Raw genomic sequence first — 71,308 nt, 5'->3', positions numbered from 1 at the left:
ATATGGCTGCAATTCTGCAATAGATACAGGCCCGGATTAAGGATTGTGGTGGCCCGGGGCCCGAGCGGATGTGGAGGCCCCTCGGAGAGATAACCAAAAATAGTTTTCCTTATTTTCGAACAGTACTTGAGCAATATGAAAAATAAAGCTAATGTTAGCAACCAAAAAATGGTTTTGTGGGGGCCCCTAAAATGTGGGGGCCCGGCCCCCCCCGGCCCCCCCTTAGATCCGGCCCTGAATAGATACATTAAAATTGCTCAAATTTTGCCTGATAATATCTCAAGATGTGTTCATTTCACCTGCAAAATTTCATGTGAATCGGTGAAGTACCTTTTGTTGTAGCAATGAAACAGTAGAATGCGAGCAATTGAATTTTGTACAGCCCCTGGTTTAGCTTGTCAGCGCTGTTACTTTTGAATTTGATAAAGAAAATGACTGAAATTTTGAACACAAACCTCTCAATCTACTTTACTTGCATAGGCAAAATTTAAAAAAAAAATCGATGCACTATCAACAATTTTATAGTCGAAACATATATTGGGGCTGACCGTGATTTTAGCCCCACAGACAACAATTAGTGAGTACCCCTTATTGTTTTGATTGTATTGTTGAAAGTACTACACCAATAATCATCAAATTTTGCAGGCATAGTATAAACATAATCAACTACCTTCTGTGAAAATTTTATGAAAATTGTCAGAGACATTCAAAAGTTATGAATGGGCAAACATCGCACAGAAAAATCATGAAACATTTTCACTAACACTATCTCCTATCAACACCAGTAACTTTCAATCCAATCGATAAAAGTTGATGAAATTTTGCAAGAAAGTGTCTCTATAAGTATCATAACTGCTCACGAAGTTTCATAATTATCTTCACAGAACTTTGAATTGTAGCGGAAAAGAGCCATCTAGTATGCGAATGAAAATTGGTGTTGATTGTACAAAATCTTAAAAACCACGTCTGTTTGATTCTCATCCACAGTTAAAAGTAATGCATCGATTTCTATGAAATTTTGCACGAATAATAAACATACATCAAAGAGTTCTCAGTTAATTTTTGGCCAATTTTTATTGATTCAGTACAGAGTTACTGCCGTACTTTTGTGTCCCGATTATTGCGGATACAGGCTTTATGTTATACTTTTCGGGGGAAGATAACCTTGGGACGAATCTATCTCAGCCTGATAGGTGGGTGCTGTCATGGTAAAATCAGAGCTGATTACTCCAGGTTTTCAAATTTCGACGTCTTTAATTGCAATAGCTTTAGTATCGTGTCTTAAGGCGAAACTGGATCCATTTCCTCACTTTTTGGTTTTTGATTTTTTATTAAATAACGAAGCGATATTTTCAAAATCGGTTTTCGTGCACATGTAGAGTATGGATCAGGGTATCTTCTTATTTTTTTTCGCGAGTGAAAATGTTTTTCGTTTTCGCAGAAACCATTTTTGAACAAAATTTCACTAAAAAATGGTTTCTGCAAAAACGAAAAACATTTTCTTCAGCGTAAAAAAAATCAGAAGATACCCTGATACATACTCTACATGTGCACGAAAACCGATTTTGAAAATATTGCTTCGTTATTTAATAAAAAAATCAAAAACCAAAAAATCAGGAAATGCTTCCAGTTTCGCCTTAAGAACATTATTTGGATGATTTTTCGTAATTAGGATGACAATTATTTAGTAAAAAAAGCACCGTCAAGTGACACTTACTCAAGCAAGATCGCAGCAAAATCGGAAGGGTACTTAGGGAAATTAGTGAAAAAATAAAACGAGGGTTTTCCGGAGATACATATCTATGCCGGAATAACTGAAGCGACTCATTGGGAAATTCGCAAAATAATTTCAAAAAATTATCTAGAAGAATTCATTAACCCTGGAAAAATAGCTGGAGAGTCAAATATATGGGCATTCGCAAATTTATGGAGAAATTTTCAATTTACTTCCTGCAAGAATCCGAGATAAAATTCTTAAAGATATCCTTGGAGAAAATCCTTAACCCTCTACAGGAAACCTTAAATGATGGTCCATTTCGGAAACCTGGGGTCCATTTGGACCCCAAATTCGTTCTTCTGTATCGCATGATCTTGATTTATTAGAACATCGGTGTCTTCAGTAAAGTTGGTGGGTTGGTCAAGTACTTACAGATGCTGGACCGTTTAATTCGGAATTTCATATATAGGTAGCACTAATGATCATGTAAGTATTCAGTTTTTGAGCACATATATATCAAGATCCTGACCACATAGAATTTTGGTGTCTTCAGCAAAGTTGTTTATTAGGTAAAGTGTTTACTAATGATGGACCGTCTTCTGAAAACTTCACACATAGATGGCGCTACTGAGCGTGCAAATTTTATATTAATATATCTCAGGATCCTTATCACCTAGAATAATGGTTTCTTCGGCAAAGTTGTTGAGTTGCTCAAGGACTGACAGATGCTGGTCCATTGATTCGGAACTTCACACATAGGTGGCGCTAGTGAGCGTGTAAGTATTAAGTATATGATCACATTTATATCAAGATCCTGACCAAATAGAAATTTGGTGTCTTTGGCAAAGTAGTTTATAGGGTCAAGTGTATACTAATGATGGACCGTTTGTTTGAAAATTTCATAGATGGCGCAGCTAATCGTGCAAATTTTATATTTCCTTTATCATGATCTTGAGCACCTACAAAGATGATATCTCCGGCATAGTTGTTGTGTACGTCAAGGACTTACAGGTGATGTAGCGTTTGATTTGGAACTCCAGGTATAGGTGGCGTTACTGAGCACGCATATTTTATATATCTCATATATCGCGGGATTTTGATCACTTAGAAAGATGGAGTCTTCGGAAAAGTTAGTGCGTAGGCCAAGTACTTACTGACCATGGGCAGGATTCTGAGCTCGAAGAAACATAGAGTCTTCAGCAAAGTTGTTGGGTAGATCAACGACTTACAGTTAATCGACCGTATAATTCGGAACTCCACATGTAGATGGCGGTACCGAGCATGCAAATTAAATATCTCATTTATCTCAGGATTCATTGCCATAACTTTCAGGTTTACCCATTTTGTTGAACAAGTTACTTTTTGCGTCGTGGCTCACGCTGTACAAATAATGACAATGAGTACAATTTATGTGTGGGTATATGTTTGTTCTACTTACATGGAAAACTTGTGGTCGTGTGGATAGCATCGTCAAACATACTCGATGGTGTGACATACTGTTTGAGCAAAAGAGAGAGCAGCCCTGGAGTCGTAGGGGATTGGAAATTCTACCATTAGGCGTAGCTAGAGTGAAAACAAGTTTTAAATTTTACAAATCTCATCAATTCTGATTATCTAGAAATATGGTATTTTCGGCTAAACTGTTAAGAAGATCTACGTGAATTATTATTTGGTTCGAGTTTCTGTCATTAGGTGGCGCTAGTAGCAAATTTACAAAAACATATAAATTTTAATTATTAGCCAGGAAATTTTAAACAAGCTATAACTTCTTATTGAGTGCACCAAATTTTGAATGTAGGATCCCCAACTAGTTAGCTATAATTGGTACAAATTTGGGCTTGATTGGTTAACTCTACGTGGAGTTGAAGTGTTTCTAGTAAAATTCTTTTAATTTCACTGCAGTCCAATAAACTATCTTAGGGTTAAGTTAACCAAATTTAATGAAATTTTGAAAATGTACAACTAATAAATTGGTCTTTGTTTACCATTTCACTTGACTCAAATTTGTCTGAAGAGAAAAAAGTTACAAAATGTTGAATACATTTTTAGAAATTATAATTATTTGTAAACCTATTTGTAACTAAATTTGTAGGGGAACTGCGGCCATAACGCCCATAGGGGGCAAGTTGCGCCACCCTTGTTTTAGGCAATCCACGTTATTTTCAGTACTTTTTTCAATTGCAATCGTTAAAATAAGAACAAAAATGTTTCTTTACATTTGAGTTTACATATTTTTACTAAAAAAATGTACAAAAACTTCGAAAAAAGATTTTGATTACTTTTGATGTAATTTTAGCCTGTCAAATGTTTGCACTTTTATACATCATTTAAAAGATTTTTTTCTCGCTATCCCCACAAACTGTTTTGCACACTCCCATTACGTGTGTACCAAGCGGAAAAAAGTATCGAATTTGACCCTTACAACTTTTTTACAAGGGTCCAAACTTCTGAGACATGTGTGGGGTAAAATGCCCACCCCTAGTTATTTACATTAAAATAGCCATTTAGATCCAAATTCTGACACAAATTATGTAGAACACAAGTTGGAACCAAGCAACAGCACATTTTTACAATAAATAAGTTCACTAATCACACAGTCATTTTGTAGTAATTATTGATAAAACAGCTCACTATGACGTTTACATGGAATTGACCCATAATTATAGGTGGTCCATAATTATGTAATGACTGTATACCATTCACGAACAATAACAGCTGACAATAAACCAGGCGCGCTAGTATATGTACACAATTTGGCATCCTGGCATTAGCTGTGGCTAGTGGCGCGTTTTACCCCGCATCAAAACTAAAATTCTGAAAATCAAACTTTTTTTCAAATTTGAATTTTTTGGTGGATAAACGTAAAACTAGTTTATGGTTTTTTCCATTTGGGAGGAAACATGTTGGTGCTTCATGTTAGTGCCAAAAAAGTGCATATTGTGAAGTGTTTCGTGGTTAAAATTGGACTCTTCCTTAACGTGGGCGTCTTACCCCCAGTTCCCCTAACTAGCACATGCAAATTTTGCATCATCAAACTGTAAGCTCTTTACTTCCTAAACAGATTTGCCGTGGAAACCATCTTTCTAAGTAACCAGCGTCCTGAGATTAAAACCAAATATAGGCTCTTTAGCGCCACCTATTAGCGAAATTTCGAATTAAACGGCCCATCAACTGTTAGTCCTCGACCAGCTTAACAGTATTGTCGAGCACGCCAACACTCCAAGTGATTCAAACCCACATGATGTCTCTTAGCTTTTTTTTTTGGGATCCTCTGGTATGCGTTTGATTCATCAAAATATTTGAACAGCCTCCTGTGCGTGTGCACTGAGTGGTGTTTTTTTCTGAGTTCGTGCAGAAATTGTACACTGGGATTATGACTTGCAGGCTTTTGTGCTATATGAGATATACAAATTTCATGCCTACTGACGCCACCTATGAGCAAAATTCAGAGTAAAGCGACTCATCATATATTAGTTCTTGCAACTTATTTGCAGAATCTTCAATTTTACTAAATAATCTGAAAATGATTCAAAATTTGTATGCTCACTAGTGTCATCTAGTGACAGAGGTTCGAATCAAACAATCTATTATCTGTAAATTCTTGACTTACCAAACATCTTTGCTAAAGATAGTAGAGACGGTAAGAGAGTTATTAGGACCGTGGGATATTTGAAGTATAAAATTAGCATACTTAGTGGCGCCACCTATGTGTGGATTTCCGAAACAAAGTTTGCATCATCTGTAAGCTCTTGACCTATGAAACAACATTGCCGAACACACCATCTTTCTATGTGATCAGGATCTTGAGATACATGAGATATAAAATTTGCATGCTCACTAGTGCCATCTATGTGTGGAGTTTCAAATCAAACGGCCCATTATCTGGAAGTAATTGACAAACACAACAACTTTTTCGAATGCGTCATCTTTCTTAGTGATAAGGATCCAGTGATATATGAGATACAAAATTTACATGCTCACTAGCACCACATAGTGGTGGAATTTCGGATCAATCGGTCCATTATTTGTAAGCGCTCGACTTACTGAGAAACTTTCCCGAAGACGTGATGCTTCTACAAGCTCTAGATCTTTCGATAACTTCGTTTGAAGACTTTATATTACTAAAATGTTTTTGCCAAATAGCGCCATCTAGTGAGGAAATTTCGAATTAACCAATGCACCACCAGATGGCGCATGACTTACCGAACAAATTTGCCGAAGACATGAATATTCTAAAACATCAGAATCAAAAGATATAGAGAATTCAGTTTGGGGTCCAAATGGACCCCAGGTATTCAAAATCAGCCGGTTCAACTTTGACATGGAATAAAAATCAAAGTATGCCATGAAATCAACTTTATTTTTGCTCAAATAATAGAACTTGGTCCAGTTTGAAGGTTTGAAATAAAGTCAATATGTATCCAAAGTTGCCTGGGGTCCAAATGGATTAGAGGGTAAAGGTTTTTTTTTTTTTGAAAAAATCAAAGAGGATTTTCAGAAGGAATTCATGAGGGAATCTCTGCATGAGATTCCACTGTATTTCTTTGCATAATTCTTACTTGAACCACCGTTAAAACTCATGCAAGGATTTCTGGAGGAAATCCTGAAGAAATTTTCGGATATGTTCGTATGCCTTCGCAAATTTACAATGGAATCCTTCAAATCATGAAGTATTTCCTGAAGGTGTTCGTGATATAATACCAGTATGAAACGATGACAAAGACCGCCAGCTAAGAGTTGTGTGCTTAGCTGGTAGTGCAGCCTGGGCACTGTTGTCCTTCTGACTTCAGCTAGATTGAGGAGGTACGATCCGAGCGTCTGTTCACCAAAGAGGTGCGGCTCAAACAGCGTCTGTTCTGGCATCCAGCGGCTGAGTATGAAATGCTGTATTGCGTCAGCTATACCTAAGAAGGCAGCCCCTTCAACGCAATGTAGGCAGCGCGGCCCCGGTAAGGTAGCCTGCTGAAAACCTTCAAACACCCAGAAAAGCAATAGTAGAGTAAACGGATTGATTCAACGGCAACAGACCCGGCAACGAATAAAGGACAACGATTGGAAAGTCGGATCTTGGAACGTGAGAACTTTGAATGAACCCGCACGTGTTGGGCTCCTGGCTCGTGAACTGCGGAATGTCGGCGTTAATGTGGCCGCTATCCAGGAGATACGCTGGCCCAAAACTGGAGAACGCGAATTCCGAGCCGTGGATCCCATCGAAAACACTTCATTCAAGTACCACATCTACTACAGCGGCGGCGATAAGGCAGAACGCGGAGTTGGCTTTATAGTGATCGGGAAGCAGATGAAGCGAGTTATTCGGTGGAAGCCGATAAGCGACCGAATCTGTGTGTTGAGGATGAAGGGCAAGTTCTTCAACTACAGCCTGATCAGCATCTATGCGCCAACGAACGACAAACCCCATGACATGAAGGATGAGTTCTATGAGAGCCTTGGTAAGGCCTACGGAGAGTGCCCAAAACAAGATGTCAAAATAGTCATCGGAGATGCAAATGCGCAGATCGGCAGAGAAAGTTTCTTTCGGCCTGTCATTGGAACGGAAAGCCTTCATTCTGTTACCAACGATAATGGTCTGCGCCTTGTGACATTCGCTGCTACTAGAGGGATGGCAATCAGCAGTACCTACTTCGCACGTAAGAATATCCGAAAACACACCTGGCGACACCCGAGTGGTGACACTTGCTCCCAGATAGACCACGTGCTGGTCGACGGGCGACATTTCTCGGACGTCATAGATGTGAGGTCCCACAGAGGCCCGAACATCGACTCGGATCATTATCTTGTAGCCGCTAAAATTTGGGCGCGATTATCCAGCGTCACGAGTTCAAGAAACAACAGGACGATGCGTTTCAATATCCAGCGCTTGTCAGCCGAAGGTGTTGCTGCACAGTACCATCAGAAGATAGACGAGAGGATAGGAGAGACCAACGGATCTGGAGATGTCAACAGCTTGTGGGGAAGTATCCACGAAGCAGTGACAACAACAGCGCAAGAGGTGATTGGTACCGCTCAGCGACGCCAACGTAATGGTTGGTTTGACGAGGACTGCCAACGAGCGACGAACGAAAAGAATGCCGCCAGAAGTCGAATGCTAGTGGCCGGTACCCGGCAGAACAGAGAGCGGTACAGGGTTGCAAGAGCAGAAGAGAAACGAATCCACCGCAGGAAAAAACGGCAACACGAAGAGAGTGTTATTGCTGAAGCGCAGGAAAGTATGGACAGGAACGATATGCGGAGATTTTATGCAACTGTCAATGGCGCGCGGCACAAGACTGCGCCAGTGCCCGCCATGTGCAATGACCGGGAAGGAAATTTGCTGACAGACAAAACAATGGTGGCAGCCAGGTGGAAGGAGCACTTCGAAGATTTGTTGAATGGTAGCAGCGAAGGAGCACCCAGGAACAGGATTAACATAATGGATGACAGTCAAGCAGTGGAACCACTAACACTGGATGAGGTTAAAAAGGCCCTTAAGGAGCTGAAAAACAGCAAGGCTGCTGGGAAGGACGAGATCCCGGTCGAACTTCTTAAGCACGGAAGCGAGCAGCTACATCAATCAATCCATCAGATTATTATAAAGATTTGGGAGGATGAAGAATTGCCCACTAGTTGGTTGGATGGCCTCATATGCCCAATCTACAAGAAAGGGCACAGACTGGAGTGTGCCAATTACAGAGGGATTACCCATTTAAATTCGGCGTATAAGATACTGTCGCGTGTACTGTTCAACAGACTGCGACCTCTTGAGGAGTCCTTCGTCGGCGAATACCAGGCTGGTTTTCGTGAGGGCCGATCAACGACGGATCAAATGTTTACCCTGCGGATGATCCTAGATAAATTTCGGGAATATAACTTGCAGACTCACCATCTGTTCATTGATTTTAAAGCAGCGTACGATTCAGTGAAAAGAAATGAGCTTTGGCAGATAATGTCAGAACATGGTTTTCCGGCGAAACTAATTAGGCTGATACGCGCAACGCTGGATGGATCAAAATCAAGTATTCGGATCGCGGACGAAGTGTCTACGTCGTTTGTGACCTTGGATGGATTGAAGCAGGGGGATGCTCTTTCAAATTTATTGTTCAACATTGCACTCGAAGGAGCGATTAGGAGGTCAGGCGTGCAGAGGAATGGCTCTATCATCACACGGTCGCACATGCTCCTCGGTTTTGCGGACGATATTGATCTCATCGGCATCGATCGTAGGGCAGTGGAGGAAGCTTATGCTCCTCTGAAGAGAGAGACAGCGAGGATAGGCTTGACGATTAACTCTACCAAGACGAAGTACATGATAGCGGGTAGAGACAGAAGCAGGCCTAGTGGTGTTAATGCTGAGGTAGTGATTGATGGGGAAGTGTTTGAAGTTGTTGAAGAATTTGTTTATCTTGGAACACTTGTGACATGTGACAATGACGTTTCCCGTGAAGTGAAAAGGCGTATTGCAGCTGCGAATAGGGCCTTTTACGGATTGCGTAGCCAGCTTAGGTCCCGTAACTTGCAAACGCAAACAAAATTCGCTCTGTATAAGACGCTGATTCTTCCGGTTGCCCTCTACGGTCACGAAGCGTGGACGTTAAAGGAGGTAGACCGAAAAGCTTTTGGAGTTTTTGAGCGCAAAGTGCTGCGGATAATTCTCGGTGGGAAACAAGAAAATGGAGTGTGGCGCAGACGCATGAATCACGAGTTGCACCAAGTGTACAAAGATGCGAATATTGTGAAACGTATAAAATACGGCAGACTTCAGTGGGCTGGACACGTAGTGCGAATGTCGGAAGAAAGAATAGCGAAAACAATATTCAGCAGAGAACCCGGTAGAGGTAGGCGACTTCGTGGGCGGCCGCGAACTCGCTGGCTGCACGCGGTTGAAGAAGATCTACGATCCCTACACGTTCGGGGAAACTGGAGGAACATCGCCCAAGACCGACGAAGATGGTGCTCTACTATACGCTCGGCATTGGAGTAAAGTTACTTTGTAGCCAACAAGGTATCAAGGTAGGTATGAATACCTTAGCCTTCCTCATGCATCACGTTGGCAGCAGCTCGCTGACAAAAGAATTTCTTGCATCGATGGCAGAATCTCTAAAAAAAATCTTAATTTGAAGATAAATTTCCAAAGGATTCTTTGAACGAATTTCTGGATGATTTTCTGAAGGATTTAATTAGCTACTTCCTTAAAAAATCTTTGGAGAAATTTGTAAGAAGAACTCCTTTGGAAAATTTCTTTTAAAAACCTACGAAAAATTTCGGAAGTATCTACTGCAGGAACTTCTGGATCATTTTCTGAATGCTATAGGGGTCATTCCATATGAAGTGACCGAGAAAATGTGAAAACTTGCAAACGACCATCACCGATTTGAACCAAATTTGGTTGAAACATTTGTTTAGATGGAAAAAAAATGGAGCCGATCGGATCACCCCTCGGCCCGTGGCAACACCCCTCGTTTTGGCCGATATGAAAATTATCCTCTCTTTCTTTTGTTTTTATCATTGAAACGATTGCACATACACATTTTCGACCTTTTTTTGAAGGACATCGTTCAGGGAATCCAGAAAAAATATTATATTTTTGATACAGTGTTGCCAGATATCATACTTTTCAAATTCAAAACTAAAAATCGATTTTTCTCAAAATACATATATTTTGATTTAAAAAAATTTGATTCCATCGTGTTTATCAGACGTTTTTCGATTGAAAAAGCTTAACTCCCCTAGGTAATTTGCGTCGTTCCTGAGATATAGCGTTTTTAAGAAATAATATTCATTTTTTTTTTCATATAAAGTATCATATAAAATCAGGTGCAGTTATTTCGCAACCTTGAACGACAGATAACGTTATCATTGAAATACGAAGGCGCATTACCAGTGATTCACCATGCACAACATGCTGCCAGGACCTGTGATTCACAACGAGATCTGAACAATGGCCAAGGAGGACATGCAAGGATTCAAGAGTGGAGTGATTAGGACTACCTTTGGTGGTGTGCAGGAGAACGGTTGTTAGCGACGAAGAGTTAACCACAAGCTCGTTGCACTCTACGGCAAATCTAGCACCAATAAGATGGCAAAAGCTCGTAGAATACGATGAGCTGGGAAGCCTGTGAGAATGCCGGAGAACAACCTTGCAAAACTAGTGTTCTCAAGAGATCCGAATGGTACAAGAAGACCTGGAGGGCAGCGTGCAAGGCGGGCGGGCCAGGTGCAGAACGATATGGCAAATGTGTGACGCGGTCGAGGATGGAGAGAGGCCTGCTGGTAATGCTGCAGCATGGAACTCGGCAAAACGTAGAACGTCACAAACAAAAGCGGAAGCTGCAAACGCGCCTATTTCGGGACAAAAACGCCACCAGGAAGAAGCGGAATGGAACTGGTGTGCCGTTCACAAGAATCTAGGTAATTCTTCCAGAATCACAGCGCATCCCGGAAAGGCGTCATGCTACAAGCTGAAACACACAGGACGTGAGCTTCTTGACAAGGGGACGTGATGTGACTCAAAAAGGTGAAGCAGCACTTCGATAAGCATTCGAACCGCGCAGAGAACGTATGCGGTCCAAAAAATGGAAAACAGTTGTTCAAATTTAAACCAGTCTAACGTGGCACGCACCATCAAAGCATACCATTCAACTATCTCTGCATAACTCATTCCACTAGGTGGCTCCATTTTCCAACCGGAACGGTCGATAATTGTGAAACATGAAAGAAAAGAACAACATTCGATATCGAACCCCTTTTTTTGAGTGGCATCGTATTAGCTCATCGATTATTAATGTGGGAATTGGACGGTGGCGTGACCATCGGCTGACCGAGATACCACAGACAAACGTGTCGGGAAAATGTGTATACGAGGTTAAGTGTGGGTGGACATTGAATTGTTACGTCAGTACACTTTGCACACTAAAACCGTTGCGTTAAAATGTGAAAGAAGTACTCATAAGTGCGTAAATTATATACCACACTAGATATTTGTAACAGTTACATACATTCGCAAAATCAGCGCTAGCACTCTTGGAGATGTACTACATCAATATTTCTACTGATTTTTTGCAAAATTTACAATTTTGGGGACAAGCTGATTTTGTCAATGTGTAACTTTATTTACACTGTTTTGGTGTGGTCCGAAAATTAAGCACTTTTTTTTATCTGTATTAACGAGATTTTTAGCCCTAGGCTAGTTCATCTCGGGACCCACGCTTTACTTCCCTTCCGAAGGAAGAACTCACATTTTGCGAGTTTGTCGGGAGTGGGATTCGATCCCAGGTCGTCGGTGTGAAAAGGTCTTACACTTTTTAGTGCTGAGTGGTTTCAGTGATTATTTAATCTCAACTTTTCTTGACTTTCAAAATAAACACATCTACGTAATCTTGAAAAAAAAAAAAATAATCTAAAAACTAGTTGATTATTTAAACTGGCTTTGTACTAGTTTGTATCGTCTTTTTTTTTAGTCGTTTTGAATTTCCCCAGACTGAAAAAGCCAGTTTAAATAATCAACAAATTTCCAGTCGAAACTTACAAAACATCACGATCTAAAAACTAGTGCGACATGAAGAAAGAGTGGCATTATATTTTTTTCTCAACAGGTTTTCTGTTCGTGTGGATCGTGAAATTGTATGGACTTTACAGATGATCGCTTTGAAATCAAAACGTAAAACCAGGGTGTCAGGTCGGTTTGTCAATGATGATGATAATTACGCATGCCATAAGGGTTAACGTCGGTTATTCAAATCGTATGTCGGTACACAGATTGAACCATTGCACAGTGGTCCAATAACCATACTTACGAGGAAAGATGCAGCTAGCGCCTTCAAATCAATCTGTTTTGTAGACAAATATGGCTTTCACAAGTTTAATTCTAAAGGAACGACCCTGGCGAGATGGCCATTGCACGTGGTTTTCCTGTCGATGACCTGGGATTGCTTCCCATCCCTAACAAAATCACGAAAATAAAGCAGATTCCCAGGTTAAAGATAGTCTGCGGCTTGAATCCGGGTCCGTTAGAGCCATTGGTCCGAAAGGAACCAGTGTCAGCCACGTTCGGGGAAAACAAAAAATGAACATAACAATCCGTATATAAAGCAAACGTGTAACCAACTTCGCCACAGGCGGATAAATGATACATCGAGTTTCTTGCTTCAATTCGTAGATTGTATGTAAATGTTAATTCTTACTTCCTCTTTAAAACTTTGAAAGATGAGTTGTTGACATTTCTTCTGGTTTGAGACACTGTGACCCATTACACCATCGGCCAAACCGAATCGATATTCTGTCTGTGTTATGGGGGGAATTTTCTTTCTGATTGAATTCACCAAGTGTGGGGGAATTTGTTTTATTGATTTGATGGGCTGATGTCGATGTTTTCCTTTGTACGTATGTCAACAAATTTGATTGGCTCTTCAGTATGGAACTCCTGTAATATGATTATGAAGTTTAGTAAAATGTTTTGCTCTTTTCTTTGGACATAGCAGAAAACATGGAAAGTACATACCAGGCCGAATGAACGAACACAAAGCATAAGCAAATGTATTAATGAAGATGATTGAACAAAGATCTTTATGAAAGAAAATAAAGTTTTCCCACTAGGGACAGTTAAGTACTCCGTTCAATCAAAACTTTTCGATGCTAACACAGGGTCAAACATTTGAGCAAATATAAATCAATGGTCAAACATCCGGTTTCACTCGATTGAATTTTCATTATTGTCAAGCAGGTGTTCACTCTTGAGTTCTTTTCTTGTCAAAAAAATGACCCCATGTACTCGGAGTCCTTGTATAAACATCGAGGGTTAACAGCTGAATTCAATGTGTATCATTAATGCAGGGGATACAGGGGATACTCAAAATAACTGGGACAGGTAAAATTTTCACTTAAAAAAAAAAGTTCAACTAGCTGTAACTTTTCGAAAAGGGCGTCAAATATTCTCAAATTTTCAGTGGTGTTGTGTTTCAGTGGTCCAATCTTGGAAAAGATCGGGCTTTTCTACATGAAGTTAGAAAGATTCTAGAGAAAGGTATAATTATTCGATTACCAACTTTGAGCTGTTATACACTACCCGTCATAAGTACGGACTCACAAAAAGTATTGCAACAATATTGCATCACCCTGACTCACCTCGATATCTCTAAAACCAGAACACCTACAAAAATGCCGCCTTCAGAAAAGTTGTTGCTTTCGGTCTTCTGAATAACTTTTCTGAAGACAGCATCTTTGTAAGCCCTCAGATTTTGGAGATATCGAGGTGAGTCAGGGTGATGCAATATTGTTGCAATACTTTTTGTGAGTCCGTACTTATGACGGGTAGTGTATCTCCAGAATTAATGAACCGAATGCAATGAAATTTTGATCATTTATGACTAATATAACGAACTTTGAAAAACATTTGACTTAATTTAAAATTATATATAAGAAAAAATGTTAAAACGATATCATTTATTCTTTGTTTTTTTTTGTAAATTTATCTATTTTTCGTATGCATCCCATTACTTTTTCAATTTAATGCCGGAAATTTGGTTACTTTCCTTCAAAACATAAATATATTCAAATCAACTAGAGGGAATTAAAATGAACTGTAATTACTATCCATAATTTTGAAACGATGTTGAAGTATCGGATAAATTGGTGTTATATTAGAAAAATAATCTAATCGTTTTAATTTTCTTTCATGTAAAGATTTTTAAGTTTAGTCAAAAGTTTTTAATAGTTCATTATACTAGTCATAAATTATCAAAATTGTATTGCATTTGGTTGGTTGAATTCAGAGATATAGCAGCTCAAAGTTGGCTATCGGATAAGTATACCTTTTTCTAAAATCTTTCTTACTTCATATAGAAAAACCTGCTCTTTTCCAAAATTGGATCACTGATACATAACTAGTTGATAAACTCACAGTAAAAAATTGAGAATATTTGATGTCCTTTTCGAAAAGTTACAGCTAGTCGAACATTTTTTGAAAAGTGAAAATTTTACCCGTCCCTGTAATTTTGAGTATCCTCTGTACATTTTCATTTCTTTTTTTTGTATTTGTATTTGTATTTGTATTTAAAATAATCCATCTGACAATGTTGTCTTAATGAATAAAATATACTAATCTAGTTTAACACAGACCTAATTCTATTAGCAAAACGCCCTGACGACTCATTGAACTCAAAAAGCTCCTCAACTGCCGTAAACGTACGGATACACGCAGACATAGGTTCATAGTAACCATACACGGTGTGATGGAAATTCGGTTGCAACAACGTTGTATCGCAAAGAGATCTGAGAGGCGCACGAATATTCAGCAAAGATAGCAGGTCAGGAGCATCAGTTTCGCCATTCAACAGCTTTGCAATCATCAAGGATTGCTGTACTTTTCGTCGTCGATCCAGCGTATCCAGTCCCAGTAGGCGGCATCTATCAGGATATGGTGGCAGATTGTCGGGGTCTCTCCATGGCAAGTTCCTGAGTGCCAAGCGAATGAATCGTTTCTGTATCCGCTCAATCCTGATGCACCACGTAACTTGATAAGGATGCCATACGATCGAAGCATTCTCCAAAATTGGGCGCACAAGAGCACAGTACAACGATTTCCAGCAGTGCGGGTCCGAGAAATCCTTGGCTACTTTGGAAATGAAGCCCAATTGTCGGGTCGCTTTAGAAACAATTTCAGATCGATGCAGATCGAAAGTCATTTTCGCATCCAGCTGAATTCCCAAATCTGTTACACTGGTAACTCTGTTCAAAACATTTCCACTGATATGGTAGTCAAACATAACTGGGGTTTTCAAGCGATGAAAGGTGATCACTTGACATTTCTCCACGCTCAAAATCAATTTGTTTCTATTGCACCAGTCTGCAAATAATGTCAAAGATTTCTGCAGGCGCCTGCAATCATCTTCGGTACGAACCACAATATACAATTTCATATCGTCAGCATAGGCAAGCTTGAATCCTTCGTCTAGAACCAAAGCTGCATCGTTGAAGAACAGAATGAACAGTAGTGGCCCGAGGTTGCTTCCTTGAGGGACTCCAGATTTATTGGAAAACGATGATGAAACACAGCCATCAATTGCCACCCGAAGCTCTCGCCCCGAAAGGTAAGACTCCAACCAAGAAATTAAATGCGTAGCGACTCCGAGACGGGACAATTTGTGCAACAATATCCTATGGTCAATTTTGTCAAACGCTGCCTTCAAATCTGTGTAGATTACGTCCACTTGTGCATTATCTTCCATAGTCGTAATACATTTCGACGTAAAAATAAGCATATTGGTAGTGACTGACCGATTTGGCATGAACCCGTGTTGATCATTAGAGATGTAGCTTTTTGTAGCTTCGAGAAGTATTCCACGCATTATAGTTTCAAACAGTTTTGAAGCAGCTGATAGACTAGTGATGCCACGGTAGTTCGTAACATCATGACGATCGCCACGTTTGAAAACGGGTATCATGAACGATTGCTTCCATATACGCGGGAATTTGGCCTGCTGTAGCGAACGGTTGAAAATATCACACAAAGGCTGTGCGAGAGAGCAGATACAGCGACAAATTACAACTGCTGGTAAATTGTCGGGACCTGGGACAAACGATCGTTTAAGTTTTTTCGCTGCCAGTTTGACCATCTCCGGATTAATATTGAACACTCCAATATCCACGACGTCAACGGGTACATCACGGGTTGCGTTTACAATATCCAACGTTGAAGCGGGGTCTGTAGCGAATATAGATGAAAAATGCTTGGCAAATAACTGACACGACTCCTTCGCAGAAACAGCATGTACTTCATTCAGATAGACATTCGCTGGGATTGCATGACTTTTCCGTTTGGAGTTAACAAAACGCCAAAAACCACGAGGATTTCTCCTCAGGCCCATTTGAATACGCAAAACGTACGACTTGTACAGAGAGGCGATTTTGAAACGGTATGCATTGCTAGCTCGTTGAAAGTTTCGAATACTGATAGGTGTTCGTTGGTGGCGAAGTTTCCGTTGACATGCATTGCGTGCACGTCTCAATTTCCGCAAATAAGGAGTGCTCCAGGCAGGCGAGACTGGCGGTCGGGTTCGAGGGACATTTGAAACAAGCCAGTTATTTAAGACGGTGCAAAAACTTTCAGCCATATCGTCGACATCGTAGCAGTTAGTAACAGCGGTCCAATCCACAGTTTGCAAATATTCCAAAAGGGCTATGAAATCTAGCTTACGAAAGTTCAAGGGTCTGTTTTCAGGAGGTCGTTCAGTCCCATCATCACGTACCAAGCATGCGGGTATGGAAAACTCGAGTGGTGGATGGTGAGAATCAACGGGCAATAACGGATCCAAGGAGCAGTTCACCACAGCTTCACAATCTGGTGAACAAAAAACCAGGTCGAGAGTGCGATCAAGCTGATTGCGGACAACATTTCTTTGGACGAGGCACAAATAATCCATTCCATCCAACAGAGTGCTGCTAGCTACCGGTAGTAGAGAAACACTGCATTGAATAGAGTTTTCAGCTAAACACCATCTCATGTGGGGCTGATTATAATCGCCGCATACCAATACAGCATCACCGGGTGAGCATTTCTCGCAAAGCTCATTCATCGAGGAGAGATGATCGTTGATAATACTCACGTTTTGGCTTTTATCCGGTGGAATGTAGATACCACAAATCAATACTTTCCTACCTTTGATTGTCGACGACACACAGATTTGCTCCAACCCTCGACCACATACCGTATGCACAACCCTGCTGGCATATCGCTGGGCAATAGCAATCAAAACGCCTCCAAATCGAGATTTATCGCTATTGGCGGGGCTCCGATCACAGCGGTACACATTAAAACCAGAACCGAACAGCTGCTGCGAGGTAATGCTGTTGTTCAATCCGGTCTCCGTCAGGATTATCACATCGAAGCGGCAATCGCTTGTCGCTAGAAGCAGTTTATCTATCCTCGTCCTTAGGCCACGGACGTTTTGGTAATACATCCAAATAGCATTGTATGTACTATCGCCAGATGAATCATGGCTGGAAGCAGACAACGTTGACGGGAGAGTATTGTTCTTTATGCTATGGTACTTGCCTGCATTTGCGGGTTGGAAGACCCTGACACCACACTCGGACACAGGACCGGGATGACTGCTGGTCGCTGGCAGGAATGGCTCGACTGTGCCGAGGGGACTAAGGGCTTCCATTGGGCTGGCAGGCGTGCATCCCGGTAATGACGGAGGCATTGATCGAACAAACGAATTCGTTAGTTGATTGCTGGAGGAAACTGCAATGCCACCTAGGTCCGAACGTGATAGCGATTCAGCAGGGCAACTGCAAGGCATGGACGTTAACGGCAGATAATTGTTCTCAAAACTGTTGTACTTGCCTGCGTTTACGGATTGGAAGACCCCTTCACCACACTCGAACACGGGACCGGGATGACTGTTGGTCGCTGGCTGGAATGGCTCGACCGTTCCGAGGGGCTCAGGGGCTTCCATGAGGCTGGCAGGCGTGCATCCCGGTGGATGCAATCGATTGGATGAAGGAGGCCAAGATGGATTTCTGATCATATGTGGCATCATCTCGATAGTATGCACACTATTAACATCGTCATCATCATTTTGTGAAGCAATCGTTACTGGCACGGTCGTCAATTGTCTAGAAGCGATGCACGGATCAGGGACTGCTGAATGATTACAGGAGATGTACTTGCCTTCGATTTCGATTTGGAAGACCCTTTCACCACTCCCACACGCAGGACCGGGACGACTGCTGAACGCTGGCTGGAATGGCTCGACTGCGATGGGGGGCTTCAGGGCTTCCAATGGACTAATTTCGGTGCGTCCCAGTAGCGGGTGAGGTGAGCTGGTAGAATATCCGTCCGAGTTGCGGCGATTTACATAGGAGTCTGGTTGATGTCCATTTGATTGGTCAGCGAGCGGCGGTAGTTTTTTGGTTGCTCCATGAACTCCCTAAATGAGAGCCCTTCCAACCAAGTTGACGCCAACAAAGCTTGTTCCTTCAGCGACGGATCGAGACCAATTTTGAAAGAGACAAACGACATGTTTGAAACATCCTTCCCTTTTGGTACCAGACGAATCACGTCGCACGGCGATGAAAGATTTAAGCAACGCGCCACAATCTTCTGCACATCATCGGGCGAAATGAGTGGATGAAAACCCGATAAATACAGCCAGAATTTTGGTGGTGTCGGGGTAGGAATGATGGAGCCGATTGATAAATCGCTGAGATCAATGGCCCTGGTACCACGATCGATACTTAGAGCGGTGGAGTCATATTGCTCGGCTTCCACACGCGGACGTTTTACTCCAATTTTTGGCCACTTGCGAAATGAAGGCGTAATCGATTGATTCACTTGATTTCCACCGAGTTGACCAGACGACAACACATCAACCTTCTTGGTCAATTTACCAACGGCATCGGCGAGCAGTTGAACTTGTGAAGATAAATTATCCGACGTATCATCCACTTGAGCCGATGACTGGGTATTTAGTTTATCGTTCAGGTAGCATTTTATACTCCGACCGTTCAATTCGACCCAGCAATCGTTGCAAATAAACATCGCTTTGCCCTGCGAGAGAATGTCTCGATTTGCTCGGTGATTGAAGCCGCAGCACTGCTGGCTAATGTGAAAAAAAGCCTCGCAGAAGCCACACCGCACGGGCTCAATATCGTTGATCTCCAGCGCGCATTCTTTGCATTGTTTCTTCTCCATCGCCATGACTACTGGTATATCGGGTGAATTTATTCCCAATTAACAGCTTCCAATGGATCGAATTCAATTTATCCAGAGCACAAGAATGATTAACTAATTCACAACACAACGGACGCGACAACGGTTACAATTTTTTAACAAGTATTACACGACGAAAAACGTTAAAATAGTAGACGACTACTGCGCGAGATTGTTTACAAATCATACGTGATCAATCGGAATTTTGTATGGTAGGTAAATCAAAAATTTCGGTGTTGACACGGTGGCGACACTATTTGTATTAAATTCATCGCCTCTGGTACTCTCGGTTGTCAACTTTGACAATATTCTGAAACTTTCACCGCAAGCTCACGGAAGAACGCTAGTCGAGAACTGACAACTTGTATGAAAAATTGCGAATTGTTGAAAAAACGAGAAAGTTTTGTTAAAAGTCAGTCAATGAAAATGAAGAATAATTTGAATACGCTGCAAGAATCTTGAAAGGAAATCATATAGAAATCCCAAAAGAAATGCAGTGAGGAGTTCCTGGAGCAATTCAAGATGGAACTTTAAGAGAAAGCAAGAATATAATCCTGAAAAAATCTCAGAAGGAGCTTGTAGAGTCTTAGAAGAAACTCCTGCTTCAATTTTTGAAGAAAACTCGGAAGAAATTTTTAAAGGAATCCCGGAAGAATATCTAAAGGTACCCAGAAAATAAATTTTGTGGAGTCCCGGAATATATCCAGCTAACACATCTGGGTGAAATCTAAGAAAAAAAAATCCTGTATGAATCCCAGATGGAACTATGGGAGGGAGGGATTGCTTGCGGCAAATCCTGGAAGAACCCTGGTAGGAGTGAATGGAGGATTCTGGTAGAAGTCCCTGGAGGAGTCCTAGAAAAAATCCTGGATGAACCCCAAAAAACTCCTAGATGAATCCAGGAAGGAATTCCTGAAGGAATCTGAAAAAGAACTCCTGGAGGAATCCCAAAAGGAGGAGTTTTGAAAGAGTGCCAGAAGAAATTCTTGCAAAAATCTCAGAAAGAATATCTGAGTGAATTCCAAAAGGAAATCCTGAAGGAAATCCAGAAAGAAACTTCTTTAGGAAATCCAGAAAGTAGTTCTGATGGTATCTTAAAACAAATTCCGGTTGAAATCCCTGGAGAGATGTCCGAAGAAACTCCAGGGGGAAAAAGGAGAACAAACCCTTGAAAGAACTTCAGAAAGAAACTATGGGTTAACTCATAGAAAAACCTTAGAAAAAACTCCTGGAGAAATCTGAGAAGTAACTTCAGAAGAAATTGTTTGAGGGATCTCTGAAGAAACTCCAGAAGGAATATAAGGAGGAATTCTCAAATGGAGTCCTAAAGGGAATTCTTGGAAAAATCTCAGAAGGAAGTTCTAGAAGAATTCAAAAAGGGAGGAATTCTCATAATTGGGAATCTTAAAAGGAACTCCTTGAGGAATCCCAGAATGAACTACTGGAATAATTTCAGAAAAAAAAAACTTCTGCAGGGTCCTCCAAATGTCATGGTCATTCAATTCAATCTGATATTCTTAACAGTTTTATTACTGAGCAAACTAATATCTGCAAGCGAAGTGTGGAAAGAAACGGCATAGCTAGGGAAGTTGAACCATCTCGGCAGGGCTTCTACTTTGGGTACTTTTCCGCTATATTTCAGTTAATTTTGAACCAATTGACTTGATTGTTTCTACACAATGAAACACGCATAATATTTAGCCGTGTATAAAATTCAAGTCAATTGCTTTTAAATTGTCCGAGTTATAGCAGAAAAATGCCCAAAATATCAGCCCTTTTGGGCAAAGGCTGATATTTTGGGCTCGATACCTTTTCTTGCCTGTTTTCTTGCTATTGTTGGTTTTTCATAACATTCGAATGATCGTTTATCAGTTGAAATTGAAATCAGAGCTAAGCTTCGAGTTATTTGCTTTTTGACATGAACATTTTGTTGAAGAGGAGGGGGGTGGTGGTTTATACGTCATTTATAGGATGGGGTATCCGAATTTGTGACGAAATGCTACGAGTGGGAGGGGTGTGTTAAAAATCGCTTAAAAAGATACGTCAATTATGGACGCTTCCTTAGCTCTCTAAGCGTGCAGTGGTAATAGTAATGAGCTGCAAAGGGACGTTTGTTTTCTTATGACTCTAGGGATGCATAGAAGAATTCCTCTTATGAATTCTCCAAGAATTCATCTGGGATTTTCTCTAGAGAATCAATCAAGATTTTCTTCAGAGCTTAATTCAGGACTGCCTCCAGCGATTTCTCCAGTAATTCCTTTAAATATTTCTATTCTTTATTCTATTCTAGTGCTTGCACAGCCAGTGTTGAAAAGCATCCTGGAAATATCAGAATATCTTCTGGATGGATTATAACACTTTGTTTAAATTCGCATTAGGTAATTCGCTTTTCAAATCAGACGAGATTGTCCAAGCCTATAGCGTTGCGCGAGAAGCCTGTTTGATTCACTCGACCAGCAAGTCAGTGTGCTAACGACTTATGCAGCGAATGGATGGAGTTAATGATTATTTATGCAATGAGTTGCAAAAAGATGATTTTTCAGCACGAGTTGTACATTATTTTTATAAATACTACGAGTGCTGAAAAAATCGAGTTTTTCAACGAGTCGCATACAAAATTTTAAGCAATGTTTTTTTCATAATGCAACCCATTTGAGTTGCATAATGTTCATAATGCAACCCAAATGAGTTGCATTATGAACATTATGCAACTATTTTTGGGTGTTGTGAAAGTGGATGGTGTTCAGAGGCACATGAGGTGGGTCAAGGGCGTTTCTAAGAGGTCTCAGGAGGATTCAGGGGATTTCTTTTAGGCTCTCCAGAAACCCCAGGAAATTCGAAGAGTTTGATTGCAATAGTGGTAATCCTCGACTGAATGCATCAATTTTGCAGATAGCAACTAAAACACAACAGCGCCACCATAGGAAGAGTAAACGTTGAAGTGAACTCTGCGAGACTACACAGAAAAAAATATGTAATTAAAATTCAGCGAGAAATCATGCACATAAAGGGAATGCTAGAGTTATTGCACTTTAACATGAGATATAATGTAAAATTACATTACCATCGTGTAAATTTCCGCCAACCATCGCGTAAACCATCATGGACTCCAACCGGTTACGTGACTATTAGCGGAAATTTTCACGATTGTAACGTAATTTTACAAGATATCTCATGTAAATATGCACTAACACTAGCATTCCCTTTATGTGCATGATTCCTCGCTGAATTTTACATGAATATTTTTTTCTGTGTAGAACTCACGACCAGAAGAAGTATAATCTGATAAAAAAGATAAAACCTTAGAATTTTAGTTGAACTCCAGTTCAGGTTAATCTCTGTATCTGTTTCTAAATTGCTCGAGTCTTCACGTAGTGATAAAGCACCTAACTAGTGAATAAGAGTCGTGAGTTCAAGGCTAACTGGCAGGACGAGTAACTTTTTCGAAAAATTCGCACATCAATTTGTTCATTTATCACTCACTCAAAAGAAAAACAAATGATTGTTGCTAATCAAAGATAGTTAAAGTTCTTGTTTCTCTGTGGTGCAAAATCGGTCGGTGCAATTCATGAGACAGATTTCATTCTTATTTGGTGACTACAAGCACTTATTTCAACTATTTAGGACACACCACCTTTAACTAGTTGAAATACAAATTTAACTGCTTAGTATGTCAATTACTGAGAGTACCCATTGTACCTTTAGGCACTGTTACTCTAGATTGTAAAACAGTTTTTACGGATTTCATATTTTTTGAATTGATGAATGATTAGTTTCTGGGTCTGTTTCCCCACTGTGAATGGATAGACCATCTTACTGTGAACTCACAGCTCCATAAACTTTGTTGACTCTTTGAAGGTGTGGAATGTTAGGTATGGCCAAATTCTACGGTCTACACAAATTGTTGTATAGACTTCTGCGCGAATTTATGCTGGCTCACTTACTCTCACAGATAATTTGACGTTTGAGCGGCATCGGCACCGCTATGAAAAGATGAACAAATAAAGGCGAAATTGAGTACCTAGGAAAATTGTGTTGAAAAATCTTATCGAAGGGTCAAGTAGATAGAGACGAACCAGCCAAGGGCTGAAAGTCTCTCAAATAAAGATAAATCAATCAATCAAATCAAGTAGATTATCAATATAGAATAGCCAATACAAAATATTTCTTTCAAATTAGTTCGCAGTAAATCCAAAACAATAAATTTATCTGATTAGCTTATTCTGCACTTTGGTACTTTGATTCGTTAAACGTAAAGAATTATCACAATTTAGGCATACATCCGTTCACCTCGGTAACGTTACACAGTTGTAAAGGTCTATTGGCACGAGCACAAAAGCGCACACACGCACAACCCTATAGCCGCAGCAGCAGCAGCAGTAGCGGGACATCACAAAACACTAATAAGCCGGCCACCCAGTTCAGTTATAACCTCGGTAACCGGACACTAGGCTCGAACTCGATATCCCGGCTGGGTTGGTGCCGGAATAGTAGCCAAAGCCTAGATTCCGGCTACCGAAATAATTGCCACCGTTGTAGCCCAGATAGGACTGCAGCCCTCCGTTACCTCCGAATCCGCCGTACCCGCCGTACCCACCGTAGGGACCTCCACCGAGCGTGTTCGTTCCGTATCCCGGGTAGTTGTTCTGCTGCAATCAATCAAAAATGAACGAAGAGTTATTGCTTTTATGAAGTGTGTCTTTTCTGCGGAAATTTCATTTTCTTCGCTTCCATCAAAGGGACTTAGCGCGGCGAAAAGAAGCAATATCTGACCTGCAGTAGTGCTCGAAAATTATTTTCTGGGTATCTTTTAACTCACCGGATAGTAACCACCTTGGGGATAATAGCCACCCTGCGGATAGTATCCTCCTTGTGGGTAGTATCCACCGCCAGTCTGCGGGTAATAGCCACCTTGTGGGTAGTAGCCTCCACTGGGATAGTAGCCTCGATTACCGTAATAGGGACGTCCGAGCAGTCCAAAGTCAAATACTGTCGAATAAACATAGAAAATATCGCCACATTTAAGAAGGAATGGATCTGGACTATAAAAATTGAGTGAAGTCTACGAAAATAAAATCTAATAACCCGAGATGAACTAGCCTAGGGCTAAAAATCTCGTTAAAATCTAATAAATTGGAAAGCAAAAACGGAACGAAAAATTAAACAAAAACTATTAAATGTAAATCAGTATAAGTAATGTTTGATCAGTTTATAGCAAACATAACGGCTGTAGATATCAAGGACAAAACTCCTGGACAGTTTGGATGACCTCAAATGGTTCAACAGTATAGAGTAATATCTACTAATCTTTATGTGCATAAGCTTATAAGTTTATTTATTATACAACAAGTGTATAAGTAAAGCTCTGAACTCCAAGTCAGTTTGGATGATTTATAATGTCTTCATAATGATCTAGGATATAAAAACCCAAATCCAATTACTTATATTTTTCCCTAACAGAGGGGTAGATTTTCAATAAGTTTGCCGAAAAAGCTGAGTTCATTTTAATCAAGTGGGTGCTCTTATAAAGCCATTTCTCTTTTCAGATCATTTATGACCACTCAGGTCCCAAAGGGGATTAACTTCACACTTACATCGCTCGTTGGACGAACCGGCATTGTAGCTGCTTCTCAGCGTCCTCGCTGCATCGGCTCGAGATCCCTCGTTCGTCGGTTCAGGACCACGGTCGTCCACTGCCACTCCGGAAGCCTTGGCAGCCGGCTGAAATAATCGTACCTGGTTTCCGCTCTGTTGTTGGCAGTTCACCACGTTCACGGTCACCATCAGCGCTAGTGCCACCAGTTGAACCTGCGAGGAAAGTCCCGTTCGTGCCGGAAGAAGAGACAAAAGTATAAGTTGTAATTAATTGGAGACATGACTTCTGTTTCATTGCTGCACTTAAGTTAATGAGTGGCTGGCCATGGTGCGAAAGGACAGTACTTTGAATGGATAGAGTACGTATTGAAAGCTCTGTGTATTCAACTTTATATTAAAAGCAAACGAAGCGAAATGCCAAAAGGAAATGTCTATTATTGGTTACCAAGCAAAGTCGTATACTTTTAGAAAGTGATTGTGCATTTTTGTTCTTAGGATAAACACACAAATTATGTTGGTACACTTCATCCTCTTTTTACGTCCATGGACCAACCGATCATCGCAACGAGCAAACCCGATCAGAAAGGCATAACAAAAACATAACATAATTATATCAACGGTTGATATCTATATCAAGGTTTGTTATATTTAGATATATTTGTTGGAATCGGTACGAAAACTAGTTTGTATTATTTCAAGGTTCTAACAAAGTCAGTTACAATAAATGAATATGTGATTTGATCATCATTACATCAACATTATAACAAACTCAGTAATAATTTTTAAAATCGAATGCGTAACTAATCAATATTTTTTGGTAGTGTTTAGTGCGTAAATTAACCGCTGTATGGCGCCATTGTGATTAGAAAATACACAATTGTTGATATCCTTTATTATATGAACTACCAAAAAAGCTCATGTCTTCATCAAATTTGTACAGAAAGCTTATGACTTTGGAAGGTGGAAAATGAGGTAAGCAACTCCACCATTCCGTGATGATATTGGGTAATTTTAAATGTTTCTTATCATGATCCAGATCACCTGCACAGTTCGTATGTTCAGCAAAGTTGTTCATGATTCTTGAAATTCACGAATGGTGTAAAATTGTATGCAAAATTTCACTACTATGAGCTGTTTGATATGATAAATCTCATTATTCTGCTGTCCTAGGAAGTTCGGATCATCACTCATCAGCGAAGTTGCCGAGAAGTCCTAGGCTCTCAATTGGTCATATGTAATTGAACTGCGGTGTTAACATTTGTTTACAGGATTTTGTACATGTCTTACAGGTTGAATGTTTATTATGGATGGCCACGGAGTACTTTCAGGGAATATTTCTAGGGATATTAAAAGTATTTCTCTTGTAGGTCTCTATGGAGCTCACTAGAAGTTCTTCCAGAGATCTCTCCGAGAGTTTCCATAAGAAACTCTTCCGAGTAATCCTCTGAGGAATTCTTCTACAATTCCTCCATGACTTTTTCCATGACCTCCTCTTTGAATTCTTCAAGGAACTTTGCCCCAAGGATTTGTTGGAAGATTAGTTCATATACATGTTGAGATCCCAAGTAAACCACTCCTATGATTTCTGATGATAGAACACGAAAACACATTCCAATTCACCAATTATATTTTACCGACCAGATTACGTCACCTTTGACCTGTCGGAGCTCTCAACTAAAGGACAAACGTCTTGAATTCCCGCTTCAACAGTGCATCAGAACTTCAGACGCACAATTCTCAAGAAACATGCATTAAACAACAGTGCATTTTATTATTTTGTTCTTGCTCACTTGTAATAAGTTTAAAATAAGAAGCTCAGGTGCGCTGGTTTTGTTTACGAAGAGATTTGTGCGCTCGAAATCGTGAGTAGGTGCCGAAGTCGGCTATTGTGGCGTTCATTTTGGGATTTTAACAAGTCTGTCCTTAAACTACTAATTGAGTATAGTATACAGATCATTCGTTATAGGGATGTCCCGCAAGGTTTAACTTAAGTTTAAAATCCAACATACATTTCGTCCCTTAAGAATTTCTTCAGAGAATCCAAAAGAAAGATTCTTTAAGACATTCTTAGCAAATTACTTCAGCCTATGCATCAAAAATTCCTTAAAGGATTTTCCATCAGGGAAAATCCATCAGAAATTCTGAAGGATCTCAGTAATTAAATAAGTTCTAGTTTTAAAGTTAAACTTTTCAATCGAATTCCAATTTCTTAGAAATTTCTTAGTATGTGGTCACTCAGTCTCTGTTGTAAATATCACTACAATTTACTACAGTTTTTTCCGCATAGATAATATGTGTATGCATATCTGCCGATCGAAATAGAAGGGAATATTCCTGCAAGAATTTGCAGTGGATATTACTACCGAAACATTCACCACTTAAGCGCCATAATTCTTCTGAACAACTTTGCAGAAGGAATATCATTAATTAATAATAATGAAATAAAACATGCCAAAAAACGCTTTAAACATTTAAATAAACGCTGGCGCAATTAGTGATTAGTTACACACTTTTCACTATTTGAAAGTCATTAGCTATCTGTTCAACTTAGTTAATAACACGAAGATATAATTGCTATCAACTGTATTAAAACCAGTTTCGTGTGACGTCAATTCTCGTAGGTACAGCGATGTGGGCTCCAGTTCCGAAGTAGTGAACGCTGGCTCTAGTGCACAACGAGCGCACACGACATTGAAGCTGAGGGACTAAATGGGCTGTAGTAACGTGCATGGTGACGTCATAACTGGGTATGGTGACGTCATACTTTCCCTCTCCGGTATGTTGAATCAGCGAGTCTATTTATAGAGGTGCTACCAATATGAAGAACCATTTCAGCATATATTGCCCCTCACTTCAAGTGCTGTGATGGCCTCACTGGTAAAAACGACGAGCTCCTGTTCTAGGTTCTAGCCGTCGTAGGTTCGAATCCCTGGGTTTTATGTATACTATGTGGAGAAGTTTTTTGATGCCAGTAACTTTTTACAAAAAATAAAATTTCACTCTAAAAATTGATACCCCAAAAATGGATTAATTTTTACCCAATATATTTATAACTGCTTTATAACAACATGTGATATAATTTGATTGATTTTTTATATCTCATTTTGTTATAAACTTGTTATAATTGTATCAAGACCTGTTATAATTATGTTATGACTAGAGCAATTTTAGTTATAATTTTTGTTATTTTAACACCTAACCGGCGAATTTTATAACTCATACTGTTATGAAAAATCTTTGAAATAAATAACTTAATCGGTTATAATTTTGTTATGCCTTTCTGATCGGGAAGGCATCTTTATTTGACTCTTGTATTTTTCACCGTATTGATAGTTAGTTGGCGATTCAACAGTGGAATCCTTGTGGGTTTCCGGGTTCAATTGTTTCCCACAGTCAATGGGCTCAGATGTGGTTGATTTTTTTTTAAGCTTTGTGGAGTGTGAGAAATTGTCTCGCGAGCGTTTCTCTCTGTGCGGGGCGACTCGAAGGCAGCTTATTAATTGCTTGTTCTGCTAATGGTCCAGTTACTAAGATCTATGTGGAGCAGCAGCTGTGGACGACACTATGAAACTATGCCAAGGTGGGAGACTAAAACGAAAAATCTAGCTGATGAAACCCGTTAATGCCCATGGCGTCCCACAATTTAAATTTTCAAATAAATTTCTTATTGATCGCCAAGTTCTAATAAAATAAATGATTTCACAAAAAAAAAATTGGAAGTGTTGTTCATAAAAAAAACTTCAGTGTAGGTCTCCAACATCTGATAATTTTCTCTAGTTGTATTTGAGTACAATGATCATACAATCGTAACATTAAAATCCGAATAGATTTAAGACAATTCTTCTGAATGGATGTAAGAGATGATAATTACTCAGAAAGAATACAAAAATAACTACCAGTTTATTACCACTCACTTCAAGAATGCCTATCTATTTCCAAAAATAATCTTTTCCTTTATGGGTGCATGCACTGCACTCTCTTTCGATCTAATTCAGCCTTTTTTATAGCCTGGGGCCCGAGGCGCAAGCGGTTACACGTTTGCTTCATAAGTAGATGGTCATGGGTTCGATCCCAGCCCCGGCACTTTCTTCAGTTGCTCTTTTCACCGAGAGCAGCTGTCACTGACCATCTTTTGAGCCCATGGCTCAAACAGACCCAGGTATGTACTTGGACATCGGCGAATGGCAACTCGTAATGAACCCTCGATCGGATTGGAAAAGGAACAAGAGAGCCACACATTAACATCCTCGTGCTCATCATTCTACAATTGGCAGGATAGAAAGTGACAGCAGCGTAAAGGCAACCAGTTCGATATAGTAGAATTAGAATAGAATACATTTAGGCGCTGTATAAAGTGTAAGTGCAGCTGCCAATTGGAATCGCTCACGCAGTGCCCTAGTGGACAAAAGGGCTGTACCTAAATTAGGTTAAATGGTTGAAGAATATAGTCGTTGTATGCATGTGCTCAAAACTTTCGACAGTTATTACCAAGCGTCGAAGTCGAACACCGCGGCTCACCATCGAGCAGTTACATAACGTAGAAGTTGCTCAAGATTACGCGGAGCAGTTAGAATGTGGCGCTACCAACGGAAGAGCAGCTTGGCGCAGCTACGCTTGAAGATGGCTGGAGGGACATCCGATCCGCCATAGGTAGTACCTCGGCAACAGCACAAGGCTTCGCGACTCCGAATCACAAAAACGTACCAGTCGTTACCAGACGGCGAATGTGAACAGTTGAAAAACGAGAAGAATGCAGCATGAGCGAGAATGCTGCAACACCGTACGAGAGCGAATGAGGCACGTTACAAACAGGCGCGGAACAGGCAGAACTCAGTCTTCCGGATGAAGAAGCGCTAACAGGAAGAACAAGATCGCGAAGCTATGGAAGAGCTGTACCGCGCTTAGGACACACAAAAGTTCTACGAGAAGCTGCATCGCTCGCGCAGAGGCTTTGTGCCACAAGCCGACATGTGCCGAGATAATCACGGGAATATTCTCACGAGCGACGTTGCAAGTACCGAAGTTGGCATGGAAACAGATCTAGGAGTAAGTACACAGGACGAAAGACTTCCGGCTCCTGACCTCCAAGAGACTGAGGACGATGTTGGCCGGTTGAAAAACAATGAAGCCGCTGGAGCACATCAACTACCTAGCGAGCTTCTAAAATACGGTGGAGAAGCACTGGTGAGAGCACTACACTGGGTCATTACCAAGATTTGGGAGGAGGAAAAGGAAAAGGGCAACAAGTTGGATTGCGGGAATTATCGCGCGATCACACTACTGAGCGCTACCTACAAGGTACTCCCTCAAATTTTATGCCACAGTTTATCACCGATTACAAGAGAATTCGTGGGACAATATCAGGCTGGATTCATGGGTGAACGTGTTACAACGGAGCAGATGTTCGCCATCCGCCAGGTGTTGTAGAAATGACGCGAATACGACGTGCCCACACATCACTTGTTCATCGATTTCAAATCAGCGTATGATACAATCGATCGAGACCAGCTATGGCAGATTATGCACGAATACGGATTCCCGGATAAACTGATACGATTAATCAAGGCGACGATGGATCGAGTGATGTGCGTAGTTCGAGTACCAGGGACACTCTCGAGTCCCTTGGAATCTCGCAGAGGGTTACGACAAGGTGATGGTCTTTCGTGCTTGCTGCTTAACATTGCGTTAGAGGTTGTAATAAGGAGAGCGGGGATAAACACGAGTGGGACGATTTTCACAAAGTCCGTTCAGCTGCTTGGTTTCGCCGATGATATTGATATTATTGCTCGTAAATTTGAGACGATGGCGGAAACGTACATCCGACTAAAAAGTGAAGCCAGGCGAATCGGATTAGTCATTAATGTGTCGAAGACAAAGTACATGATGGCAAAGGGCTCCAGGGAGGAATCACCGCGCCCGCCACCCCGAATTCATATCGACGGTGATGAAATCGAGGCGGTTGAAGAATTCGTGTACTTGGGCGCACTGGTGACCGACGACAACGACACCAGCAGAGAAATTCAGAGGCGCATTGTGGCAGGAAATCGTGCCTACTTTGGACTCCGCAGAACTCTACGTTCGAATAAAGTTCGCCGTAACACGAAGTTAACCATCTACAAAACGTTGATTAGACCGGTCGTCCTCTATGGGCACGAAACATGGACCCTACGTGCAGAGGACCAACGCGCCCTTGGAGTTTTCGAACGGAAGGTGTTGCGTATCATCTACGGCGGAGTGCAGATGGAAGACGGGACTTGGAGAAGGCGAATGAACCACGAGCTGCATCAGCTGCTGAGAGAACCAACCATCGCACAGTGGCGGGCCTCCATACAAAAGTCGGACAAAACCTCAAATGTTAACCGAAATTGCTAAAATTCACAGGTTATGATGATTTTAGTTCCCTAAATCTATTTCTGATATGAAACTCATCATATATTTTGATTTTACTATATTAGGGTGGTTCAAAATTTTGAAATCTGCTGATAATGGCAAGCATGTAAAAATAATCGATAATAAGCTATCACGATGTGCTTTCTGAACGTAGGTTTTGATTACCCTTTTTATTTGAGGGTTCTTAAATCATGTATTGGTATTGAAATAAACTAAAATTGTGTATTTGTTGCTGTTAGGGTGGTCCAAAATCTTCAAAAATACATAAATCATTAGAAAAAAAAATCGTTTACCTACGTTTTCTTTCAATGGATCAATTCAGATACACACCAATGTTGGCTGACAAGACGGGGTCTTTTCTCAGGGAATGCCCATAGAACACGTGACATTTTACGGTGGGTGCACGGAGGTGTATTAATTCAATCGTTATGGAGTCAGATAGTCTAATATAGTGAACTGCGTAAAATTTGAACTGCTTTTTATCAATCTCGTTTCAACAACTTCATATATGCTCTTCCGAGTTTGGGTTTTAAGGTACATCGATCCCTGCTATCACTTGTGGAAGCAACCGAAACAACCCTATCTATAAACAATTGGCAATTCATATTCGCAATATTGAAGGGAGTTTTTGATAAACGATCCTCAGAGATCGGTAATCATATATATGAACAGTAGAGTTCCAGCAAATATTTTCAAAATCTGTGTCGTTCAGTAGAAATGTGTTGAACGAAACTGCATGAATAACATACAATAATTTATTTTTTTTAATTTCTTTGCATTTGTGAATTTTAACTTAAGGTGAATATATAACGAAGCCAAACCTCGAATTTTCGAGAGCACAAATCTGAAGAACCGAATGTCGGTTTGAACTGAAAAGTTGATCGATTGGTTACCCGCTGGTGGTGACCAATCGATCAACTTGTCAGCGCAAACCGACATTCGGTTCTTCAGATTTGTGCTCTTGAAAATTCGAGTTGTGGCTTCGTCATATATTCACCTTAATGCTAATTCTTCACAGCATACAATAAAACTTCAAGTTTAAAAAACCAATAAAAGGGGTTTTACTAAAGAGCATAAAATGTTGGGTTCATAAAATTGGTTTTAAAATATTCAAAGATTGCCTTGGCGATCGCGACGTTTACGCAGAAAAATATTTAACGTGGCGTTTATCGCCGTTTAGTGAATTCCTTTTATATTTTATAGATGATTGTTGCTTTGAACTGTAGCGATGTGCGTGTAGAAAAGAAACACGTAGATGTCAACGAATTTGTGTCACTATATATTGAAACTTCGATGAAGGTTCGTGAAGAGATTGCTTCCAAGGTTGTTGAGCAATTCTAACGATTAAGATAAATCGAAGAAACAACCAGTTTAAGGGAATCAATGAGCAATGGTTTGTAGTTATTTTTACATGTTTTCACGGTTGTTTTTGCCTTTCTTTTATTTTGATGGTTAAAAGTGTTAGTTGTATCTGGTGAAGCAACATGTGAGTAGTGTCTAAGGAAATAAAGGCTTATTCATACTTAGTCATCACTCCCTTCCTCTCCAGCTTACTGTTTTAAACTGGAGCACCCACCTTCTTGTGGTTTTCTGTCAAAAAATAAAATAATATTTAAAAAAAATAAAAAAAGGCCAAAGCCGTGGCCATTACATTATTTATTACATTTTCAGATACCACCCCCCCCCCCCCTCTTATGACCATCTGACTTGGTGAAAGTCTCGTACAAGAATGAAAATTACACGAAATTGTTAGTATTCTGAAGTCAATTTGAACTATGTGAAGATAAAATTTAAACTTCAAACAATATCACTTCTTCCACAACCATGCGGCTCCATTGTGACCTGATAGAAAAAAAATTTTTTTTTCGCGCTTAGCGCAAAAATGCGCAAACAGTGACCTATATAGCCAAAAACTAGTCAAAATTGCACGTCAGATCCGGGGTACGGCGTCGTTTTCTGATGTTTCCTAAACAAGTACTGGATCTTTTTAATACGAAGTTTTTCTTCAAAAGTTCATAAAAGTCAATATGTTTGCATATTGTAAAAACATAATAATTTTTTGATTGAATTCCAAACAATCCCTGAAATGTAATGGTTATTTGTACCCAAAAACACAAAACATATTGTCACATTATTCAAGTCTTCCTAACTTTTACAATGACCTCATGAAGGAAGCTCATAAAATAAAGACAATAAATACTAATATTGTAGCGCATAAAACTTCAACTTTGAAAAAATCTACAAGACTTAATTTTCGACCAAATCTCTTGAAAATTTGGGGTTTTCTTAGTTAAAGTATCTATAATGGAAGAAAAATATTAGAAAAATAAAATATTGAAGTCGATTTTTGAGGTTTTGTCCGGCTTCCGGCCACTGTGCATCGTCCATACCGCGAAAATCGGGAGGGTGGGTCACGTAATCAGGATGTCGGATAGAAACCCGACTAAAATGGTTCTCGAGAGTCATCTGACCGGTACAAGAAGACGTGGTGCGCAGTGGACCCTACGCACTGTGCGGAACTGGAGACAAACAGCCATGGACCGAGTGGAATGGAGACGGCTACTATGTACAGCAGAGGCCACCCCGGCCTTAGCCTGATCGGTAAGGTAGGTAATTAAGGTTGAAAAATAAAAAAAAAACTTTTTATTCAGTTAGACCAGTGATCCTCAGCCTAACTGTCTTTGCGGGCCAAAATTGAATTTTGAAAAGAGACCGCGGGCCGCAAGTCATTAAAGAGTTTATTTTCAATAATTTTCAAGATTTAACCAAGGATTTAACACACTATATATTTGTTTGATTTTTCGAAAAGTTTAAAGAATAAGCATTAGTTAAATTTTACAAATAACAATTTTTAACATTGAACAAGAGCAAAAAACTAAACAACCTGGAGTTATCAGGAGATTTTATTTTACATGGAAAAAAATTGAAAATTGTATGGTATTAAAAACACAAAATAGGGTCTTGTACCATTTGGGCAGGTGTACCTATTTTGGGCACTTGCCGCTATAACTAAGTCAATTTCAAACCGACTGATTTGAAATTTTGTATAGAGTTAGGCACGTACAGTATCTAACTCTGAACAAACATTCAAATCAATCGGTTTGAAATTGACTTAGTTATAGCGGCAAGTGCCCAAAATAGGTACACCTGCCCAAATGGTACAATACCCTAGTTTTTGCAGTTTTTGGTATTAATAATGTTGGAGCCATGGGGTCTCCAATTAGCCTACTGGTTAAGACTATGGATCGCCAATCCGGAGACGGCGGGTTCGATTCCCGTTCCGGTCGGGAAAATTTTCTCGACTCCCTGGGCATAGTGTATCATTGCCCTTGCTTCACAATTTACAAGTTCATGCAATGGCAGGCAAAGAAAGCCCTTCAATTAATAACTGTGGAAGTGCTCAAAGAACACGAAGTTGAAGATTGGCAGGCCAAGCTCCAGTTGGAACGTAGAGCCATACAGAAGAAGAAGAAGAATGTTGAAAAAAATATTTCAGACAAGCTACATTAAGTCACAAAAAATAGGCAATAATGACGCTGGCTAGAACAATATGGACCTTTTTAAGAATATTGTGGATAAACTTACAGCGTACTTATAGCGCAGATTATAAGTGCAGAATTGTGGAAGTCCTAGACACGAACACGGACAAATTTATTGTAAAACCTCTGGATCCAGTTTTGATAAATTTCCGAGTTTCTTACTGCAGCTTAAGGATTTCCTGAGAAGTATTTAAACAAAAATCTTGGTACTGTGAGGTTTTTGGGATTTCTCGTGGATTTTGAGATTTTTCAGAATGATTTCTTTAGAAGCCAATGAAGAAAAACCTGCAGACATGATTTTCTGAGCAATGTGAACAAGTATTTGTAGACGATTTAGAATAGATATTTTAAGAGGAATTCCCAAAAGTATTACTAGGAGAAGAGAGAGTATCTTGCCGAATCCCTGAAGTTTTAAGCGAAATTCCGAAAGTTTGGGCAACACTTTTTTTAAAAGAAATTATAGGCACAAAATCCATGGTAGAGAGCCTGTGAAATTTAGCCTAAACTCATTATTTAAGCAAAACACATTGTTCTCAACAACAGTTTCGAATATTTTCGAAACGATATTCGAAAAAGTAGCCTGTTAGAGCTTGGAAAACTTTCAAAAATCTTACTTCTTTAGAAAAAATCTCCATGATATTGGCTAAATTCATTCTCATTAAAGTTTTAACATATGATGAAATTTCTGATTTTCATTATGGAATCTTTACGTGGGCCACTTTATTATACATTTCAAAATCAGTTCGCGGGCCGCATAAAATCTGGTCGAGGGCCACATGCGGCCCGCGGGCCGCAGTTTGGTGACCACTGAGTTAGACCATGCTAAGGGAATGCCTAAATTCGGTTCCCGATCGGTCCAGAATTTCTTACGTAAGGGGCAAATCCATGAATAAAGTAGAATTTTTTTTCACAAATTGTTGAGATTCTCCTGGTCCCTTAAAATACATTTTTCCTCACCCAATAGGGTATTGGTTCCCTTATTAAGCATGTGGCTCCCATTTTCATCCCACGAAAAACAAAGGATTGAAGCGCTGTTTTTTTGTTAGAAGTGAGCACCCATGAAAACAAAAAGAACGGAATCAATCGGTGCCGTAATCGCTTGTTTTCGAATAGGATGAAAATGGGAGCATGAGATTACTGATGGCACACATACCCTACATGCCTCTGTACTCTATCGAAGAATGCTCTTCTACCTCAGAAAAAAATACCGAGAAAAAACAAAGAATAAATATTGAAGAGAATCGCGGGAGAAATCCGGGAGATATCACACAAGAAATCCCGGAAAGATCCTGACTCGCAATCGATTATGTACACATCTGCAGTGCCGCTACTCACGCGCTCAAACAGCCGAACCAAACCGTTGGTTGTATGTAGAGACAACGGCGCGAATGCTCGACACGCACACAGATACGAGATTCACATACACCGACACTATATACCAATAAAAGTTGCTTGCCAACGATGCTTCGCAATAAACTCATCGGCATATCGAAAGGAATGAAAAGAAAGGCTTAGCTGGAAGGTAACTGCTCAACGACGAAAGGGAATAGGGTTTGGGTACTAGTAGTGGACCCCCTAAGCCATCGAAATTTACTTCTGCGGCTTTTTAGCTATGTTAAGGCAGTGGACTGTTCCAAAGTAGATTTTTTTTAACAAGTTCCACGTCCCCTCTTTATGTTAAGACCGTCAAACGTACAACAATAATATATTATTCCAGTGAAATTCGCATTTGAAAATACGCATCGATGTTGCCTATAATGGACACCACCGGGGTCCATTATAGGATTATTTACAAATATCTTGGCGCCTATAGTGGACCCCCCATTTGATTTCCATGTAAGCTGTCACGCCGCCGACGGTGCCTATAGTGGACCCTCCCTGAGTGTGCGTATAGTGGACCCTTTTGAGTGTTTACATTCATTAAATAGTTAAAATAACCGATTGTTGTAGCTACTGGGTCATTTGTTTGCCAGGAACTGCTGTGTAGCAATGTAATTGATGTTCCCCCGGTGGAAGTTGCTGGGAAACAGTTGATTTGGGCATTTATATTTGAGTTTTTCTAAAGGGGGTCCACTATAAGCGCAGGGTCCACTACTAGCACACAACCCCTAGGCTGATCAGCGATGAGACTCGTGTGCAATTCATACGGGAAGTTGGTTTGGCAAAATGAAAGAGAGTGAAAACGTACAGTCGAGTCTCATATTAGACGCGGCCACCCACTTTACGCCCACCGTTGAACCGGGTTGTGTCTAAAAATAACATTCGCTTCGTTGTTGAGCTTCACGTCCTATTGTTGGCTAGGAGTTTTCCACTTGCAAACAGCACGCTGCTGGATGCAGGTTTATCAGCGCTCAATGGGTCTAGACACTCTAGAGTCGTATATACGAAGACAAAAATGTTGCTGCCAAGTTCTGCCATTTTTTTTTTTTTTTTTTTCATTACGGTAATATGAGTATGGTCACTCTTGAGTGGCTTATCCAAAACTCTGCTGATTGATTATTCTCTATACAATTTCAAAATGTTCTAAAAAGTTGTAGTAAATTTGCAAAATTAAAAACATTCAAATGATTAGATCTTTTCGAAAAGCTTTCAATAAATTGCATTTTTTTCCCCTTTGGACACAACTTAGTCGAGCCCAACGGTAAATGAAGGCCAATATATTAGTCATGAAGTCTCAAAATTTATTTTAATTTGATTCACGTAATCTTTAGGTATGGTCATTTAATAAACGGAAATCATATCATAAGTATTCTAATAGAAGCGCTATAATTTCGTGTAGACTTAACCAATCAAGCGCATTTTTGTACCAATTATATCTTACTCGTTAAGGAACAAGTACAGTAGACATTTGATAACATGTTTACGTTTCAGTTACCGAATGAAATTCGATAACCGCAACAACTGACTGATGCAGGCGATATTTATGACCGTCATATCGCCTTTAATGATTTTTTTTTCGATTGCTCGTCAGCATGCCTTGGTCAGTTGGCAACAAAAATGGGATGCAGGGGAAATGGGCAGGTGGCTACATTCAATTCTCCCACAGATATCGAAGACGGCGTGGTTCAAGGGGTTGGACATGGGTCGAGATTTTATCAAGATAATGTGTCGACTTATGTCCAATCATTACTGTCTGGGCTCGCATTTCTATTGAATAGGGCTCACAGATAGCAATTGCTGCACTGAAAATATATTTTGTTTCATTGTACGAAATCGCTCGTCATGTTTACAAATGCCATTCGTTGTTTTCTGCAACGAAAAGCTTCGTAATGTGCATGAGTTCTTTTCGTACAAAATTGCTCCGACACATTTATCTGTCTTTTTTTTCTGTCGGAATGACATTAAACATGTTTAAAAAAAATACCACACGTTCGTCCACTTGGATATCACAGGCTTTGAATCACGTATCTTCTGATCGATACCTACCAGTGCTAACCACCCATCTGTGGACGCTTGTTGAAACCACCCGAAAACAACCAGAACGCTTTCCACTTTGGTTCTGTTTATAAATAACTTTTACTTTCAACCGAGAGCATGTTTCCTTTCCTCTTCTCGCACACGCACCGTCATATGCTCATGAAAACAGGTTGCTTTGTTTTCTCTGCGATCCAATCAATCGTCAGTGATGACTGCAAAACTTTGTTGCATTCTACGAAGCAAAATTATCTTTTTACACATGGTTAGTAAAAAACGTTTGACATTTGTATGTCTTGTTTTATTCTACACAGCTGGAGCTAAAATCTACGAATGAGTAAGTTGACCGCCTGTCGGATTCGTGATTTCGTACATGATACTACTCCTTTTGTATTGTTTCATTATGGTGGTACGAATGGACCGTACATTATACTCAAATTGTTTTCAATTTACGAAAACTAGTTTTACGAAAGATATTCGTTGAGGTTTAACGAAAGAATATTCTGAGTGTGTAGCTTTGGCACAGGCTATCAATATATCAACCAGGTTATGTGCGAATGCCCCAAATACGGTATTGCCAGATCCGATTTATGCTGAGGGATGCACAGGGAAACCAAAAAAGGAAGACAGTATCGATGTGTTGGGTAAACTAGATCTTGAGTACATGAAGCTTGTGTACGACTTCATGAAACAAGCTGAAGTCTTCGTTTGATACCCCAGTCTTGTTGCTCCGCTTGTCCACCTCGTGTCCCTTCGAAAATCGTTTGTTTGTATCGTTACAGGTTGTTTGTTCAATCTACACACCAAATTTTTTGAAACGCTTCCAGCACAAAAAAAATCAGCAAATTAAATTGCTGAATTTCAGCAATTTTTTTGCTGAATTTCAGCACAACGTTGCTGATCAACTGTCAAAATTGCTGGATGATTCAGCAAGTTGAAAAATAATTGCTGATATTCAGTAAATTCGCATTGCTGAATGAAATCAGCACAACAAAAATCAGCAAAGTTTGCTGAATACCAGTAAACAAAATTTGGTGTGTACGTTTGACCAGCAGCAATACGCCACACCTTGCTGTCATGTGTGAACGAAAAGCCTCCATTACCCTATCCTTTCCCCACATATTTTTGTGCCCCCCTAACCTCGGCCAAACTGCGAGTTTTGCGGTTTCCCAAAACTAACATAGTTTTTAAGTCAAAAACATAAAACTGTAAAAAAATTAACTGAATTCAGCTCCGTTATGCTTGTTGGCACATGAGCCTAAAATGAACGTTTAAGTTTAAAAAAAACTGGCAGACGTCAAAGAACTGTCAGTTGCTGCAGAATGCAGCCAATGTACATTCAGAAAACATCGCCCTGCAACAAAACTGCATGGGAAAACATCGCATCGCTGTTGACAATTCATTATGATAGATGGCGGTGCGATAATATCTGCAAAATTGTTGCCTATTAGTATTGCATTCTTTATTCATTTATAGACTTTCGAGCAAATCTTCGAAGAGAAAAAATAAATACTCACACGACAGTTTGCATGACAGTTAGCAGCTGAACGAACCACACTCAGAATATTCTTTCGTTAAACCTCAACGAATATCTTTCGTAAAACTAGTTTTCGTAAATTGAAAGCAATTTGAGTAATGTACGGTCCATTCGTACCACCATAATGAAACAATACAAATGGAGTAGTATCATCAGAGCCGGATTTAAGGGGGGGCCAGGGGGGCCATGGCCCCGGGCCCCCACATTTTAGGGGCCCCCACAAAATCTAACTTCAAATGGGGAGCGAAAAAAAAAGTAGTGCTAGAAACATCATGATTTTATTTTTATCACAAGTACTTCTACTCTCAAGATATGTGTGTGAAATATTGTGCTTCAAATTAGAAAGAAGCATATATCTGCCTTTTTATAAAATTTCAAATTTCTTCTGAAAGTTGTTTAGATGTTTATGGTTCGGAATGATCATCTTCACCTGAATTCTGGATGAATTCTTGAACTCTGTGGAATAGACAGTCAAAAAGTGTCTGCTGAAAAATCGTGTAATTTTCTGTCGAAAATAATTGGTATTGCTTTTAAACATTTCCTACATAGTTCTTTGAATATTTCCAAGTGTTTCTATCAGAATCAAGACACATTCTCAGAGTTTTAGGGTTTGATTCCGCTTACCAAACTTATAAATTATTCAAATCGATTCCTAGAATTGTTGAAACATTTCTTTGAAAGTACTAGCAAGAATTTTAGGCGGATTTTTTTTTGCAAAGATCTGGTCCGATTTTCTTTAATATGATTAAATTCATGACGATTTTTTCTTCCTGGCTTGAATGTGTAATTTAAGGCGAACTCTTAACAAATCCATAGATTCCTTATGAAAATTGCAGTAGATATTTGGGGAGAAATTCTTGAAAGATCCTGAAATATTTGAAGTTTTACAACTACTTTTTGTTTAAATTGGCTAAACATTCGTCCACCAAAGATAATTACGAAATTTTACTTATAATTTTATTCAAAATAAAACATAAATTCCACCAGGAACTCATTATGGATTTCGGATGAAATTTCTTCAGCAGCTTTTAGTAGAATTTCCGCTTAAAATACCACTATGGATTTTTTGCCTCTTGAAGTTTCACAAAGAGTTCTTAACAATTATTTTGCGCGTTCACCAGAAACTCCTCTCGAAGACGCGTTGGAAATGATTATGCTTAACCGTTATGTGTCCGACAATTTTTTTTTGCTTTTTTGTACACCATGCTTTTCAAATGGGCGCTGGGTACCCGGGTACCCTGTCGACCACATAAGTTCCACAAAAAAGAAACCTGATAATTGGTTAGCAACTCTATGGATTTCATCAATGATTCCGCAAGAAATTCTATTTAGAGCTTTTGCAATAACGGCCCCAAAGATATGTATGTAGCGATATAAATTTTATTTGAAATTTGTCGAAAATTTCTCCTTTAAAATCTATTTATAAATTTCTTAAAGGACTTTCTCATGAATCGACTTGATCAATGGAATCTAATGCTATGATCACTCTCGGATAAAGCGTTATTTACTTGATAAAATTTGTTTTACTATCGTCTTCAGACTAAATTTTCATATCTGGATCTCTGTTATGCTTAGATTACCTTTTTCTAGTTACGCTATATAAGCTAGATTAATTTCTCCAATAGCAACCCTAATTTTTGGAAGAATTTTTCAAATTTTCTGGATTTTTCTACAATGAAAAAAAAAACCTATGTTGGGGGCCCCCACAACACTGTGGCCCCGGGCCTCCACATTTGTAAATCCGGCACTGAGTATCATGTATGAAATCACGAATCCGACAGGCGGTCAACTTACTCATTCGTAGATTTTAGCTCCAGCTGTGTAGAATAAAACAAGACATACAAATGTCAAACGTTTTTTACTAACCATGTGTAAAAAGATAATTTTGCTTCGTAGAATGCAACAAAGTTTTGCAGTCATCACTGACGATTGATTGGATCGCAGAGAAAACAAAGCAACCTGTTTTCATGAGCATATGACGGTGCGTGTGCGAGAAGAGGAAAGGAAACATGCTCTCGGTTGAAAGTAAAAGTTATTTATAAACAGAACCAAAGTGGAAAGCGTTCTGGTTGTTTTCGGGTGGATTCAACAAGCGTCCACAGATGGGTGGTTAGCACTGGTAGGTATCGATCAGAAGATACGTGATTCAAAGCCTGTGATATCCAAGTGGACGAACGTGTGGTATTTTTTTTAAACATGTTTAATGTCATTCCGACAGAAAAAGAGACAGATAAATGTGTCGGAGCAATTTTGTACGAAAAGAACTCATGCACATTACGAAGCTTTTCGTTGCAGAAAACAACGAATGGCATTTGTAAACATGACGAGCGATTTCGTACAATGAAACAAAATATATTTTCAGTGATGTACTCATCGCACCAACCGAGAGCGTGCGTTCAATGTTGTTTTCGTTAGCAGTGACAAAACCCAATCTATGGGAAAAGCGGTGGGAGAATATTTTGGTGGGACAAAATTTTTCGCGTGTGAGTCTATTACGGGGCAAAATCCGCAATAGAGTTTCTAATTAAACAAGCCATCACCATCCATTCTGAAATCGTGAATTAAATTATTAGAAAGCAGATTTTTTAATCAGGTAAACCAGATTAACCACCAAAATAATTTTCCTTAAAATTTCGGCTTCCTTGCACCCTATTTCGCCATAGTGTACCAGTTATGGCAAATTTCATAAGGAATGCATGTAAATAGTGCGAAGTGGAACCGAAATTAACAAATATGTCCATAACTGGTACAGGGTTCATATCATTGGCACACGGCGTAATAAATAGTAAAAGTGGGTTTGGCTCAGATTTTATATTTTTCCTGTTAAGTATGAGAACAAATCTATCGTTTGACATATCGATGACATTCGTCGGTCTTCTTCTTATTTTTGTAGAACTAGTTTTCTTTAGGTAGTGTGATAACTGGTACAGGCACTCTACAAAATGTACTAACCTTTTAGTTGACGCATTGGCAGTGTACTGAAAAGTTTACCCAACCAGAACTTCAATCCATCCAATTTTGTCAACGCACTCATCCAGAATGAGTTGCTTCTTTTCCTTCTGCTACACCAAAAATAGGCCAATTAAAATTTGCCCATCCTCTTAATGAGTATTGTGCAATGGTACACTTCCGGGAATGTCTTCCACCGAAACAAAAAGGAACGAATAATTAACTGTCACACAAACAACAATCCGATTGCTTGACACTTGAGACGTGCTGCCTTACCTTCATTGCTCGATTCAGTTGTAGATTCATTGTACTCCTTGTCGTAACTGGATGAAGTTTGTGGAAAACTTCTTCGCTAAGTTTTTCTCTAGGAATTTCACTTCTTGTTCAGTTGGTTTGCTGTTCGTGATACTTCTAGCGAATTCTTTCGTAAGCACACTGTTATTTTTCCCTCAGTTACCGCTAAACGACGAAGAAAGGGAAAACTGTTGAAGCACTTTTCAACGCATTCTTCTCACTTTTCTAGAGTCATCGCTTTCACCACCCCCCGGGGCGAAAGGTATGACACTACTGTTCAAACAATGCCAAATTTGGCATTCACTTTTCCAGTTTTTTAAATTTACGACTCGCATCAGAAAAATGAGAAAAACGAATGTCCAAACGGGAAAGATCGCACTCTGCACTCTGGGTTGTTGCAAAAAACGAAACTAATAATGAAGATGATGACGACGACGACGAATGAAGACAATTTCCTATTCTGCTGCTGCCGTGCCTGCAGCAGCGACTTTCTTTCCACTTGAGTGCCTCGCGGCGGCGGCAACGGCGGCGACGGTCGCACTTGTTTGTTCTTCGCTGGTTACGAATTGTATGCAATTAGTTTGGGTAGCACCGATCTTCTTCTCACCGTGAATGGGATTCCGAGCAGGAGGAAATGACTGGTGTTTTAGGCGAATTATTTACATATAGCTGCGACACCTTGAGTTTCTTAAAGGTTTATTTTAGCAATAGATTTTAAGTGTAGAATTAGCTATAAGTTAAAATACACATTAATAAAAACAAAAAAAAAGCAATAGATTTTCACGAGATATGAAAAAAACGCATAGAATAATTGTATGGTGACTTTCTGCATGTTTTAAAGATTTATAGAAAAACTATCATACCAGAGTGTGTTGAATAGTTAACCGAAATGTTTAACTTAATATATGTTGTTTTAGACAATCTAAGGAACATAATTCAAAAAAAGATATTCATATCTATTTAGATTACAATTGGCAGAACAATATGATGCAGCTTCTCTTTCTAAAGTTAGTTTTTTTCCTCTCCGGTGTTGGGATTTTTAAATATTGATGATATTCTACTGAAAACACACTCGATTCTTTTTTGTACGGATCTGATTGTTGCCTTAACTCAGTCAGTTTAGATCAGATTTCCATGAAATTCTGTACACATGTAGGCACGACTAGTAGTATCCATGCACAAAAAAGTCGATTGGTTCAAAATTTACAGAGTTATAGCAAAAAACGACCCGTGAAAAAAATGCCCTGCCTAAAAAAATAAAGAGCTATTCAGAGCCAATATGGTGTATTAGAAAATGTAATGATGGTATTGGTAACTAGTGCATCGGTGGCCACTGACCAGGGGGCTTTTAAGGGGTTCACGGAAGCCCAAGGAGGTTTTAGAGGGTCGCTTTGGGTTTCAGAGGGGGTTACTAGGAGATCTCAGAGGTTTTACAGGTGGTCTCAGCAGATTTCAGAGCGTTACCTAGAGGTCTAAGGGACCTTTCAGGGGGTTTTCGGAGGCTTTCAAGGGGGTCTGATGGGCTGTCAGTGGCGTTTTAGGACGTCCCAGAGGAGTTTCAATTGTCTCAGAGGTGCTTCAAGGAGTCTCATGGGGTCCCAGGAGATTTTCTGGGAATTTCAGGGGGTACCAGGAGATCTTTGGGGAGATTCAAGGGGTTTCAGTGGTTACCAAGAGTTCTTAGAGGTGTCAAGGGAGATCACGATCGTCTTATGGGCGTTTCAGGGGGTCTCGGGGGATTTCAGAGAGTACCGTGAGATTTTAAGAATGTTCAAGAGGGTCTCAGGGGCGTTTCTATGCGTCTCAGAAGCGTTTCAGGAAGTTTCAGAGGGTGTCAAGAGATTAGGGACGTTTTAAAGGAAACCCATACGGTTTCAGGGGCGTACAAGGAGATCTCAGGGGTGTTTCAAGAGGGTCTCAAGGGCTGTTTGGATCTACTGGAACCCCCGAAAATCCCCTGAAACAACCTTGAGGCCCTCTATTACTTCCCTGGAAATCACGAAGACGTTTCGAAGCATCCTCAAGGAAACATGGTACACCCTGAGCAGGGATGCCAATTTTTTTTTTTCAAAAATATGTATCCCATCTAGTATTTCATACAAAATTCGGAGGGAAAATGTGTATATCATACAAAAACATAACAACCCCTCAAGCTCAAAAATCTGTATTTCATATAAAACGTAATCTGCACTGATGCTGAATAGTCTGTATAATACAGATAAACCTGTATAGATGGCATCCCTGCCCCTTAGAGTTCCTAACATGCCCCTGAAACCCCCTGAAACAACCCTGAGACCAGTGTTGCCACATTGAAATCTGTATTTCGCTTTTCAAAAATTTGAACAATCTGTATCACCGGTTTTTGCCAAAAATCTATATGAAATCTGTAATATGTCTCGGAAAATCTGTATGAAATTCTGTAAGTTTCTAAAAAATCTGTATGATAGGGAAGTGGAACCATCTCGGCAGGGGTCCTATTTTGGACACTTTTCTGCTATAACTCAGCCAATTCTGAGCCAATTGACGTATAGTATCTAGCCGTGTACAAAATTTCAAATCAATTGGTTTGGAATTGACTGAGTTATAGCGAAGAGTGCCCAAAATACCGGCCGCTGCCCAAGTGGTTCGCTACACTATCATTTAAAAAAATCTGTAATATTTTTATACAGAATTCTGCGAAAAAATCTGCATGATTACTGAAAAATCTGTATATGTGGCATCCTTGCCTGACACCCCCCGAAAAGCCCGAGAGACCTTATGGTACCTCCTGAAACCTCATCTCTTTGAAACTCCCCAGAGTTCACCTGGGAGCCCCTGAAAATCTTTTCATGGAACACTCAAAAGATCTGTTCTCGTGAACTAAGTTTCCTCATTTTAATTTATGCACATTTTAAATTTATGCACCCCCAGCCAGGTGCATAAAAAGGGGTGCCAGTGCACAGTGGTCCACGAACCAGATTCACGAGGAAAGATGCATTCAACGCCTTCAAATGAGTTTTTAGGCAAATATGGTCTTCTACAAAGTTGTTCTTAATAATAAGGCCCCCTTTAAAATGTGTATGAAAATTAGGGTGGTCCATATTTTCAAAGAAATTGGGAACCAAACTTTTTTATTTGCAAGAATAACTATATACATTCTTCGGAAAAGTTGTAGACACTTATAATGTAGCTTTAAAATTGATCGATCTAGAGGTATTTTTTCTGAATAAGCTAAGGGTGGTTCAAGGAAAACCGATTTTCTGGCGTCAACTTTTTCAGTTTCGATTTTTCATCAAAGTTGTTGAGCGTTTGAAGACGTGTCGTTTCGTGCGCTGAGATGGTCGTTATCTCTTTTGGTTCAAAAGTTGCAGGCGTTTTTCTTTAAAAAAAATAGTTTTTTAAAAAGGGTTTATGATGGGTTGGGGCAAACATGAAAAATATCTTTTGCCCGCATTCAAAAGAAGAAACGTTATTATAAAACATATCAAAAAATTATAGGTGTGTTATTTTTGTAACTCAAGTGAAAAATACTTGGAAAGTGCCTATTTTTCTAGAAAATCGTCAATATCTTTTAAACTGAATGACTAAGCAACATTCTCAGCGCACAAAAATGCGCGTTTTTTTCTCTCTCTCTTTCTCTCTTCTTGGCGTAACGTCCTCACTGGGACAAAGCCTGCTTCTCAGCTGTTCAATGAGCACTTCCACAGTTTTTAACTGAGAGCTTCCTCTGCCAATGACCATTTTGCATGTGTATATCGCACGAAGATACTCTATGCCCAAGGAAGTCAAGGAAATTTCCTTTTACGAAAAGATCCTGGACCGACCGGGAATCGAACCCGTCACCCTCAGCATGGTCATGCTGAATACCCGTGCGTTTACCGCCTCGGCTATATGGCGCGTTTTTGGAAGCTCTAAAAGTGGTACTTAGGCGACTTTGACGGGAAATTTTAAACAAAAAAGATAAAGCAATAAAACGATTTGTTCTAGCGTCACCCTATGAAAACTATGGGAAAATGCTCAAAACTGGGTCAAAACAGTTTAAACGCTTTATCTTTTTTTGTTTCAAATTACTCATCAAAGTTGCCTAAGAACCATTTTTAGAGCTTTAAAAAACGAACATTTTCATGCGCTGAAAATGTTGCTACGTCATTCCGTTCAAAAGATATTGATGATTTTCTAGAAAAAAAATTGGCACTTTTCAAGTACTTTTCACTTGAGTTACAAAAATAACACCCCTCTATTTTTTTTATATGTTTTACAGTCGAACCTCCATGAGTCGATGTTCCTTGACTCGATATCGACTCATGGAGGTAAATTTTTCCATACTGAAAAATAATTTCTGGGTTACTATGATGGCCCCATAAAAATGCTTCCCAAAGGATTTTTGTTCCACTTCTCGATATTTCCTTGAGTCGATGGTCCCTTCAATATCGACTCATGGAGGTTTTACTGTATAACATATTTCTTCTTTTGAATGCGGGCAAACGATATTTTTATGTTTGCCCCAACCCGTCATAACACATTAAAAAAAACTATGATTTTTTAAGAAAAATGCCTGTATCTTTTGAACCAAAAGAGATAACGACCATCTCAGCGCACGAAACGACGCGTCTTCAAATGCTCTACAAGGCGACTTTGATGAAAAATCGAAACTGAAAAAGTAAACCATCCTAACCATCTCAGGACTTACAAAGATGCTGTCTTCAGGTAAGTTATTCAGAAGACCAAAAGCAACAACTTTTCTGAGTACGGCATTTTTGTAGGTGTTCTGGTTTTAGAGATATCGAGGTGAGTCAGGGTGATGCAATATTGTTGCAATACTTTTTGTGAGTCCGTACTTATGACGGGTAGTGTATATTGAAAAGAGTTCCTTATTTTCAGAAACAACTTTGTAGAAGACCATATTAATCTACAAAATCATTTGAAGGCGCTGAATGCATCTTTCCTCGTAAATCTGTTTCGTGGACCATTGTGCAGTGTATACTGTGAAGATTTCATAGAAGAACAGAAATGATACGTCTTGTATATGCACATTTTCGCCTTTTCTTCTATCACATGTAGTAGTCAAAAAACTGAACAGTGAACATTAGTCAAAGGGTTTACATACCTTACATACGATATCTTTAAAACTAGTTCACCGATTTGCAAACATTTTTTTAGTTGTTCGTGTTTCAAATTTCGAGGTACTGAGCGGTTCACTTTTCATATATAAACTGAACTTTTTCCATGTACAACAACAGTTTTGTCATTATCAGGTTTTTTTTGTCGAGGAGAAAAAAATAATTTTCGTTAAAGTAAACCATTCAGTATCTCGAGATTTAAAATATGAATGATTAAAAAAATGATTGGAAAACGATCCACTAGTTTTACAGTTATCATGATCACCGTAACAGCACCTTTTGTAAATAAGGTAAGTAATTATGAGTTGAACCAAATTGCAACTGTTTGAAGCAGCGGAAAGTTTGACCGATTTTTTTTAATACGTGGAAATAATTTGCTGTGGTGAAAGTTCATGTCACGAGAATTAGCTTTTTGAAAAATAATAAAAAAGTTTGTGTTTGCACCAAATTTCATTGAAAAATTCGAGAAGTTTTCAACAACCATTTAAGTCTAAATTTGAACCAATTTTTAACTTTATATGGAGGCAGCTGCTCGAGTAACTCACACAACAGCAATTTTTATTCAAAACAATTAAAAATCACATGGAACTGCGACTTCTGAAAACTGTTTTTCATTAGACAGTAGAATCTCAACTTAGGATATTTGGAATTCTTCAGAAATTTTGAAACTAAATTTGGAACTTTTCATCACTTATTGGTATCAGGGCATCAGGTATTTTTTGCTGCACCTGTTTCAATTTGCCCCGGTGTAGCTTATGCACCTTTTCCAAATTTTGATTAACACAAAAACCAATAAATAATAGACATCGCATAAAATGAAACAAATTCTCCAAAATTTCCAGAGCATAATTATAGTGAAGAACAAAGCTTTTTATAAATTTGCCTCTGAAGGTCACAGTCTTCTCATGAAAGAAGCAGAAACAGCATCTATTTCGCTTTTAAGTGAATTATTCACAAGAATAAACAAGGATTCTAATATCTGAAGAAACTTGTTGCAAGATGACCAAAATTGTTTTGGCTCCATGCTTAAGTGTGTTCCATTGTGTGCTGAAAAAGAAAATGTGAACTGAGTCAAATAAGCACAAGTTTGAAATGCTATTTCAAAAACTGCTATGATATCTTTATCAACATGAAAGCTTCATAGACCATTCATTTATAGACTTGAAACACTTAAATAGGAAACAAATCGAAGACTTTTAAAATTTTGGAATTTTATTATCATACTTGAGGGGGTTAGAAGCAAAAGGGGTGTAAATGACAAAAACCCACTTTCGAGTAAATGACGTTTAAAGTTTTTCACCAATTTTTCATCCCATACAAAATGTATGGAGCTTCAAAATAGACCCAATTTTCTACGATTTATTGTATTTTTTCAATCATCGTAAAAATATTATTAGAAAAGTTCCTGAAAGCTTGAAATCCGAAGAATTTTTTGATATGCTCAGCTCAAAATCGACAAAATCGCCACTTACACCCCTTTGATTCTGGACCCCTCACTTCATTGATTGGGGCATGTTGATTTTTTTTAAGTAAAGATTTCCTTATTAAGCATGTGGCTCCCATTTTCATCGAACGAAAAACAAAGGATTAAAGCTTTCTTTGTTTTGTTTTTTTTTTTTTGAATTTTCAACAATTAAAAAAGTCGTTTTAACAATCAACCGATTGTTTCGAATACGATGAATTTAAGAGCGTGAGATTACTTATGGCACTCATACCCTATACAAACTTTTGTTAGCTGGTTTTAAAAACAATTTTCTTTACAGATTAAAATTAATAATATTTGCATCATTTCTGCAAGCGGGAGGTTTTATACGATTTTTTTTCCAAAAAGAGAGCTGAGTTGTTATTTAAAAATGAACTGCACATTTTTGCTCCAATTCACTTCATACTAAATGTGCATTGACTAGAAAACATTTTTAAAACTGTACAGTTCATTAATGTGTAGCACAAACATTCATCATAGGCATCGGAGGAAAAACTTTGTTTGCTAACACTTTTAATCTGCAGATTTAGATATCAATTGTATTTTCGTCCATCCATAGAAGAAAACATTTAGGGATTTACAACACTTGTTATTTTTCACTTTTCACCAGTTCTTTTCTGTTGGACGGTACAGCATTTCAAAGTTCATTTCCTCCTGCTCGGGTTCACAGCGTCTGAAGATCCTCACGTAAAGATATAAAAACAGCGGAAAAAGCGCGGCGAATTAAAAAATCGTAAGTAGCCAAGCAAATCCAAGAAATGGATGCGATTAGCTTGGATAAACGCGCACTTCTTTCGGATAGGCACACACACAAAAAAGTAACCGTCAGATGAGAACACAGAAATATAAAATTCGCGGATGTTTAAACACAATAATGATGACGCCGGCGATGCGATAAAACAACGGAAATCACGAGAGAAAGACGCGCCGAGACTCGCACTTCTACTATGACCACCTACTTAAGACGGGCGCGCGGATGGAAATAAACGACCGCCACCGAGAAACAATGCATTTATATCGCGGCTAGTGACTTTTCGGGGAACGCGCACATTTTGGGTATGAAAAGGCACGATCTTTCAAGTACTCGCTCACCCGACCGACCCCATCACCAGAGGCAACGAGCACAATCCGCTGCGCTGGCTGTTATATCTCGTCAACGACGACGTCGTCATCGTCATTTTGTTTGATCTATAGGGCCGTGCCGGAGTCAACCTCGCGGATTGTGTGTGTTTGCTCTCTAGCTGGGTAGAGTAGTGCGCCAACTTTGGCAGCTTCTCGGTTCAGCGGAACGAGCATTTGACGGTCGGTTTGATGGGCTTATGATGGGACCCTAGCCGCCACCCACCTCCCTTGACTTTTCACAGTTCCAGTGAGCACGGTTTGTTGCATTAGTCAGTGGGAAGGGTATGCGGGGAAAGCACTACTGTGCGGAGAGCTTTGTGATGTTCGATGTCAAATATTCGGTTGGGATTAGTTCGAATGCATACGTAACATAGCACAGTGTAGAATTGATAAAGAAGTTCAACAATGTGAATATGAATATAGGGTATGAGCGTCATCAGTAATCTCACGCTCCCATATTCATCCTATTCGAAAACAAGCGATTACGGCATCGATTGATTCCGTTCTTTTTGCTTTCATGCGTGCTCACTTCCAACAAAAAAAAAACAAAAATAAGAAACGAAACAAACAGAGCTTTAATCCTTTGTGTTTGGTAGGATGAAAATGGGAGCCACATGCTTAATAAGGGAACCAATACCCTAAATCAAATATGACCAACTTGGTACAAATATTATGCTATGACCCTGCACTCATTGCACTGTTGCGGACATACTTACATAGTGTGCACTGGAAATTACAATTTAACACGTTTCTAATTGAAAATATGCTTACGCTACCTTGTTTGACTTGTATTAACAAGCGGTGCTTCAAATAATTAATATTCTATCAAAACCTTTTCAAAACCTTATAGGTGCACAGTTCGAAAAATAATTAACGTCCCATTGTATGAGAACGTCCATAAATTACGTCACGCAAAAATTTTGTACAATTTACATTCCCCCTCCTCTCCTGTGTAACACTTTTTATATAAAACTTCTTAAATTTGTATATGAGTTGTCACACTTTTCTAAACCTCCCCACTCCTCTTCACTCCACAATGCGTGACATTTTTTTTACGGGCGTTCTTTTACACGCCAGGTGTTTTGACTTTTGCTATCAGGGTTCATTCAAATATTACGTAACGCAAAATTTGGCAATTTTAGACCCCCTCCCTCCCCCACGTAACAAATTTTGTATGCGAGATTTCGAAATTTTGTATGAAGCGTAACACGGCGTTAGACCCCCTCCCTCCCCCTTAGCGTTACGTAATATTTGAATGAACCCTCAGTGACCTCGAAAGTGGCCGGGGCCCGTGGCGCAGTGGCTACACGTTTGCTTCATAAGCGGATGGTCATGGGTTGGATCCCAGCCCCGGGGCTTTCGTCAGTTGCTCTTTCCCCCGAGAGCAGCTGACACTGACCATCTTCTGAGTCCATAGCTCAAATGAACCCGGATACTTGGACATCGGCGTACGGTAACCCATAATGGACCCTCAATCGGACGGGAAACAGGAGCAACCAGCAGCCACACATCAACATCCTAGAGCTCATCATTCTACCATAATAGGGTAGAAAGTGAAAGCAGCGCAACGGCCATCAGTTCGATGTAGTACAATTAGAAATAGAATACATTTAGGCGCTGTACAAAGTGTATGTGCAGCTTCCAATTGGAATCGCTCACGCAGTGCCTTAGTGGACAATAGAGCTGTAAATTAGGTTAAGTGATTGAAGAATAAAAAAATGAAAAAAAAAATAACTCGAAGGTACAATCAGTTCGCATCGTACTCTTGTGCTGTGCGGACGTAAGCTCTCTCTGCTGCAGGAAGTTTTACTACCTAAAGCAATTCAACAGTACTTATCAGTACTACCTACAATAGCACTTTTCAGCGCTAAATTTATACCTACTGATTCCTTTTCGATCCTTGCCTGGACCCGTGCCTTCGATTATTCGTTGGACCCGTTTACGGAAGTAAAATTCCGTGAAACGGTGGTAATCCTACTTGGACACCGATTAGAGAAAAAAAAAACTCCTGGAAGGTCACTTCTAATTAAATCATGGTTGCATTATCGAACAAAAGGAAGGGTGAATCCTTGAATTCACCGCTTCCTTCCAAAAAAGTCGGTTTCAAAACTGTCGCTAAACGCGACAAAGTTGGAAGGAAAAGAGAAGTTTCAGTTTCTTCGCTTCCTTCTACTAAAACGATTGTTTCGGAAGAAAATTTCGTTGAAATGAGTAATCCCTATGAAACGCTGAACAATTTTTCGGAACAGCAAATTGAGGATGCCTCTAGCCCAGGTACTTCAATTTCTGCTAAAAAACAACGGGTGCCGCCAATCGCGGTCAGCGTCTGTGAATTTGCTGGTTTTAGGCAGGAGATCTTGAACTCCATAAGGGGAATCAAGGTTTCCTTCCAAATTGCCAGGAAAGGAGACTGCCGCGTATTGCCAGAGATCCTGAAAGATCGGGATCTTCTTCTCAATTAGCTTACTGAGAAGAAGCACAAATTTTTCACATACGACGACAGGTCTGCACGCTTGTTCAAGGTCGTAATAAAAGGTCTGTCTAGTGATGACAAATCACCTGATGAGATCAAAACTGAACTCAACTTATTACTTGGATTCACTCCAGTCCAAGTAATAAAAATGAAAAAGAGAACCCGCTCTGAGAATCCTCGGCAGGGTATCTCTCAAGAATTTTATTTAGTTCACTTCAACAAAAGTGATCTAAATAACTTGAAATATTTGGAAAAGGCGAAGAAAATGTTTCTTGTCCAAGTGACATGGGAACATTTTCGTAAGCCTGTGGGAAATTTCCAGAACCCAACTCAGTGTCAAGGTTGGGGGCACGGAACGAAACATTGCCACATGGATGCTAAATGCATGATTTGTGGAGGATCTTCCCACGCCAAGGAAGACTGTCCGGTAAGAAAAGATACCAGAAAGTTTAAATGTACGAATTGCGGTGGCAACCATAAGTCAAACTTTTGGGATTACCCTATCCGCAAAAAAGTTGTTGAATCACGTGCCCGGCAGATGAATGGGAACGCTACTCGTACCCGAAACTCTGTAGGTAGAATTTCTAACAACACAAATTCTTCCATCAACGATCGGTTGAATAATTTTCATACCGCTCGTAATTATTCGCCGGAGGTAGTTAACCACCAAACAAATCTTCGAGCGAATAATCTACCCTCCAGCAGTGGAGTGAGTAATACTTCTAATTTTGTTCAAACGAATCGAGCTTTGGCTGCGGGTAAGCAAAATTCAAATAATTCCTATCACCAAACATCAAATTCGGAAAATGCACGTGATTCAGGCATGTCTGCTTCCGATTTTGACATTTTATCTTAACAATTGCAACGAATGATTGATGCAATGTTCAAAACTCAAACCATGGCTGAAGCAGTCCAAGTTGGAGTTAAATTTTCAAATAAAATTGTAATTGGATTACGTTTTGGTAATGGATCCAAATAAATTTTTAAACATTTTAAATTGGAATGCTCGTTCTCTAAATGGCAAAAAAAGATGAGCTATTCCATTTTTTAACAGTCAATAATGTGCATATTTCAGTTATTACTGAAACTTATTTAAAAACTGGGTCTTCAATCAAACGAAACCCAAACTATTTTATTTATAGAAATGATCGCCTAGATGGAGCATGTGGTGGAGTTGCTATCATCATTGACAGGCGCATCAAGCACCAAATTTTTTCATCATTTGAAACCAAAGTTTTTGAAACTTTGGGTGTTTCTGTTGAAACAAACTTTGGTAAACATACTTTCATTGCGGCCTACTTGCCTTTTCAATGCACTGGCCAGCAAATAGATTTTCTTAAATCTGATTTGCGAAAATTAATTCGCAACAGGACCAAATTTTTCATAATTGGTGATTTTAATGCGAAACACCGTTCGTGGAATAATCTTCAGTCCAATTCAAACGGCAGGATTTTATTTGATCAGTGCTCTTCAGGATATTTTCCTATTCAATATTCCTATTCAATATTCGATAGCCCCACTTGTTTTTCTTCTGTTAGAAATCCCTCAACAATTGATTTGGTCTTAACTGACTCAAGTCAGCATTGTAGCCAATTGATTACTCATGCTGACTTTGATTCTGACCATCTTCCTGTAACATTTCAAGTCTCCTATGAAGCGATTTTTAATCCCATCAGCTCTACTTTCAATTATCACAGAGCTGACTGGGATACATATAAAACATACATCATAGCCATTTAGATGTTAATGTTTCATTGGAAACACATTTTGATATTGACAATGCCCTCGAAACTTTGACTAGTACTATAGTCGAATCAATACCAAAGTGTGAAGTCAAATTCGACTCAGTTATTATTGACGACGATCTGAAACTTCTGACCCGTCTTAAAAACGTGAGAAGAAGACAATTCCAACGAACACGATATCCTGCTTTGAAAGTAATCTGGCAGAATCTTCAGAAGGAAATGAAAAAACGTTTCACCGAATTGAGAAACAAAAATTTTGCAAATAAAGTTTCTCAATTAAACCCCGGCTCTAAGCCGTTTTGGAAATTGACAAAAATTTTGAAAAAGCATCAGAAGCCTATTCCTGCGCTGAAAGAGGATAACAAAATATTATTAACTAATTCTGAAAAAGCACAAAAACTTGCCAAACAGTTTGAAAGTGCGCATAATTAAGAATAATAATAAAGAAGTTTACGAATATGAAAGCTCCGGGTGATGACGGAATTTTCTATATTCTCATAAAAAAACTTCCAGAAAGTTGCTTATTATTTTTGGTTAATATATTTAACAAATGTTTTCAGTTAGCATATTTTCCTAAAAAATGGAAAAATGCTAAAGTTGTTCCAATTTTGAAGCCTGACAAAAATCCTGCCGAAGCTTCTAGTTATCGTCCAATTAGCTTACTGTCATCTATCAGTAAACTTTTTGAAAAGCTTATTTTAAATAGAATGATGATTCATATTGATGAAAATTCTATTTTTGCCAATGAGCAGTTCGGATTCCGCCATGGACTCATCAATCAATCAATCTGAAGGTTATTCCACTGGCGTAGCACTTCTTGACATAGAAAAAGCATTCGATAGTGTTTGGCACGAAGGCTTGATCGTAAAATTGAAAAAAAAAATAATTTTCCACTATATATTATTAAAATTATTCAAAACTATTTATCAGATCGAACACTTCAAGTAAACTATCAAAATTCCAAGTCAGATAGATTACCTGTAAGAGCTGGTGTTCTACAAGGCAGCATACTGGGACCAATCTTATACAATATTTTTACCTCCGACTTACCTGATTTGCCACAGGGATGTCAAAAATCGTGGGCTGCAAAACGGTGAGTCGATAAGGAGAGCGTCCAGCATAGCTCTGGTCCTCATAAGTTCCTACCTCATGCTTCCACGGGTCAAGCGATGACAAAGACCGCCAGCTAAGAGTTGTGTGCTTAGCTGGTAGTGCAGCCTGGGCACTGTTGTCCTTCTGACTTCAGCTAGATTGAGGAGGTACGATCCTAGCGTCTGTTCACCAAGGAGGTGCGGCTCAAACAGCGTCTGTTCTGGCATCCAGCGGCTGTGTAAGAAACGCTGCACCACACCCAGCTAGATCCAAGGTGGTAGCCCCATCAGCATGGTCGTCCCAGTGTTGGTTGGGGCGTTAGGGGCTGTCCATAAACCACGTGGTCATTTTTTTGGGACTTTCAACCCCCCCCCCCCCGCGTGGTCATTAGTCCATACAAATTTTTTTATTCGTCCATACAAAATGGTCATTGGCCGAACCCCCCCCCCCCCCCCCTCATGACCACGTGGTTTATGGACAGCCCCTTAAACAGAACTGGCACGATAGCCCTCCGGCGAGACAGGAGTGTTGGCGTAGGCCCACCCGTAAAAATCCCCATTGCGAATAACATAGGAGAAAATACGACTCGATACAATCGGCAAAGACCCACGCGGCGAAATTAGGACTACGATTGGAAACTTGGAACATGGAATTGCAAGTCACTAGGTTTCGCAGGATGTGACAGGATAATCTACGACGAACTACATCCCCGCAACTTCGACATCGTGGCGTTGCAGGAACTTTGTTGGGCTGGACAGAAAGTGTGGAAAAGCGGGCAACGAGCGGCTACCTTCTACCAAAGCTGTGTCACCACCAATGAACTGGGAACAGGATTTATAGTGTTGGGCAAGATGCGACAACGTGTGATCGGGTGGCAGCCGATCAACGCAAGGATGTGCATGTTGAGAGTTAAGGGCCGTTTCTTCAACTACAGCATCATCAACGTGCCCACACGAAGGGAGACCCGATGACGAGAAAGAAGCGTTCTGCGCGCAGTTAGAGCAAACATACGATGGTTGCTCGCCGCGTGACGTGAAAATCGTTGTCAGCGACATGAACGCGCAGGTAGAAAGGAGGAAATGTACTGACCGGGAATCGGGCGAAACAGCCTGCACGCCGTATCGAATGATAACGGCCAGCGATGCGTAAACTTTGCAGCCTCCCGTGGTATGGTAGTCCGAAGCACCTTCTTCCCCCGCAAAGATATCCACAAAGCCACCTGGAGATCACCCGACCATCAAACAGAAAACCAAATCGACCATGTTCTAATCGACGGTAAATTCTTCTCAGATATAACCAACGTCCGCACATACCGCAGTGCGAATATAGATTCGGATCACTACTTAGTCGCTGTATGCATGCGCTCAAAACTTTCGACAGTTATCACCACGCGTCGAAGTCGAACGCCGCGGCTCAACATCGAGCAACTTCGTAACGTAGAAGTGGCTCAAGATTACGCGCAGCAGTTAGCAGTGGCCCTACCAACGGAAGAGCAGCTTGGCGCAGCTACACTTGAAGATGGCTGGAGGGACATCCGATCCGCCATAGGTAGTACCCCGGCTATAGCACTAGGCTTCGCGACTCCGAATCACAGAAACGACTGGTACGACGGCGAATGTGAACAGTTGAAAAACGAGAAGAATGCAGCATGGGCGAGAATACTGCAACACCGTACGAGAGCGAATGAGGCACGTTACAAACAGGCGCGGAACAGGCAGAACTCAGTCTTCCGGATGAAGAAGCGCCAGCAGGAAGAACGAGATCGCGAAGCGATGGAACAGCTGTACCGCGCTAAAGACACACGAAAGTTCTACGAGAAGCTGAACCGCTCGCGCAAAGGCTTTGTGCCACAAGCCGACATGTGCCGAGATAATCACGGGAATATTCTCACGAGCGAGCGTGAGGTGGTCGAGAGGTGGCGGCAGCATTACGATGAGCGCCTCAACGGCGACGTTGCAAGTACCGAAGGTGGCGTGGTAACAGATCTAGGAGCATGTGCACAGGACGAATGACTTCCGGCCCCTGACCTCCAAGAGATTGAGGAGGAGGTTGGCCGGTTGAAAAACAACAAAGCCGCTGGGGCAGATCAACTACCAAGCGAGCTTCTAAAATACGGTGGAGAAACACTGGTGAGAGCATTACACTGGGTCATTACCAAGATTTGGGAGGAGGGAGTATTACCGGAGCAATGGATGGAAGGTATCGTGTGTCCCATCTACAAAAAGGGCGACAGGTTGGATTGCGGGAACTACCACGCGATCACACTACTGAGCGCTGCCTACAAGATACTCTCTCAAATTTTATGCCGCCGTCTATCACCAATTGCAAGAGAGTTCGTGGGGCAATATAAGGCTGGATTTATCAAATCGGCGTATGATACAATCGATCGAGAACAGCTATGGCAGATTATGCACGAATACGGATTCCCGGATAAACTGATACGATTGATCAAGGCGACGATGGATCGAGTGATGTGCGTAGTTCGAGTATCAGGGACACTCTCGAGTAACTTGGAATCTCGCAGAGGGTTACGGTAAGGTGATGGTCTTTCGTGTTTGCTGTTCAACATTTCTTTAGAGGGTGCAATAAGGAGAGCAGGGATAAACACGAGTGGGACGATTTTCACGAAGTCCGTTCAGCTGCTTGGTTGCGCCGATGAAATTGATATTATTGCTCGTATATTTGAGACGATGGCGGAAACGTACATCCGACTAAAGAGTGAAGCCAGGCGAATCGGATTAATCATTAATGTGTCGAAGACAAAGTACATGATGGCGAAGGGCTCCAGCGAGGAATCACCGCGCTCGCCACCCCGAATTTATATCGACGGTGATGAAATCGAGGCGGTTGAAGAATTCGTGTACTTGGGCTCACTGGTGACCACCGACAACGACCCCAGCAGAGAAATTCAGAGGCACATTGTGGCAGGAAATCGTTCTTTGGACTCCGCAGAACTCTAGGATCGAATAAAGTTCGCCGTAACACGAAGTTAACCATCTACAAAACGCTGATTAGACCGGTCGTCTTCTATGTGCACGAAACATGGACCCTACGTGCAGAGGACCAACGCGCCCTTGGAGTTTTCGAACGGAAGGCGTTGCGTACCATCTACAGCGGAGTGCAGATGGAAGACGGGACTTGGAGAAGGTGAATGAACCACGAGCTGCATCATCTGCTGGGAGAACCAACCATCGTCCATACCGCGAAAGTCGGGAGGCTACGGTGGGCGGGTCACGTTATCAGGATGTCGGAGAGCAACCCGACTAAAATGGTTCTCGAGAGTCATCTGACCGGTACAAGAAGACGTGGAGCGCAGCGAGCTAGGTAGTTCGACCAAGTGGTAGACGATCTGCGGACCCTACGCAGAGTGCGGAACTGGAGACAAACAGTCATGGACCGAGTGGAATGGAGGCGGCTGCTATGTACAGCAGAGGCCACCCCGGCCTTAGCATGATCGGTAAGGTAAGTCAGGCAAACATATTAGGGGTACTCACTAAACAGATTAAGGGATTTCACTAAACAGTGTAAACTGATTCAACTGATTAAACGTCGCGATCACCAAGGCAATCTTCGATCATTTTATTCGCAATTTCATGAAACATTTCAATAATCAGATAATCATGTAAAAATCATGATTTTGCAACTCGTTATATAAATAACTACATAGTATACTTTTGAAGAACCCAATTTTAGCTACTCAAGGATATGTCTAAAATATTATAGTCTATTGAAGTGCATTTTATAAAATTTTGTTGAAGAAAATAAACCGTGGATACTCAGTTATGGATCACACACGGTTTCGGATCAAATTCATGATTGTGGTCGTATGTTGCAGCTTAGCATGGCATGGCGTGGCATAGTATAGTGTTTATGCTATGAAGACTATGCTGTGTTATGTCATGCTGTGCAGTGAGGCGACATTTGACCGTAAACAACGAATTGATCCGTAACCGTGTGTGATCCATAACTGTGTATCCACGGTATAGTAGCGTGGTTCAAAATATCGTCTCCAATCGTTTCAATTCGTTACCAGATTCTATGCCTTCTCCCAAAATTTGAATTCATTTGGTTGAAAATTGAGACTGCATAAGCCCTTCAAAGTTTGTATAGGAATTACAATGGGGAAACGATGTTTTTCATTCAATCGACCTTAGCATTTCTCCAAGTGCCTTAGAGGATTAGTTGACCCATGGTACTGGTGGATTACTCTATCAGCTACAACTTAGCCGAAGACCGCATTTAAATCGCACGCCTCATTAATTAGGCATCGATTTGTATTCAGCTGGACAAACTTTAGCAATGATCCCCCAGCTTCCCAGCAGGCAACATTGCTGCATATGGCGCCATAGATACACTGAAAGCTGGCTTAAGGTTGAAATTACTATTCTGAGGGTCAATTTGAATGCACAACGCCACTAAATTTGTGCAGACTGATTTTCGTTTCATTTCAACAGATTAATGTTTTCAATTTTACCATGGGGTCCATGGATTTACATGGATTTACAATTAAAAAAAAGTTTTTGTTGACAATCGGATTCGAACCAAGAATCTTGACATCAATGAGGCATGCGATTTGAATGCGGTCTTCGGCAAAGTTGTAGCTAATGGAGTAATCTAGGAGTACCAAGGGTCAACTAATCCTTTAGAGCACTTGGGGAAATGTTATGGTCGAATGAATGAAAAACATCGTTTTCTCATAGTAATTCCTAAACAAACTTTGAAAGGGCTTGCGCAGTCTCAATTTTTAACCAAATCTGCTCATTTTTTTAGGAGAAGGCTTAGAATCTGGTTACGAATCGAATAAGCGGTGTGGAGCAAAACCGATTTTCTGTATAGCGCTTCAGGATTCTTGGGGACCCCCCTAGTCGGGGATTGAGGCACTTGCCCTTTTAACCCCCCCCCCCCCCCATTAAATCCGGGCCTGGTACCTACTACAAAACTACTTTACATTTGAAAAATTCCAGAAAAAACATTTACAAATCTGGATAAGGCCGGGAAAATTGATTGGTTCAAAAATCGGATGGAAAATGACCGAGTTATAGCAAGCTCCCAACTGTTTAGGAGGCATGGCAGTGGGAGTGTTATAGAAAATTATCAACAATGTAACTCTTGTACCAGTGTGCAGTGCATCTATAAGTAGTCACTTCTTCGCTCCCACTGTTCCATCAAAATGTTCAACCTAGTGGATTTTCCGCCGTTTAGAGCGTCAAAATTAAATTGCGCCAAATTAGTCGTTGTCACCCGTTGAAGCAGGTAGTCAAGTATGTAGTGCCGAAGTACACGCTTCGCATGTCGCGTGCCCAGTCGTGTACAACTAGATCTATTAGTATTTTCCTTTATGCTCAAGCCGCCGCCGCTTGCTGCCACCATTCGAATCACTCTTCTGTGACCATAGCTCATCTATAGTGCTGCTGCTGTATCTTGATGTAGTCGCGCGGTACACAATAAGGTATGTACAGCTACGCTCGGATATGAATGATGTGTTTCAATGAACGCTAACTTGCATCGCCACTATTCGCGTAGTATGGGTACTTAGCTACACAGACGCTTTTCCAGCTCGATTGGAAAAGAATAAAGCAGCAATCAGTCTTTGATGGCACGCTGACGTAACGACTATGATGATGGTTGACATGGATTTGCTCCTACCGCACCTCTGCACCCGGCCAGTCGTTAGAGTTCCTCTGCCAGGTGTGACAACAGAAGAATTCTACTCATTCGGATGCTGGTCGAATTCTCCGGCCAGCGCAGAGCTACCCGGGTAAACAACAATCAAGTGGTTTCAAAGCCACAATGGCAGCGGGCGCACGGCAACGCATCCCTCACTAATGCTGGTGGATTACGAAACCGATAAATGCCATGCGACAATTTGTTGCATCTTTGGGAAGTCAGCGCAGTAAGTAGAATACAATGTCCGCTCGACCCGGTCGCGGTCTGGGAACCTTCGTGGAAAACAGACACGTGTCTGTGCGGGACATATGACATCAAACGCGACGACAGACAGCAGCGCTAGGGCAACAATTGGCCGAGTTCTAGAACGGAGAAAAAAGTTTCGTTTGATGAAGTGCCATTAGCGTCATCATCGGATGACGGAACACTTTTTCTGAGAACGAACTTGATAAGCCTATGTTTTGAGGAAACATGTCGCCTACGCCCTATGCGGTTGTTTTGAATACACAGTACTTTTACAAAAAGATGAGCATATTTTTCGATGAATGAAATGTGACCTTATACCTACTTTGCATTGATTCATTTCCATTGATTTATTCGGAGCTGAAACGAAAACAACCACCTCCTATACGAAGTGCTCTCAACAGAGTTGAGAAGGCCATTTCGACATAAGGGGCTATTCATAAACCACGTAGACCAAAATCTGGAAATCTCAGAACCCCCCCCCCCTCCCCCTTCGTAGACTTTTGTCCATACAAAAATTTTGAAATTTGTAAGGAGCGTAGACTTTGGCCAGACCCCCTTCCCCCAAAAAATCTACGTGGTTAATGAACGGCCCCTTACTAGATTAAATCACCTGCAGCACATTTCAGAAGCTGAACCTGAAAATATGGAATATTAAAAACATGTACGGCTAGAAAGTCACGGAAAACCGCTCTGACTTTAAAATTTAAGGTCAATGTAATCGACTATCTTTCAAAAAATGTCAATTGATATTCATGATGTGACAGACAGCTCCATCATTATTGCACGATGATCTGGGCATAAACCATTCATTAAACTGGCCAAAACCGCAGTCAACAAAACGTGACATTGAGGATCCAATTTCGAGGACATTTTGGGCATAAAATGGAAACATGGCATGCGACAGCTCCATCTTCATGCTTTCCCATGACGATTATCATGATGACATGGGCATGGACTAGCGATCTCATTAAAACATACATTGCCAGAGGAAATCCTTAAAGAATAATATCAAGGACACTCCAAAAAAAGGAATCTCTTAGGAATTCACCCTAAATCCTCTCTGAGATTCAGAGAAATATCCTAAAGGAATTCCTAGAGAAATCCCTGTGGGGATTACTGGAATCCCTGAAGAAATTCCTGGAGGAGTCCCTGGGGGAATTCCTGCGGGAAATCCTGGAGGAATTCCTGAAGTAATCCTTGGAAGAATCCCTGAAGGAATTCCTGGAGGAAACCCTGAATGAGTACCTGGAAAAATCCCTGAAGGAATTCCTGGAGTAATTCCTGGAGGAATCCCTGAAGGACTTCTTGGAGGAATCCCTGAAGGAATCCCTGAAGGAATTCCAGGAGGAATCCCTGAAGACATTCCTGGAGGAATCCCTGAAGGAATTCCTGGAGGAATCCCTGTGGGAATTCCTGGAGGAATCCCTGAAGGAATTCCTGGAGGAATCCCTGAAGGAAGTCCTGGAGGAATCCCTGAAGGAATTCCTGGAGTAATCCCTGAAGGAATTCCTGGAGGAATCCCTGAAGGAATTCCTGGAGGAATCCCTGAAGGAATTCCTGGAAGAATCCCTGAAGGAATTCCTGGAGGAATCCCTGAAGGAATTCCTGGAGGAATCCCTGAAGGAATTCCTGGAGGAATCCCTGAAGGAATTCCTGGAGGAATCCCTGAAGGAATTCCTGGAGGAATCCCTGAAGGAATTCCTGGAGGAATCCCTGAAGGAATTCCTGGAGGAATCCCTGAAGGAATTCCTGGAGGGATCCCTGAAGGAATTCCTGGAGGAATCCCTGAAGGAATTCCTGGAGAAATCCCTGAAGGAATTCCTGGAGGAATCCCTGAAGGAATTCCTGGAGGAATCCCTGAAGGAATTCCTGGAGGAATCCCTGAAGGAATTCCTGGAGGAATCCCTGTGGGAATTCCTGGAGGAATCCCTGAAGGAATTCCTGGAGGAATCCCTGAAGGAATTCCTGGAGGAATCCCTGAAGGAATTCCTGGAGGAATCCCTGAAGGAATTCCTGGAGGAATCCCTGAAGGAATTCCTGGAGGAATCCCTGAAGGAATTCCTGGAGGAATCCCTGAAGGAATTCCTGGAGGAATCCCTGAAGGAATTCCTGGAGGAATCCCTGAAGGAATTCCTGGAGGAATCCCTGAAGGAATTCCTGGAGGAATCCCTGAAGGAATTCCTGGAGGAATCCCTGAAGGAATTCCTGGAGGAATCCCTGAAGGAATTCCTGGAGGAATCCCTGAAGGAATTCCTGGAGGAATTCCTGAAGGAATTCCTGGAGGAACCCCTGAAGGAATTCCTGAAGGAATCCCTGAAGGAATTCCTGGAGGAATCCCTGAAGGAATTCCTGGAGGAATCCCTGAAGGAATTCCTGGAGGAATCCCTTAAGGAATTCCTGGAGGAATCCCTGAAGGAATTCCTGGAGAAATCCTTGAAGGAATTCCTGGAGGAATCCCTGAAGGAATTCCTGGAGGAATCCCTGAAGGAATTCCTGGAGAAATCCCTGCAGGAATTCCTGGAGAGATCCCTGAAGGAATTCCTGGAGAAATCCCTGAAGGAATTCCTGGAGAAATCTCTGATGGAATTCCTGGAGAAATCTCTGAAGGAATTCCTGGAGACATCTCTGATGGAATTCCTGGAGAAATCTCTGATGGAATTCCTGGAGGAATCCCTGAAGGAATTCCTGGAGGAATCCCTGAAAGAATTCCTGGAGGAATCCCTGAAGGAATTCCTGGAGGAATCCCTGAAGGAATTCCTGGAGGAATCCCTGAAGGAATTCCTGGAGAAATCCCTGAAGGAATTCCTGGAGGAATCCCTGAAGGAATTCCTAGAGGAATCCCAGAGGGAATTCCTGGATGAATCCCTGTGGGAATTCCTGGATGAATCCCTGTGGGAATTCCTGGAGGAATCCCAGAGGGAATTCCTGGAGGAATCCCAGAGGGAATTCCTGGAGGAATCCCAGAGGGAATTCCTGGAGGAATCCCTGTGGGAATTCCTGGAGGAATCCCTGTGGGAATTCCTGGAGGAATCCCTGTGGGAATTCCTGGAGGAATCCCTGTGGGAATTCCTGGAGGAATCCCTGTGGGAATTCCTGGAGGAATCCCTGTGGGAATTCCTGGAGGAATCCCTGTGGGAATTCCTGGAGGAATCCCTGTGGGAATTCCTGGAGGAATCCCTGTGGGAATTCCTGGAGGAATCCCTGTGGGAATTCCTGGAGGAATCCCTGTGGGAATTCCTGGAGGAATCCCTGTGGGAATTCCTGGAGGAATCCCTGTGGGAATTCCTGGAGGAATCCCTGTGAGAATTCCTGGAAGAATCCCTGAAGGAATTCCTGGAGGAATCCCTGAAGGAATTCCTGGAGGAATCCCTGAAGGAATTCCTGGAGAAATCCTTGAAGGAATTCCTGGAGGAATCCCTGAAGGAATTCCTGGAGGAATCCCTGAAGGAATTCCTGGAGAAATCTCTGATGGAATTCCTGGAGAAATCCCTGCAGGAATTCCTGGAGAGATCCCTGAAGGAATTCCTGGAGAAATCCCTGAAGGAGTTCCTGGAGAAATCCCTGAAGGAATTCCTGGAGAAATCCCTGAAGGAATTCCTGGAGAAATCTCTGATGGAATTCCTGGAGAAATCTCTGAAGGAATTCCTGGAGAAATCTCTGATGGAATTCCTGGAGAAATCTCTGATGGAATTCCTGGAGGAATCCCTGAAGGAATTCCTGGAGGAATCCCTGAAAGAATTCCTGGAGGAATCCCTGAAGGAATTCCTGGAGGAATCCCTGAAGGAATTCCTGGAGGAATCCCTGAAGGAATTCCTAGAGGAATCCCAGAGGGAATTCCTGGATGAATCCCTGTGGGAATTCCTGGATGAATCCCTGTGGGAATTCCTGGATGAATCCCTGTGGGAATTCCTGGATGAATCCCTGTGGGAATTCCTGGAGGAATCCCAGAGGGAATTCCTGGAGGAATCCCTGTGGGAATTCCTGGAGTAATCCCTGTGGGAATTCCTGGAGGAATCCCTGTGGGAATTCCTGGAGGAATCCCTGTGGGAATTCCTGGAGGAATCCCTGTGGGAATTCCTGGAGGAATCCCTGTGGGAATTCCTGGAGGAATCCCTGTGGGAATTCCTGGAGGAATCCCTATGGGAATTCCTGGATGAATCCCTGTGGGAATTCCTGGATGAATCCCTGTGGGAATTCCTGGAGGAATCCCTGTGGGAATTCCTGGAGGAATCCCTGTGGGAATTCCTGGAGGAATCCCTGTGGGAATTCCTGGAGGAATCCCTGTGGGAACTCCTAGAGGAATCCCTGTGGGAAGTCCTAGAGGAATCCCTGTGGGAATTCCTGGAGGAATCCCTGTGGGAATTCCTGGAGGAATCCCTGTGGGAATTCCTGGAGGAATCCCTGTGGGAATTCCTGGAGGAATTCCTGGAGGAATCCCTGTGGGAATTCCTGGAGGAATCCCTGTGGGAATTCCTGGAGGAATCCCTGTGGGAATTCCTGGAGGAATCCCTGTGGGAATTCCTGGAGGAATCCCAATAGGAATTCCTGGAGGAATCCCTATGGGAATTCCTGGAGGAATCCCTGTGGGAATTCCTGGATGAATCCCTGTGGGAATTCCTGGATGAATCCCTGTGGGAATTCCTGGATGAATCCCTGTGAGAATTCCTGGAGGAATCCCTGTGGGAATTCCTGGAGGAATCCCTGTGGGAATTCCTAGAGGAATCCCTGTGGGAAGTCCTAGAGGAATCCCTGTGGGAATTCCTGGAGGGATCCCTGTGGGAATTCCTGGAGGAATCCCTGTGGGAATTCCTGGAGGAATCCCTGTGGGAATTCCTGAAGGAATCCCTGTGGGAATTCCTAGAGGAATCCCTGTGGGAATTCCTGGAGGAATCCCTGTGGGAATTCCTGGAGGAATTCCTGGAGGAATCCCTGTGGGAATTCCTGGAGGAATTCCTGTGGGAATTCCTGGAGGAATTCCTGTGGGAATTCCTGGAGGAATTCCTGTGGGAATTCCTGGAGGAATTCCTGTGGGAATTCCTGGAGGAATTCCTGTGGGAATTCCTGGAGGAATTCCTGTGGGAATTCCTGGAGGAATTCCTGTGGGAATTCCTGGAGGAATTCCTGTGGGAATTCCTGGAGGAATTCCTGTGGGAATTCCTGGAGGAATTCCTGTGGGAATTCCTGGAGGAATTCCTGTGGGAATTCCTGGAGGAATTCCTGTGGGAATTCCTGGAGGAATTCCTGTGGGAATTCCTGGATGAATTCCTGTGGGAATTCCTGGAGGAATTCCTGTGGGAATTCCTGGAGGAATTCCTGTGGGAATTCCTGGAGGAATTCCTGTGGGAATTCCTGGAGGAATTCCTGTGGGAATTCCTGAAGGAATCCCTGAAGGAATTCCTGGAGGAATCCCTGAAGGAATTCCTGGAGGAATCCCTGAAGGAATTCCTGGAGGAATCCCTGAAGGAATTCCTGGAGGAATCCCTGAAGGAATTCCTGGAGGAATCCCTGAGGGAATTCCAGGAGGAATCCCTGAGGGAATTCCAGGAGGAATCCCTGAGGGAATTCCAGGAGGAATCCCTGAGGGAATTCCAGGAGGAATCCCTGAGGGAATTCCAGGAGGAATCCCTGAGGGAATTCCAGGAGGAATCCCTGAGGGAATTCCAGGAGGAATCCCTGAGGGAATTCCAGGAGGAATCCCTGAGGGAATTCCAGGAGGAATCCCTGAGGGAATTCCAGGAGGAATCCCTGAGGGAATTCCTGGAGGAATCCCTGAGGGAATTCCTGGAGGAATCCCTGAGGGAATTCCTGAAAGAATCCCTGAGGGAATTCCAGGAGGAATCCCTGAGGGAATTCCTGGAGGAATCCCTGAGGGAATTCCTGGAGGAATCCCTGAGGGAATTCCTGGAGGAATCCCTGAGGGAATTCCTGGAGGAATCCCTGAAGGAATTCCTGGAGGAATCCCTGAGGGAATTCCTGGAGGAATCCCTGATGGAATTCCTGGAGGAATCCCTGATGGAATTCCTGGAGGAATCCCTGAGGGAATTCCTGGAGGAATCCCTGTGAGAATTCCTGGAGGAATCCCTGTGGGAATTCCTTGAGGAATCCCTGTGGGAATTCCAGGAGGAATCCCTGTGGGAATTCCAGAAGGAATCCCTGTGGGAATTCCAGGAGGAATCCCTGTGGGAATTCCTGGAGGAATCCCTGTGGGAATTCCTGGAGGAATCCCTGTGGGAATTCCTGGAGGAATCACTGTGGGAATTCCTGGAGGAATTCCTGGAGGAATCCCTGTGGGAATTCCTGGAGGAATTCCTGTGGGAATTCCTGGAGGAATTCCTGTGGGAATTCCTGGAGGAATTCCTGTGGGAATTCCTGGAGGAATCCCTGTGGGAATTCCTGGAGGAATCCCTGAGGGAATTCCTGGAGGAATCCCTGAGGGAATTCCTGGAGGAATCCCTGAGGGAATTCCTGGAGGAATCCCTGAGGGAATTCCTGGAGGAATCCCTGAGGGAATTCCTGGAGGAATCCCTGAGGGAATTCCTGGAGGAATCCCTGAGGGAATTCCTGGAGGAATGCCTGTGGGAATTCCTGGAGGAATCCCTGAGGGAATTCCTGGAGGAATCCCTGAGGGAATTCCTGGAGGAATCCCTGAGGGAATTCCTGGAGGAATCCCTGAGGGAATTCCTGGAGGAATCCCTGAGGGAATTCCTGGAGGAATCCCTGAGGGAATTCCTGGAGGAATCCCTGAGGGAATTCCTGGAGGAATCCCTGAGGGAATTCCTGGAGGAATCCCTGAGGGATTTCCTGGAGGAATCCCTGAGGGATTTCCTGGAGGAATCCCTGAGGGAATTCCTGGAGGAATCCCTGAGGGAATTCCTGGAGGAATCCCTGAGGGAATTCCTGGAGGAATCCCTGAGGGAATTCCTGGAGGAATCCCTGAGGGAATTCCTGGAGGAATCCCTGAGGGAATTCCTGGAGGAATCCCTGAGGGAATTCCTGGAGGAATCCCTGAGGGAATTCCTGGAGGAATCCCTGAGGGAATTCCTGGAGGAATCCCTGAGGGAATTCCTGGAGGAATCCCTGAGGGAATTCCTGGAGGAATCCCTGAGGGAATTCCTGGAGGAATCCCTGAGGGAATTCCTGGAGGAATCCCTGAGGGAATTCCTGGAGGAATCCCTGAGGGAATTCCTGGAGGAATCCCTGAGGGAATTCCTGGAGGAATCCCTGAGGGAATTCCTGGAGGAATCCCTGAGGGAATTCCTGGAGGAATCCCTGAGGGAATTCCTGGAGGAATCCCTGAGGGAATTCCTGGAGGAATCCCTGAGGGAATTCCTGGAGGAATCCCTGAGGGAATTCCTGGAGGAATCCCTGAGGGAATTCCTGGAGGAATCCCTGAGGGAATTCCTGGAGGAATCCCTGAGGGAATTACTGGAGGAATCCCTGTGGGAATTCCTGGAGGAATCCCTGTGGGAATTACTGGAGGAATCCCTGTGGGAATTCCTGGAGGAATCCCTGTGGGAATTCCTGGAGGAATCCCTATGGGAATTCCTGGAGGAATCCCTGAGGGAATTCCTGGAGGAATCCCTGTGGGAATTCCTGGAGGAATCCCTGTGGGAATTCCTGGAGGAATCCCTGAGGGAATTCCTGGAGGAATCCCTGAGGGAATTCCTGGAGGAATCCCTGAGGGAATTCCTGGAGGAATCCCTGAGGGAATTCCTGGAGGAATCCCTGAGGGAATTCCTGGAGGAATCCCTGAGGGAATTCCTGGAGGAATCCCTGAGGGAATTCCTGGAGGAATCCCTGAGGGAATTCCTGGAGGAATCCCTGAGGGAATTCCTGGAGGAATCCCTGAGGGAATTCCTGGAGGAATCCCTGAGGGAATTCCTGGAGGAATCCCTGAGGGAATTCCTGGAGGAATCCCTGAGGGAATTCCTGGAGGAATCCCTGAGGGAATTCCTGGAGGAATCCCTGAGGGAATTCCTGGAGGAATCCCTGAGGGAATTCCTGGAGGAATCCCTGAGGGAATTCCTGGAGGAATCCCTGAGGGAATTCCTGGAGGAATCCCTGAGGGAATTCCTGGAGGAATCCCTGTGGGAATTCCTGGAGGAATCCCTGTGGGAATTCCTGGAGGGATCCCTGTGGGAATTCCCGGAGGAATCCCTGTGGGAATTCCCGGAGGAATCCCTGAGGGAATTCCTGGAGGAATCCCTGAGGGAATTCCTGGAGGAATCCCTGAGGGAATTCCTGGAGGAATCCCTGAGGGAATTCCTGGAGGAATCCCTGTGGGAATTCCTGGAGGAATCCCTGTGGGAATTCCTGGAGGAATCCCTGTGGGAATTCCTGGAGGAATCCCTGTGGGAATTCCTGGAGGGATCCCTGTGGGAATTCCCGGAGGAATCCCTGTGGGAATTCCCGGAGGAATCCCTGTGGGAATTCCCGGGAGAATCCCTTCAAAATTTCACTAAAAAGTGGAAGTTCCTGGAGGAATCCCTGTGGACTCAGAAGAAGGCGTCCGCCGCTCTCAGGGGGAAAAGCAACTGACGAAAAATTTAAATATCGGGGCCGGAATCGAACCCATGACCATCCACTTATGAAGCTAACGTATGACCACTGCGCCATAAGCCCTGTATTCACTACAGTTCAGGCTATCAGGTGAACTAATCACAATACTTTTTTAGATCAATTTAATATTGTGGATTTAACCCTGAAACACGATACAATTCGTGAATATATATTTTAATGATTCCCAACTCGAATTGGGAGAGTCAAAGCTTCCCAACGTCGATTCCCGCCTAAGAAGATAACAAGATAACAGTCACGCAACCTTCGGATTTTCCTCACCAACCCAAATCCGGCAAAAAGGTAAGTAATATGCCGTAATATCCATTTACAAGATGTCCACTGGCGGTGAACTCGATTGACGAAAGATAACCACGATGATTAGGCCCGTATAGTTTAGCCAGTTTTCAGCAATCCTACGGTGAAGGTGTCTGGGTTCGATCAGAAACTTTTCATGATTGATATTGCTTTGACTTCCTTTTCCTCGCGCTTGCCACACAATATATTAATACAAACAATATTAGTAAAGAAGACCTCTGGCGATTCCTGTGGAAGTCCTGATTGGACACCGACCAGGTAAGCAAGCATCGCCTTCATTGGACTGTAACGTCCGGCAAAAAAAAAGAACCACAGTGGTTTTTTGCCGTCGAACTGTTTCATTTATTATCTTTCGTCTTAACAAC

At 41.4% G+C, this 71,308-nt stretch overlaps 1 protein-coding gene across 7 annotated transcripts; it reads right to left on the bottom strand.

Annotated features, from left to right (window-relative positions):
* Positions 1-13,036: 13,036 nt before the first annotated feature.
* Positions 13,037-50,800, bottom strand: LOC109426891 (heterogeneous nuclear ribonucleoprotein A3). Of its 7 annotated transcripts, none has more exons than XM_029865307.2 (6): positions 50,535-50,717; positions 43,125-43,307; positions 25,019-25,232; positions 24,244-24,413; positions 23,992-24,070; positions 13,037-13,133 (listed from the first exon to the last, which is right to left on the bottom strand). In XM_029865307.2, the coding sequence occupies exons 2-6, from the start codon at positions 43,152-43,154 to the stop codon at positions 13,120-13,122; spliced, it is 507 nt and encodes a 168-aa protein (XP_029721167.2). In that variant the 5' UTR covers positions 43,155-43,307; positions 50,535-50,717; the 3' UTR covers positions 13,037-13,119. The 7 variants fall into 7 exon arrangements, with proteins under 7 accessions (XP_029721167.2, XP_029721166.2, XP_029721165.2 ...); XM_029865306.2 differs by having other exon boundaries at positions 23,992-24,073; positions 50,535-50,714; XM_029865305.2 differs by lacking the exon at positions 13,037-13,133 and having other exon boundaries at positions 23,604-24,070; positions 50,535-50,720.
* Positions 50,801-71,308: the final 20,508 nt, after the last annotated feature.

This window comes from Aedes albopictus, chromosome 3 (assembly GCF_035046485.1).
Source record: "Aedes albopictus strain Foshan chromosome 3, AalbF5, whole genome shotgun sequence".
Taxonomy (NCBI): domain Eukaryota; kingdom Metazoa; phylum Arthropoda; class Insecta; order Diptera; family Culicidae; genus Aedes; species Aedes albopictus.
The sequence above is the reverse complement of the archived record's forward strand: the minus strand, read 5'-3'. Positions and strand labels throughout refer to the sequence as shown.

Excerpts from the sequence above, each read along its gene's own strand:
- LOC109426891 (XM_029865304.2), bottom strand. The coding sequence starts at position 43,154 with ATGAATCTACAACTGAATCGAGCAATGAAG. Across the intron at positions 24,414-25,018 it reads CGGTTCGTCCAACGAGCGAT|TATTTGACTTTGGACTGCTC; the intron begins GTAAGTGTGAAG and ends TTTATTCGACAG. Across the intron at positions 24,074-24,243 it reads CCCAAGGTGGTTACTATCCG|CAGAACAACTACCCGGGATA; the intron begins GTGAGTTAAAAG and ends GATTGATTGCAG.